Consider the following 68395-nt stretch of genomic DNA (forward strand, 5'->3'; position numbering starts at 1 on the left):
ACGCTTAACCAACTGAGCCACGCAGGTGCCGCAGATTTTTATTTATTTTCCAGTCTTCCTGGTATGATACCATTTTTACATCTTGATAGTTTCTTAAATGCTGTTAATCATACTAAACATAGTTTTTATCTGAAAGATCCATTATCTCAATTTCACGGGAATCTAATCATGCTGATGATGGTGCCTCCTGACTCTTGCTCATGAGGGACTGTGTCCATATATATTTTGGGAGATTAGGTCAGGTGCTATGTGGCTTAGGTAAGGTGTGTTCCCACAGAGGCTTTTCATGCATGCTTCTGCCAGGCACCCTCAACTATAAGTTAATTTCTCCACTTTGAGAGCTTCCAGACTAAGCAGAGAATATAAATCCAAACCCCAAACTTTTATGAGGACAGGCCTGTGATTACAATGTCCCAGCAATGCTTTGTTTTTTATGTTTTTGTCTTCCTATCAAGGACACAAGTTGAGACAATCTCGAGCATTTTCTTTCTCTTCCTGTACAAGTGGATCCTGTTTTGTTTTGTTTTGTTTTGTTTTGTTTTGTTTTGTTTTGTTTCTGGCCTCCCCTTTTTCTACGGGCCTAGCTCTGTTAAGAAGCCATCTTTTTGTTGAGACCTGGAGGTATCACCTCCTTTCCCTATATAGGCATTAATAGCCAATACCCAAAAAAAAAAGACATTACCCATTTTTGACAATGATTATAAGGCAAGCTACAAGAGAGTCATGGGAAGTTTAGGCCACACTGACTAAAAAATATTTTATGAAACCATTCTCTTCCCATCTATGTGATTCCAATAAAAAAAATTCAGTTCCTTCCAAAGTCTTCCTAAATTAACGTAGCATCTTACCACATTAGAGCTACCAACACATTACTCTCCAATGTATAAGATCTTTTATATGAAAGTGCTTTGTGAGCTGTAAATGTCTATGTTACTATGAATTATTATATGCTAAAAATGAAAGAAGAAAAGGAAGAAAGAAGAAAACCCAAGCTTGTAGATTACTGACACTCCAGGTCCCTTAGCCACCTCCCCCTCCCGCCCCATTCCCAGAGTCACGAAGTCAGCTCACAAATTTACTGCTTTTTTCGACTCTTTCACTTCTAGCCTCTGCGAATTTCTCTTATTTTTTCATGAGTCAGTTGTATGTTCCAAAGGATAATTGTTATTTAGCATTTCAAGATGTTTTTCAGCAAGAAGGTTTCCAGGATTAAGTCTACATATTATTGGAACCAGAATCTTTATAATTAGCTTGCTCACTGGTCATTGTTTTATGATTTGTGTAATTATTTTTTAAAGATTTTATTTATTTATTTATTTGAGAGAGAGAAAGAGACTTAGTTTTTCTGGGGTGTGCCTGAGAATTTGCATTTCTAACAAGTTCTCAGGTGATGACAATGCTGTTGGTCCAGGGGACCACACTTTAAGAACCACTGTCTTGGCTTAACAGATCTAGCCAGAAGAAAAAAAGGATTCCTTTATTAAAATGGAAGCTCATATTCTATGTTTGCTGTCTAAAGAGAAGCTTATGTTTTCACTCCACTAACTGGTATATCTACTTCTGTTCTATCCGTCCTGCATCCATTCTTCACCTAGCAACAGGCATGATCTTAAATTAATTTTCTGCTTAAATCCTTAAAATGGCATCCCATTGCATGCAGAATAAAATCCAAAATCCTCACTCATCTCACATTTTCCAGCCATCGTGGCTTTTCCTTGTTCCTAGAACTTTCCAAGTTCTATCTTGCCCCAGGACCTTTGCACTTGTAATTCCTCTTCTTAGAACTCATTACTCCCTCCCACTCAGTACTTCACCTCTCTGGTTCCTTCCTTTTCTTCAAGTCTCATTTTAAATGTCACTTATCTTGGGGTCCATTCCCTGACCCCAGTATTATTAAAGTCTGTAAGAAGCTTTCCTAATTGGACTCTGAGACCCACCGACACAGCTGTGTTATGATTCTCCCTTCTCTGGGGAAGCAGAGGGATTTCTGCGCTGTGACTATTGTTTTCAATCCAGATATACCGAGGTCTCGGTATTTCTCCCAAGAGAAAAATGGTCCACCTGCACTGGGGAAGGAGAACATGTAACATCTGCAAATGCATTTATTTCTTTAACGGTTAGGAAAAGTTCATTTAACAGTGCAAAAATAAGGTGAAAGAAGACTGTGACAGGGCAGAAGGAACCAACGAAAGGGACTGAAACCTTTCTCTTCTCTGGCTGGGCTTGTAGGCCGTAGCTACAGGGGACCAGCGAGCCCCTCTGCTGGCAGCCCCATGTGCAGAGTGAACCAGCTCTGTGCAGACCCCACCTGCTTCAAAGGTTGAAGGCTCCCACCTTGATGGAGAAGGTTGAAGCATTAGTATAAAGCCTGACATTATGAAGAGTGAAGTCTCTAACTAGTCAGCATCTTGGTCTCCTGTCATGGCCACCGAAAAGAATTCTGGACAGGGAAGGACCATTGAATTCTGGAATTCCTAAAACAGAAAGTCCCCCACCCTGTTGTCACTGTTACAGTTCCCTGATTATTTGCTTCACAGTACAAGACACATTCTGCTTTTTAGTTTTTTCTTTTCTTTTCTTTTCTTTTTTTTAAGTAAGCTTCACGCCCAGTGTGGAGCCCAAAGCAGGGCTTGAACTCACGACCCTGAGACCAAGACCTGAGCTGAGATCAAGAGTCAGTCAGATGCGTAACTGACTGAGCCACCCAGGCACCTGTGCTTTTTAATTATGTATTTATTTTTTTCCAATTCTGTATATAGTAAAATACACGGAACATAAAATTTACCATCTTAACAATTTTTAAGTGGAATGTATATACATTTCTTGTTTACCTTTTTCTCTTTCTACCCCATACTGAAAGCTCCTTGAGGGTAGACATGAGCCCAGTCTGTTTTATTCACCATGGTATTCCCATAACCCAGAGGAGACCTGGGAAACAGGAAGAGCTCAATAAATATGTGTTGAAGGAGTGAATGGGGGTCATTAAGCCTGGAGCCCCTCTAAGTAGAGAGGGTTAGGAAGAGCACCAAATGGGCACAGGCCAGAGCGTAGAGGACAATTTCTGCTAGCGTCCCTGGGTATTCACCCAAAAATACATGCCACTCACGTTTGGTGGTGATAGTGAATGCGCAGAAAGGACCCAGGCTCTGGAGCCAGAAAAACCAGGCCTTGAACCCCAGTTTTGCACGATTAACCTTAGGCAAAGCCAATTCACTTCTTGGTTTCCTCATCTCTAAGTGGGGTTTGAAATAGCACCTACCTGCCAGGGTTGTTCCGAGGGTAGAACGGATTACAGCAGTTGGCATACTGTCAGTTTCCAGTTAACATGAGCTAGTTCTTTCTTTCCCCACTTCCCTGGCAAACTGCAGCCTGAGGACAGAAGGGGGACTCTGACAACGCTCAGCTTCTCCTGAGTCACACTGCCACAAGGGCATCCAGCTCGTGTCCGGCCTCTTCTTCCTGGAAGCCTTCCCTAACCCGGCACACCAATTTCTCCAAAAAGACTACCACAGTTCCTGTGGCACCTTTTATCGAAGTTCTGGTCTTACATCACTGAAATGATTTGAGCCAAGCACCTTTATGAGCCATGCTCAGAAGCACTGAGAGGCTGTTTGAGTCAAATCAACCCAATAGGCCCTGTCTCCCAGGGTACTTTGAGGTCCAGAAGAAATGGGCTGGAATCAGGCCCTGCCATTAACTGGCTGTCATCTAAGGCAAGTTACTTAGCTTCTCCAGGGCAGTTTCTCTTGCAGAAAATGGGGATAAAAGTCCCACCTACTTTCTACAGCAGTGATTCTCAAACTAACTGCAGGGAATCACCTGGGATCTACTCCTAGAGTTTCTGATTCAGCAGGTCTGTGGTGGGGCCCAATACGCATTTTTAACCCGTTGGCAAGGTGATGAGGTTGCTGGTTGGGGACACTCTGAAAGCCACAGTTCTAGGAGGTTCCATGTTGTTCCAGGAGTCTGATGTGAAACTCTAGGGACAGTTCCTAGGTCAAGACAAGCGAATGTTGCTATTACTGTTTCTGCCCCGCAAAGTCGCCTCCGGGCACCGTGTCCACAAGACCGGACCTCCCGGACTGCCGGAGCGGTTCCCACCACGGTGTTTATGCTCCGCAAACCCCAGCACCCGCGGGCGGGGCGGCCCTAGTGAGAACGCGAGCGAGGGGTGGGGCCAAGCGTGCGCGTTGCTGCGCCTGCGTGCGGAAAGGGAGGGGGCGTGGCTCAAGCTCCGGGCCGGAAGCAGGAGGCTGCAGGGGCGGGCCGGCTGGCGCCCTCTTTCCGGCTGGTCCCCATGGAGGCGCTGGGGAAGCTCAAGCAGTTCGATGCCTACCCCAAGACTCTGGAGGACTTCCGGGTCAAGACCTGCGGGGGCGCCACGGGTAGGCAGCAGCGGGGCCGGGGTCGCGGGGACAGGGGTGTCCGAGAGCTTGGCCTGGGCGCTTGGACCCTGCCGGGCCTATGGGGGGCTTGAGAAAGTGGAGCAGAGGCCCTTCTGACCCTCGCTCCCTTCCCCGCAGTGACCATTGTCAGTGGCCTTCTCATGCTGCTACTGTTTCTGTCAGAGCTGCAGTATTACCTCACCACTGAGGTAAGGGGCGGGGCCTAGGCATTCTAGAGATGGGAGTGGGGAAGGAGAGTCAGAGGGCCAAGTCTTACTGAGGTAGTGCTGCTCCAGGTGCATCCTGAACTCTACGTGGACAAGTCACGGGGAGATAAACTGAAGATTAACATCGACGTATTTTTTCCGCACATGCCTTGTGCCTGTGAGTACCCACCGGGGGTGGGAGTTGCAAGTTCTCTGGTGGGCTTCCAGATTCACACCTCCAGCCTTAGGTTCTGGACCAGACCCCAGGACAACCTCTTTCCCCTAATCCACTGCTGCCCCCAGACAGTCCCAGCATCTCCTTACCCTCTGAAACCCAAGTTCTCCCCTTGCCCCTAGGTTCCCAGACCTTACCCTGACTTCCTGCTTCTAGATCTGAGCATCGATGCCATGGATGTGGCTGGGGAGCAGCAGCTGGATGTGGAACACAACCTCTTCAAGCAACGGCTAGATAAGGATGGCATCCCCGTGAGCTCAGAGGCGGAGCGTCATGGTAACTGTGGGGAGGAGGCCAGATCTCAGATCCCAGAGCTGGACATGCCCAAGCCCTTCCTTCTGGCAAGTGGGATGTGGCTGGCCAAATGACAAATAAAGCAGCTAAGACCCAGAGAAGTCAAGTGGCTTGCTTAGCATCCCCCAGTTATTAAGATATCAGAGTGACCTGAAATCCAGGCTTCTGGCCTGTGTGTTGAGTAGAGTACTCTAGTTGGCTATGATTCTCAGAGGTCTCCAATCCCTGCCTATCACAGGTGAGTAACAGAAGTTTGAGGATGGGTCTTATGTGCTATTGCCTTGGCAGAACTCCTCTAGATGGACCCACATTTCTCTGGGTGTTTGCTTCCCCCTCCGGTTAGCCAAATTCAGCCCTTAGTGCTCTTCTCCTTTGGAATGCAGGGTAGCTTAAGGTTAAGAGTTTACATTCTTGAGTTTGATTGCCTGAATTCAGATGTAACTTTGTCTCTTGCAGTCTACGACCTCAGGTATAAAGTGGTGATAAACAGTAGTACCCACCACGTGGAATTACAGGATCAAATGAAGTAATATGTGTATGATACCTGGTATAGAGTGGCCCCTAACTTCCTTTCCTGTCCCTAGGTGGCCTCCCAATGCCTACGTTAACTCAGTTTCCCACCATAGCAAAACTCTTCTCAAAGCTGTGATTTCTCACATCTTAGGGATTAATGTGTTCTGAGCTTCATCAGTTGTTTGTTCGACAGATACACGTTGAACACCAGTAAAACCAGAGAATTTGCTGTAGGATTGGATATAGGGTATAAGAGAGCAGAGTCAAGGTTGATTCCAAGGTTTTTGGCCTGAGCAAATGAATGACTTGAAATAGGCATGACTAGAGAGGAGAAAGAGGATTTGTGGGGGGCGGGGGGGGGGATATTACATATCTGCTGCTGTGTAACAAATTATCCTCAAAATTAGTGGCTTAATAGAACAAACATTTGTTTTTTCAGTTTCTGTGGGTTAGGAATTCAAGAGTGGTGTGGTTGGGTGGTTCTGGCTTAGGGTCTCTCATGAGATTGCAGTCAAGGTGTTGGCTGAGGCTGCAGTCATCTGAAGGCTTGACTGGGGCTGGAGGATCTGTTTCTAAGAGAGCTCACATGTATGGCTGTTGGCAGGATGCCTCAGTGCCTTCACTACGTGGGCCTCTCAGTAGAGCTGCTTGAGTGTCCTCACAGCATGGCATCTGGCTTCTCCCTGTGCATGTGATCTGGGAGAGCACAAGGTAGAAACCACAGCTTCTTTATGATCTAGCCTCAGAAGTTGGACACCATCATTTCTGCAATATACAAGTGGTTACACAGATCAGCCCTATTCATTATGGGAGGTGGGGACTACATAAGGATGTGACCACCAGGAGGTGGTGATCATTGGGGACTTCTTGGGGACTGGTCCCACGAGGAAGGATGAGGATTTGGGGTAGATTGCAGGTTTGAAGCATGTTAAACTTGGGATGCCCATTTTATACCCTTATGATGTTAAGGAGGCAGTTAGATGTACCAGTCTAGACGTTAGAGAAGGGCTGGAAAAATAAGTGTAGGAGTTATCACCATGTAGATGGCATTAAAGCCATTGGATTAAAAGAGAAAACCTAGGGAGTATATGTAAGTAGAGGAGAGGTCTAGGCACTGTACCCTCAGCCCCTCCAATATTTAGAAGTCAAGAAGTGAGGATCCAGGAAGGAAGAATGAGAACCATTGAGGTAGAAGAGAAACAAGAGATGTTGCAAAAGCCAAGTGGAGGAAGAGTTTCAAGAAGAGAGAGTGAGCAGCTGTCAAAAGCCACTGATACATAGTCCAGTAAAATGAGTAAGAGTTGACCATGGCAACTGGCAACATGGAGCCCACTGGAGACTTTACAAAGAATAGTTTCGATACTGTTGAGGATGAAAATATGATTAAAGAACTGAAAAGGAAAGAGAGACACTGAGTGAAAATAACACTTTCAGGTGTCTTGCCATAAGAGAGAGCAAAGAAGGGGGGTGGGGGCTGGTGGAGATGCTGGTGGCATGGTGGATTTGGTGGGGAGATTAAGTGGGCTCTGTTGCTTCTCTGTTCTTCATGGAAATTGAAAGCAGGGTCATTAGCTAAGAGTGAAGAAAGGGAAGGGGATTTTGGAAGCCTAAGATGGCAGGAAAAGCCATAAATTAGTCATCTCAGAGAATAAGAAAGTGAGCTGATTAGTGAAATGAAGTAGGATTGCCAGACAGTCTTAAGGGAGGCACAGGCAAGAAGTAGGCACAGAGAGTTGCATTTAACTAGGGTTTGGGTTTTGCTAAGCTTGCACAACAAAGAGAGCAAGGAACAGATGGGTTCTGGTTATGTGCAAGAGAATAATTAGAGCAGTGGACCATGGAATTTATTTTCCAGCTTTGTCAAGATATAATTGAAATATAACAGTATGGGGTGCCTGGGTGGCTCAGTCAGTTAAGTGTCGAACTCTTGACCTCAGCTCAGGCCTTTATCTCAGGGCTGCGAGTTTAGGCCCCACGTAGGGCTCCATGCTGGGCCTGAAGCCTACTTAAAAAAAAAAGAAATATAACATTGTGTAAATTTAAGGTGTATCATGTGATGATTCGATTGCATATACATTATGAAATGATTACAATACTGTTAGCTAACACATTCGTCACTTCACATACTTTTGTGTGTGTGTGGTAAGGACACAGAAGATCTCCTCTCTTAGCAACTTTCAAGTATACAGACAGTATTTGTAACTATAGTCACCATCCTATACATTTGATCCCAGAACTTACTCATCTTATAACTGGAAGTTTGTACACTTTGACTGACATCTCCCCATTTCCCCCACCTCCCAGCCCCTGGCAACCACCATTCTATTCTCTGTTTCTATGAATTAGGCTTTTTTAGAGTCCACGTATAAGTGAGATCATAAAGTTGTCTTTCTCTGTCTGACTTATCTTACTTAGCATGATGTCCTCAAGGTTTATCCATGTTGTTGCACATAAAGGATTTCCTTCTTTGTAATGGCTGAATGATACTCATTACGTATATATACGCCACATTTCCTGTATCTGTTCGTCTGTTGACGGACACTTAGATTGTTTCCGTGTCTTGGCTTGTTGTAAATAACGCCGCAAAGAACATGGGACTGCAGATACCTATACGAGATACAATTGGGGGGGGGGATATATATCCAGAAGTGGGATTGCTAGAACATACGGTAGTTCTCTTTTCAATTTTTCAAGGAACTTCAGTGGCTGCACCAATTTACATTCCCACCAACAGTGCACAAGGGTTCCCTCTTCTCCACCTCTTTGTCAATACTAGTTATTGTTTGTTTGTTTGTTTGTTAAGTAGTCTCCACACCTAATGTGGGGATCAAATTCACAACCCCAAGATCAAGAGTTGCATTCTGTGTCTGGCGCCCCAATACTAGTTATTTTTTGTTTGTTTGTATTTATTTATTTATGAATGATAATAGCCATTCTAACAGGTATGAGGTGATATGGTTTTGATTTGCGTTTCCCTGATGATTAATGATGGTGAGCTCTTTTCCGTTAACCTGTTGGCCATTTGTATGTGTTCTTTTGAAAAATGTCTATTCAGGTCCTTTGTCCATTTTTCATTCGATTGTTTGCATGTTCATTTGTTTTGCTGTTGAGTTGTATGAGTTCCTTGTATGTTTTGGATATCAGCCCCTTACCAGATATCATTTGTGGATATTTTCTTGTATTCCAGTATTCTTGTATTTCTTTTATCCTTGTTAATCGTTTCTTTTGCTGTGCAGAAGCTTTTTATTGTGATGTAGTCCCACTTGTTTATTTTTGCTTTTGTTGCCTGTACTTTTGGTGTCATAACCAAAAAATTATTGCCAAGATCAATGTCAGGGAACTCTTTCCTTATTTTCTTTTAGAAGTTTTACAGTATCAAGTCTTACATGTAAGTCTTTAACCATTTCAAGTTAATCTTTATGGGTTGTGTAAGATAGGGGTCCAGTTTCATTTTTTGCATATGAATTCCAGTTTTCCCAGCAGCATTTATTGAAGACAGATGGTCTTTTACCCATTCGGACCATGGAATTTAAATAAGGAGGGAAGTGAGGGATGAGGGGGTGATAGTGTCAGTGTTGTCAAAGAATGGGTGGTTTCTGGATACCGGAGATAGTGAGCTGGGAAAATAAAGATACGCAGTCGGAGATTGGGATACTCAAAATTGAGTTGTGGCAGGTTTGCAGTCATTGGATAACAGGGTCTAGGTGTGCGTGTGGAAATGAAGTGGGTTAAGGCTGAGATGAGATGACAAAATACAACTGTGGGAAGACAGGAGGTCGGGTCTTGGATGTTGAATTCTGCACTTAGGAGGAGGCAGTTACAGGCAGGAGGTCGGGCGCGGAGAGAGAGGTCTGAGGTGTAGCGCCAAGGCGAGGTGGGTAAAGGTACACGCTCTGGAACTGGGGCTGAAATCTGCCACTTACTGTGTCGCATTGAGCAAAGCCACTTCCCGTCTCTGAGTCTCCACATTTTTGCAAGTATGATGTGGATAATAATAATCCCTGCCTTCATAGGGTCCGCATGCGGGTGAAAGACATTCTGTACTGGGACCTATAGTCAGCTAACATTTAGTATTTGCTGTTACTGTTTCATTACTAGGACTTTTATTTAGAGAAATAAAGTATGTATGGAAGTGCTTAGTGTCTGACACAGAATGTGCACCATATAAATGTTAGCTTTTTTTTTTCAGATTTTATTTATTTGAGGGAGAGAGAATGAGGGAGGGGGAGGGGCCGAGGAAGAGGGACCAGGTGACTCCCCGCTGAGCAGGGAGCCTGATGCAGGACTCGATCCCGGGACCCCAGGATCATGACCAGAGCCAAAGGCAGACGCTTAACCAACTCAGCCACCCAGACGCCCCAATATTAGCTATTATTATAGCTTTTACTATTCCCAGGCCACAGGGCCTGTGTGGGGGTGAGGGGTGCAGATTTCTCTCTGTCTGCTCCCAGCTGATGGCCCTGCCTCTGTCCTCCCCTTAGAGCTCGGGAAAGTCGAGGTAAAGGTGTTTGACCCTGACTCCCTGGACCCTGATCGCTGTGAGAGCTGCTACGGTGCTGAGACGGAGGACATCAAGTGAGCCAGACCCTGGGGGCCGGGGTGGGGGGCTCCCGCCGGGCGCTGTGCATCAGCTATCCTCGGCCCGTGTCGGGCTCCGCAGCAGGTGGGGGAAGTTGGACTGAGAGGTGTGCAGGGATGGGCTGCGTGCCTCAGTCACCGATCCTGGTACAAGTGACTGGGGCTCTGTGGCCAGGCCCTGCGTGGGGCCACAGCAGGGGACGAAGCTGAAGTGGTCCCCGCTCTGGTTCAGAAGTGGTCTCTGGAGTCCAGCTGCCTGGGTTCCTCCCTTGTGTCCTTGGGCAAAGCCACATAACCTCTCTTGTGAAGGGGGGTGATGATAACACCTTTCCCCTAACAGTCACGTCAGGATTAGATGCCTACTGTATGTAAAGCGCTGAGAGTGAAGGCCCAGCCCAGGTAATTAGGCCCATGATATGTGGCCGCTGCTGTTATGTTCCTCGGGCCCTGGCCCCTGAGAAGCTGATTCAGAGGATCTAGGGTAGGTCCTAGGAATATGTATTTAATATTTTTTGCATTGTGGTAAAATCTACGTGACTTATAAAACTTAAAGCATTTTATCATTTTCACGTGTACAATTCGGTGGCATTAGCTACGTTCAAGTGTTGTGCACCCATCACCACTCTCCATCCTAAAACTTCATCATCCCACACAGAATAGAAATACGTATTTTTAACAGTCCTGCTGCCTCTGAGGGAGCATAGTCTGAGAACGTTTGGTGGCCAGGGATGAGGCTGGCAGAGGCTTCGTTAGTGGACAGAACTGCTCTGTTTCCCAAGGTACCAGCTCCGGGTGTGCGCGTCTGCGCTCTCACCCCGCACCCCCTCCCTGCAGGTGCTGTAACACCTGTGAGGATGTGCGGGAGGCCTATCGCCGTCGGGGCTGGGCCTTCAAGAACCCAGATACTATTGAGCAGTGCCGGCGAGAAGGCTTCAGCCAGAAGATGCAGGAGCAGAAGAATGAAGGCTGCCAAGTGTATGGCTTCTTAGAAGTCAACAAGGTACGGGAGGGACTGAGGCAGGGAAGGGCCAGCTGAGCTGTGGGTTGGCGCCGCTCCACTGTGAACCGACGGCCCACTGAGGCCCTCAGGAGACCAGAGGGAGGATTGGAGAATGAAAGGGAACATCCCCTGCAGGTGGCCGGAAACTTCCACTTCGCTCCCGGGAAGAGCTTCCAGCAGTCCCATGTGCATGGTGAGTGAGCCCGCGTCCGCCGGGGAGTTTTAGAACCCGGATGCCCTGGCGCATTTGAGCGCCCCTTCACCTGCCTGATGTTGTGTGTCTTTGGCCCAGGGGAGACCCTCATCCCGGGGCATCAGGCTAGGGAGCCAGACTGCCTGGGTTCAGAGTTCAGTTTTAGACCTTACTGGCTGTGTGAAACTTGGAGGAAGTTTCTTAACCTTTTTGAGCTCGTTTCCTGCTTTGTAAAATGGAGAGGCTGGTCCTTCTCTCCTAGGGCGCTTGTGCTGATGAAGGCTGGGGCACGTAGCCCGGCTGTGGGGGCACTCGTCTAACAGGTAGCTCCTGATGTCAGACGAGCCGCGTGGGAAGCTTTGGGGTCAGCAGAGCGGCGTTGGAACGCAGCTTCAGCCACTCCTGAGTTATGTCAGATCTGAGGAATATGGAGTCCCACTCTGTTTCTCCTGTAAAATGGGGCTGCAGATACTAGTCCCTCCCTCACAGGGTTGTTTGCAGGGGTGAATAGAGGGGACTTACTCTCATTCGTGTATTCGCTCGTGCATTCGCTAGATGTTTAGTAGTCTCTGCGCGCCCCCTCGTAGTCTGGGTGCTGACCGTACAGCACCGAACGAAACAGTCCTCGTCCTCTAGCATTCTACTAGAGAAACAGACTGTAAACAAGTACGTAAAATCTATGGACGGCCAGATGCTACTAAGTCCTATGAACCCAAGAAAGGCAGGATAAAGATGACGGAGGCCAGGGGCTCTGGAGAGATGGTGCGTGTGTGCTGTTGTGTATTGGGCGGGCGGGGAAGGACTGACAGGGCAGCACTGACAGGGCAGCGTTTGAGGAAAGACCTGAGGAAGGTGAAGGAGCTGGTCATGAGAGCTGAGAATGGGCTTGGTGAGTTGGAGGTGCGGTAAGAAGGGGGGGTGCTGGAACACAGCGGGGTGGTGTGGTTAGAGGTAAGGTGAGCCAGGTAACGGGGCCACAGCCCCTAGGGCTTGGGAGGGCACCACAGGCACAAGGGTCTTACTCTCCATGACACAGAGCCATCCTAGGGCTCTGAGGAGGTGCTAGGTAGCCAGCACTCTGCTCTGTGGACAAGACTGGGGGCAGGACAGAACCAGAGAAGCCGATGGGAGGCCACGGCCGTGATCCATCTGGGCACAGGATGATGGGGGCTGGGCCAGAGTGGCTGGGCATCGCTGATGTTTGACGGTGATGCTGAGAGGCATGGCTGATGGACGCGATGGGTGAGGGAAGGGGAGGGGTCAAGGTTGACTCCGAAGTTTTGTGGCTGAGGAGTGAGAAGGATGAAGCTGCCATTTAGGAAGAGGGGAAGATTCAGACGAACAGGTTTAGATGGCTGGATGCATAAAGCAGGAATTCAGCATTTGACATTGACAGTGGGCTCTGGGTGTCCTTTTAGACAGCCCAGAGGCAAGTAAGCAGCTGGCTGTTGGATCTGGACGTCAGGGCAGGGGCCCGGCCCCGAGATACAAATGTGGGAGTCCTCGGGTATGTAACCCCGTAGAACGGGATGAGGTCGCCCTGGAGGTGAGGGTAGGCGGAGAGGAGGAGAGCTCCAAGGACAGAGCATGGCGCCTCCACCATCCGAGGACACGGGCATCAGAGGAAGTGGCCGCTGGGACCGGTAAGGAGCACGGGTCAGACAAGAAGGCCGGCCAAGAGGTGGTGTCCTGAAAGCCCGGAGAGGGAGGCGTTTCCAAACCCAGACCAGGTATTTCTGGACGTCGTGCAAGAGTTGCCCATTGGGTGTATGACCTGGCAGCGGTCGTTATGACCTTGACAGCGGTGTTCGTGGAGTGATAGCACCCATTCTGTGGCTCAGGAAGGAGAGGGAGAGGAGTTGGAGCCGGTGAGTAAGGACCACTCTTCTGTGGAGTTTGCTCGAAAGGGAGGAGAATGGGCTGGAGCTGGAGGAAAAGGTTGGACTCAAGGGAGGGGTTTTGCAAGATGTGGGAGGTAGCAGTCGGTTATATGCGGTGGGAACAGTCTGCAGCAGAGCTGGCCAAAGTCATGCTCCGGGGTGGGCAGGACCGTCACCCGAGTGAGGTCCTGGAGAAGGAAAAAGAAGACAGAATCGAGTGCCTTAGAAGTGTAGAAAGCCCAAACATGGTGAAAGGCAGATGAAGTCGGGACAGGTAAGATGGCAGCTGGGCGATCGGGAGACCATCGGGTAGGGTGACAGGTTGTGGAGGAGAGAGTTGTGGCCAGAGGCTAGAGCCATGGAGAAGAGGTGCGGAAGGGCCACCTTGCACTTCTGTGTGGATCTCGAAGTGGCTTAGACGAGTAGGGAGAGTTGGTATGGTTTGCCACAAGCTGCAAAGCTAGGGGTTTTTAGGGCAGCTCGGGGGACCGTGACCTGGAAGCGGCATTAAAAGAGCAAGGCCTCACTTCAGGCCACGGAGGAGGATAGGTGTGGGGAAGAAATTGTCACGCCTGAGGGGGCTGCAGGGAAAAGTACCTTCACGGGAGGGCCAGGCTGTGGTTGGAGCGAGACGGAGTGACATGTAGACGCAAAGATGTAGAGGTTTCACTGAGGAGTAGTGGGCCCCCTGGGAGGGTCTGGGAGGGATGGGGGTCGGGATCATATTAGGGGATGTACGGAGCCACAGCGTGATGGGAATCCGGGGATAAGAGATGAACTGGTGGTCCTGAGCTGCCCAGGGGCTAAGGTGAGCGGCAGTAACGGGCCTGCCGGAGATAGCGCTGCTGGTCTGGAAGCCGGTGTGGGGGTGAGGCTGAGTGTGGGGCAGGGGCGGGACGGGGGTCCAGAGCCCCTCTTCTGGAGGGGGCCAGGGGAAGGGTGGTCTCACAGGGATGGTGGGGAGACGGTCCATGTGGAGCTGTTGGCACGGGCTCTGGAGGCACGAAGTAGGAGGTCTGGTGGCCCCAGCAGCCTCTCTGCTCCAACGCCTGGGCTCCTGTCCGAGTCAGGGAGCCCAGAGCGAAAGTGCCCTGAATCCTCAGAGGACGTTCAGAACACAGAGCTACAGTTGTCTGAGGCCACAGATCGCGCTGAGTGGAAGGTCTTGGAGCTAGTTTCTGACATTTGTTTCTTTGGGGGTGAGGTGGGCGAGATTATAAAGTTCACCTAGTACTTTTCCATCTTAGGTCCTACCTGGTCCTCAGGACAGCCCTTTGTAGAGATCACTGAGGCCCAGAGAGGGCGAGTGACTTGCCCAAGGTCACACTGCTAGGAAAGTGGCTTATTGGGCTCTAAATCGTTTATTCTTCCTAGGCCACCATACTTCTGCATTCCTCCCTGGCCAGGGAAGAGATTTCCTGGGGACAGGACCAGGAGGAGGCTTGTTAGCTGGGTCCAGACCCTGCTGCTGAGGCAGGAATATTCCAGCCTTCCTTTCTATGTGTCTTGCTCCATAGTTCTCATTGTGAAGCTCTCAATCTTTTTTCTCTTCCTCCCTTCTCTCTCCTGCCCTCCCCCATGCTGCAGTCCATGCTGTGGAGAGTAAGTGGCCCTGCCCCCCAAGGAGGCCAAGCCCCCACTTCTGAGGCAGCCTACCTTCCCAGGAGGGGGGAGGTTTGGATGGGCCTGGGATTGGGGTCTTACTTTTCAGGTGGTTCCTCGAATCAGGAGAGATCAGGGCCAGAGGGCAGGAAGCACTGGTTCTGGAATAGACGGTACAGGGTACCCATGGTATTTCCTTTGGGGGCTCTGAAGGTGGGGGCACAGGGGTCAGGGAAATGCTTGGACAGCCTTCTGAGGGCCCACTTCACCTTGGCGTTCAGCGAATGGCCCTCAGCTCTATTTAGTGAGAGACCAGAGTCAGCAGGGTTTGTCTCCTGAGGTGCAAGCAGGGACTTGGTGGGAGTAGAAACCCAGGAGACACCTGTAAAGGGCTCCCTGTATGTGGCTGTGTTCTTAAGGCCCCAGGAGGGCGTGGACTTGCACACAGGCCCAAGGCGGGCCTAATGGGCAGCCCTCCAGCAGGGCCAGGCTGGTGGGCGATGAAGGGTCAGAGGAGCCGGGCAGTCACATTCCAAGAGGGGTGAGGAGACCTGAGCAAGGACACTGAGGGAGTCAAGAGGCCAGTCCTGCTCCACCTGGTAACACCTTCTCCCTTCTCTCCTAGTCCATGACTTGCAGAGCTTCGGCCTCGACAATGTACGTACCAGCTGGAAGCGATGCAGGGCGGGTGGGGGTGGGAGATGGTTGCTGCCTTCATGTCTCCACAGGGATGTCCAGGGATGGGGGAGCAGATAAAAATATACCATATTGTGCCAGGTGATCTATCTGAGGGCTAAGAACTGAGATCTGCACAGGCCAGAGATGGGGGACGGGGCTGGACAGGAGCGTCCTGGGCAGAGGGAGTGGAGTACTTCTCAGAACCCGCAGGGGCCGGTATGAAAGAGGAGGCTGGAGAGGTTGGCACCAACCAGACAGTGCAAGCCTCAGGCCAAGCAGCGGTCTGGTCTTCCTCCTGCGGGTGGTGGAAGCTATTGGCCCTTTAACCAGGATCATGATGTAATCAGATTTGCATGTTTTGAAGACCCCTGTAATGGCTGAGGTAGATAAAGACTGCAGCAGGACAGGAGTCAGAGCTGGGAAATCTGGGCTCCCCCCCAGTCTGGGCTTCTCTGGCTTGAGACTTCCAGGCAGAGCTGGCACCTGTCACACCAGGTACATGCCCAGCTTTTCCTTGCTTTGTGCTTGGATGCAGCCAGAACCTCAAACTGGAGGCCCAGAGGCCGTGGACTCCATGAGAAAGGAGTTCCCTGGTGGGGGAGGGGGGTGCTGTGTTGTTCACATTCTCCCAGACAGGACCTCTCCCTCCCTCCCTCCCCTCTCTACACATCCCCTCCCCAGACCCGGGCATCCCTGTCTGCTGCAGAAACTTTGATGGGGTGAGGCCCAGTGGGGCCTTGAGTGCTTGAGGCCAGGTGCTGGTGTTGCTTGCAGATCAACATGACCCACTACATCCGGCACCTGTCATTCGGGGAGGACTACCCGGGCATTGTGAACCCCCTGGACCACACCAACGTCACTGCACCCCAAGGTACCAGCCTGGGAGGTAGCCCCCGGCTGCCAAAGCCCGGCGCGGCGCCCACGGCCAGTGCTCTCTTCTCCCCGCAGCCTCCATGATGTTCCAGTACTTCGTGAAGGTGGTACCCACGGTGTACATGAAGGTAGACGGGGAGGTGAGTCTGCAGGAGCTCGGGGCTCAGAGTCCCTCCTGGTGCCGAGCACTTGAGGCCTGTGGACCTGGGAAGCGGGGTGCTGCTCTTATCCCCATATGACGGGGAGGTGAGTCTGCAGGAGCTCGGGGATCAGAGTCCCTCTTGGTGCCAAGCACTTGAGTCCTGTGGACCCGGAAAGTGGGGTGCTGCTCTTATCCCCATATGATGGATGCCAAGCTGAGGCGCCCGGTGTGGCGGGGGGTAGGCGGTGTCCCCTCACAGCCAGAGTGCGGGCCCAGACTTGAAAGCACTTGAACTTTTACTTGCCCTCACTGCCTCCATCCATTTCTCTGGTGCTCACTGTCCTCGTGGTCTGCCCTGGGCTGGGGGCTCACCCTTCCCGGGTCCCCTCCTCCCCTTTCTGCTGTGGCCCGTGGAGCAGCGTCCCGGCAGACGGGAAGTCAAGCCTGGCCTTGCCGGGAGCTCCTGGTGCAGCCTTGTGAGTTGCTTCCCGTCCCGAACCCCCCGCTGAGAGAATCCTCCCCTGTAGCCGGATCGGTAAACTGTAAAGAGCTGGTGACCCAGGGGAGGCCGGGGTGGTGAGGCTGAGAGTGTGTCTGGGTGGCCCCCGGCCTTGCCATGTTCATTGGCAACCTGGGGCCTTGATTTCCCTCTCACACAGTCCGGGTGCTACGGACAAGGGCAGGAGCAGGCGTAGGGGCGAGGGGGCTGGGAGCCTGGTCACAGATTCGGCCCGGCCCAGACTGCCGTCCTGTCCCAGGTGCTGAGGACAAACCAGTTCTCTGTGACCAGACACGAGAAGGTCGCCAACGGGCTGATGGGCGACCAGGGGCTTCCCGGAGTCTTCGTGCTGTATGAGCTGTCGCCCATGATGGTGAAGCTGACGGAGAAGCACAGGTGAGGGTGGGGGAAGCGAGGGGCCCGGGACTGCGGGGAGGAGGGGTGCCGGCTGACCTCTCACACCATCCCTCCGCCAGGTCCTTCACGCACTTCCTGACGGGCGTGTGCGCCATCATCGGGGGCATGTTCACAGGTTAGAAGCTCGAGGGCGGCGGGCTGGGGCTGGGGTGTGGAGCGGGATGTGAAGCCTGGGCTCCCTGCCCGAGTTGTAGTTGGGGAAGGAGAGGCACCTCAGCAGCCAAGGGGAGAGGCTGGTCTAGCCAGTTAGGTGACAAGGCTCTGGGGTCCAGCCAAGGGCCCAGTGGGGCCCATGCCAGCCCTTGTGTCTCTCCCCAGTGGCTGGACTCATCGATTCGCTCATCTACCACTCGGCTCGAGCGATCCAGAAGAAAATTGATCTCGGGAAGACAACGTAGTTGTCTCCTTCCCCCTCTGTGGTTCTCTTCTTCTCCTGTTTCTCTTTGGCCCTGCTGTCATTTCCCGGCCTCTTCCCCACCCCACCCCCACTCAGCGTCGGTCTCAGCGCAGGTTGATAAATCTGTTGATTGTGATAGTACTTGCTGGTCTCCATGTGCTTCTTGCATCTGGCCGGAGCCTAGAAACAACCCCTCATCACAGCCACTTACGGAAGGCAGTCGGGACTGACAGATCGGGCCAGATGCCCTCTGGGAGCCCCACGTGGACATCCCCTGGCTAAACCAGACAGATGTCCACATCACAGTCCTGTCCTCAGTCCCTTCTCTGCAGTGGTCTTTGGGCCTTTGGGGTTCAGCTCCAGAGCTCCAGGGCTGAGGTGGACCTTTCCAGTATGAGATTCCTGGAGCTACCACGGCCCTCAGGCTCATGACGGTCTGATCCCAGTGGTACTAGGGCCCTGGGTACAGGCTGGGGCTTGCCACCTCTTCAGTGATGGCTAAAGCCGGGGCCTCTCCCTGCCACCCTGGGCTCAGTCTACTGAGAGGGCTCCAGCCAGGTCGTGTGCAGTCTCCTAGGGGTGGAGGCAGAACTGGAAAATGGAGGGATGGTAGCAGTGGCCATTCTGGAGCAGGGCTGGCATCAGACCCCCCGCTGTGGACCTTGTCAGGGCTTCCCATTACAGCCCTTAATCCGTGTGCAGAGCCAGGCCCAGGACCCCACCGCATGGACATTGTCAGGAATGTCCCGGGGAAGCAGGGACATTACAGCTGGTGAGTTCATCTGATCTCTTCTCAGGGAGTGTCTGGGTAAGACAGTAGTAGGGAGGGAAGTAGAGAGGACAGGAAGCAAAGTAGGACGATGTGAGCAAAATCTCTAGAGGCGGAAAGACCTGAGCTCCAGCTCTGATGGGATCCCTCACGAGCTGTGTGACCTTGGCCGGGTCTCATCTAGAAGTTGCAGATCAGGTTGACAGCTGTAGTGAGCCTTGTTTTTTTGAAACAAAACCAGAAACCATTCCTACTTGTTAACAGTATGCTGAAATTCCTCTGGGAACCTCCCTGTCTACCTTCTCAGCTTCTGTGTTCTGTGTTTGATCTACCCTAAGCTCCAGGGAGGCCCCAGTCACCATCGCCCACCCCCCACCCCACAGTGACCCAGTGCGAGCCAGGCTCTCTCAGGACTAGGAAAGCTTTCTTCTGGATGTGAATGTGGGGAGACGTGAGGTCAGTGCTGCCGTCCTTCAGTTCTGAGGGGGGACCCTGTCTACAAATGAGCTAGCCCCCAGAGGACAGCAGAGCTGAGCCCAGAGGCGGAGAACCCGTCTTAGTGATTTCGTCTGAACCCTGTGACAGGCTGCCAGCTAACCCCCCCGGGGTTGCAGCTATGCAGGCCCCCAGAATCCCTTCTTGCTCAAGCCAGTTTGGGTTGGGATTTCTATTATTTGCAACCAAAAGTGTGCTGATGTGGTTTCTCTGGGCGTTGACGAATAAACGAGCTAACGTATGTAAAGTGCTTAGCTGTCACAGAAGGGCAGAAGCCATAAGCAGGTTAAGTGAAACGGACACAGTCATTGGTGGGCTGCTCAGAGGGCATGACAGCTCGGTGGCCAGGACTCCTCTTCCTTGAACTTCCTGCCAAGTCCCATTCTTCCTTGGGGCAGCCTCTCACCCCTGGGTGACTCCCCAGCATCTGTTGCCCAGGGACAGCTCTTTTCTGCCCCCTGTATTATCATGTACAGCCGATGTCCAGGCGTCAGAGGGGAAGCACAGTCAAGTTTATTCAGGGAAGCCAGTGAACTCACACAGCTCGTGTGGGTGAGGACTCCCCAGGAGCGGGATTTGAGGGGTGGGAGTTGTGGGAAGAGTGTCCAGGTCAGTTAGGGTCGGGGCTGGTGGAGGGGGCGGAAGACGGCCTGGCTGATCTGGCCGGGCATGGTGTAGACAAGCAGGAGGAGGAAGACCGTGACCAGGGCCAGCAGCAGCAGCAGGAGGCGCCAGCACCGGCGCCAGATGAAGAAGACGAAGGTCTTCAGCGGGTTCACAAACCAGTTGAAGGTTTTCGGGCGGCTGTGGGGGAAGACGAGGTGTCAGGTGCCCCCCGGCTCCCCCTCCGGCTGGAGCCCCGCCTCCCGTGCCTCCCCCTCACTTGGGCTTCTCCAAGGGCTCGGGCTCCTTCCGCCCCTTCCCCACTGGCCGCTTCTCTGCCTCCTCCACGGTCAGCAGCTCAACTCTGCCTCCACCATCCCCTAGAGAAAGAGGAAACAGAGGCCGCCCTCTTAGGTGGGCTCAGGCCCGCCCCCCTCCACCTGCCCTGTCCCTGCCCCATCCCCCCACCGTGAGGATGTGGACGTTGCCCCCGGGGTCGGTGAACGCTAAGTCCTCCCACCCGCCCTTCGCTTCCTCCGCCTCTTCGTGCCGGCCGCGGCCTCCCGCCGTTCCCGTTCCTCATCCTCCGGCTCCGGCAGCTTCACTACAGGCCACCAGCCACGCAAGCGGCGGCAGCGAAAGAGGTTGCACCTATGCCTGGCCCCGTCGCAGGCCAGCCGCACGGAGCAGAGCTCGGGCCCGGGCGCCCCCGCACCATGTCTGGCAGCTGCAGCTCCAGGGATCCTGCAAGAGCTCTCGGGGTTAGGCGGGAGGTCAAGGTCTGTGTGGGCCCCGGGGGAGGAGCCGCACAGCAGGACTGTGCCCCGGGGCATCAGAAGCTCGTCTGTGGTGCTCAGGCCAGGGCTGCGGGCCACACAGCACAGCCCGGGCGCCAGCAGCTTGTCAGAGCCTGGAGGAGCAGGGCCACGGATGGGACCAGAGTGCCGAAGCAGGGACCATGGTGTCAGAGTCCAAGGTGACCTTGGGTTGGGGACTCTGGGTGGGAATGGAGGTCACAGTGCTCTGGGCTAAGTTCAGTAATGAGGCCAGAAAGCCAAGATTAGTGACCTAGGGTGTGAAACCCAGGTTCAGGACTGGGTTAGAATAGGGAAGGGCGGGGGGGAGGCAGGAGCAACGAGGGCAGAAATTGGGGCTCCAGGGGTGAGGCAGGAGGAAGGCGAAGCCATACCAAGGAAGTCGTTGGCGGAGATGCGATCATAGTCCCAGACCTGCAGGACCAGCACCGCCAGCTGTCGGAACTCGGCCTCCTCCAGGGCGAAGGGTCCCGGCCGGCGGACGCTCACCTCCTGCTCCGTGGGCAGGTCGTCGAAGCGGAACACGAAGCGCCAGTTGAAATTCCCCTCCCCAGTCAGAGAGTTGAAGTGAACGTCTGTCTCCTGCTTGTGCTCCAGCCCCTTCACCCAGCTGCAGCCAGGGGCAGGCGCAGGTGGAGGGCTGGGCCCCAGCACAGGAACCCAACCCAGAACCCAGCTCTCCCCCAGCTTGCCCCCCCACCACCACCACCAGGCCAGGCTCTTCACCAGCCCTCTGCACTGTCGTGGGCTTCCGGGTCAGTCAGGGACTGACTCCCCTTGGTACACAGCCATGTGCCCGGCTGGCCCACAGGCTCACCTTTTCACATAGATGTCACTGGACAGCTCTCCAGTGAGTGGGTTCACATCATCCAAAACCACGTCCTCCGTGTTCCAGATGATTACTCTGTGCTCATAGCTGGGGAACGTATTAGAGTTTTCAGACTCCTGAGGGGTCCTGAGGGGCTGCAGGAAGGACCTAGGCCATGGCCACGACATTCACTGAGCACCTCTGTGTGCCCAGCTGGGTGATCAGGAGATCTGTGGCACTTACGGGGATCACCCCCACCACAGCAGATGGCACCAGGAATGGTCTGTTGACCAAAGCTGGGCCAACAAGTTTCCCCCATAAATTTGGAATCAGGAGCCTGAAACGTTGACTATAACATCAGACACAGAGTTGGGGCCACCACCAGCCAGGGTGACATGCAAGTGGCTGTTCTAGGGTACAGGGGAGAGAAAGCCGGTCTGCAGCGACATGTGGGCGGGGGAGAGACAAAGTGGGGACAGAAGTGTGCAGTCCCTGAGGGGCAAAGGGGGGGCCCCAGCTTTCCTGTACTACCTCAAATAGCCCCGTCCTTGGCTGCCATGGATTTTCCTGGATATCGCTTGTTTTCTCTTGCCCAGCAGCAATTTCCCCTCGTTTGTTGATAGCACCATGATTTTCTGTTGGTGAGCCCCCCACCCTCACCCCCACACAGTCTGTGTGGTTCTAGTGGGGAAGACCCACCTCACCCTGGCTCCAGAGGTGGCGACATCCCCTTGGACATCACCCAGGACCGGCCAATCCGTGTATCACAGCCCCCAACCACAAGGACTGGTCAAGGGATCAGCATTTGACACAAGCTGATCCGATGAGAGTCAGCCCTGAGACTTTTGCTCTTACTGGTAAAGACGTGTTTATTTTTCTGCTCAGGGAGTCTAGTTGGTAAGATGTAAGCCTGGCCTGTTAGCAGCCGCCTTGCCCCCAGACTGCAGAAGCCTCCCTGAGAGTGACAGCAAGGAAAGCAGAGCCCAGAGGTAGAAAGCGCCAGATTGCTGACATCTGAGTACATACCCCCTACGCAGAACTCCACTCCAACGAGCTCAAGATGAGCTCAAGTTGGAAGGAGGTTGATTGGTATTTAAACTCTTTCGGTTACAAGTGATGGACCCCCGACTCACAATGGCTTATGAGAAGGAAGGGAATTTAATGGCTCACCTAACTGAAAAGTCTGGGTCAGCAGCCTCTGCCTGCTTCACTGGAGGCCCCCGAGGGGCAGCCCCCCCCCCCCATGTGCCTGCCCCAGGGGAGGAGGGGCCAGAGCACTCACCTGATTGGCTGTTGAGGCTTGATGTCAACTGGGGGTGGGGCAGGCACATCGCGGGGGAAGATATCAATCCACAGATGAAGGGATCCCTGGGAACACAGGACCAGGCTGAAGGGTCCCACTGAGGACCCCACCTCCCGTGATAGCCTTGTGGCTAGAGGCTGCGCCTTGCCCCGATGGAGGGAAGAGCTGGGGTCAAGAGGGCACAGTGGGGTAGATCCAAAGGGGGGTGGTGAGGATGAAGGTAGGGTCTGAAGTGGGGGTTCCAGTGCTGAGTTTAGGTTAAGGATCAGGCCCTGGAGTGGAAGGCTGAGATCAAAAGTAAGATCTGGTGTTCCCAAGGTCCAGATCCTAGGGACCTGCGGTTGAGATCAGATTGGGAGTGCCAGGTCTGAGCCTTGGTGGCCCAGGGGTGGGGATCCTGCAGGAACAAAGTCAGGGGTGGAGGTATGGAGTCCAGGATGGGGGTCTAAGACTGGAATGGGGATGCTGGGGACCAGGAGCAGGAGCCAGAATCGGAAGAGGCCCGGTCTTGCCCAGGTCAAGTCTTGGGGAAAGGGCATGCTGAGGGCCCAGGGTCCAGGAGCAGGTGGCAGTCCTGGGATTCTGGGAGTCCTGGGGTTCTGGGCTTGGGTGCTGAGCCGTCCCTCACCTGCAGCAGCCCTGCGCTGCGGGGGGTGGTAGAGGGGCCGAGTCTCCACGTGCTCAGGCACCAGCTGGATCCCAAGCTCCGGCGTCTCTTGCCAGCACCAGCGGTGCCTGCGCCTCCTCGGGGCCCTCACTTGCCACCTTGGGGCTCCCCCTACCTGCAACAGGAGGTGCGGAAGCTTGGGTTCTGCACAGTTCCCAACTCCCCTGCCTTCCTCCCCCACCCCTCAGCAGAGGTGCAAAGCTGAGGTAGCTGCTGTTTGGGACAAAGCCCATGGGCTGGGGCAGGGGGTGCAGGTCAACAGGCGCAGAAAGTGGGGAGATGCTTCTCTAACAACTTTTGCCGGTGAAAAGCCAGCAGTGGAGGGACAGTGGGATTGGAGGGGCCATGGCTTTGCAAAGGCTCTTGTTTAGGGACAGACCACCAGCCATTTATGAGGCATGAGCTCAATTCTGCAGCCATGTTTTGTCATATGGGACCCCCTATGGCCACCCGTATGTTCTCGAAGCTTGATTAGCTATGCCTCTGAGAGGTCGACTTTGACTCTTCGAGGATCATGCTCACGCACAAAGACCATTTTCTCCCTGCCGTCCAAGAACCTCGTCCTCACTCAGCCAAACTCTCTTCCTCTGCTTGCAGAAGGAGACAGGCTCTTTTGGGGACACACTAGAGTGGGCCCCAGAGGCCCTCTGTACCTTGTTTAACAATCTTGCTCCCTAGGGGTTGTTCATTAGAGAGGGGCTGGTACCTGGGTTCAGGGTCTCAGGCGGTGTCAGAAAGACTTTGCTGCCCACCTTGACAGCCCCGGCTCGGTATTCAGGGCCAGGGAGGCCACAGCGTTGGCACAGCCCCGCCAGGATCTGTGAAGGCCAGAATGCATCACGCCAGGCATTGTACCCGTCCCTGTGGGCAGAAAGGGAAAAATGCCTCAGTTGGGGTCAGCATATGGGCACAGTTGGGCACAGGGGCAGGGATGGGGACCCTTGAGGACATGAGATACAGGTTTATAATTTCAATGCAAGACAGATTAGTCCTCGCTTATGGTAACCATGAAAATCGAAGCTGTACGCCCCATGTTCCAATGGAGGAAATACTGATATTACCTTCATTTTGCAGCTGAGGAAACAGAGGCTCAGAGAGATCGAGTGACTTACTAGTTATAAGATCCCAAATCCTAAGCCCAGGTCTTGACCACTATGCTATAAGGTCTTGGTCATGGGGAGGTCCCCTTCTATGAAATCAAAGTATCTGGACACACCGATGGGAATGTAAACTTGAATGTCTTTGGTCAGCCTCAGAATGGCTCCTGAGGGTCTGCAGGACTCACGTGTCATACTGGGAGGCCAGCCCACAGTTCGCCCTGTGGTGGCTGTAGAATCGGTTTTCCAGGTCAGTGTGGGTCTCCCCGATGAGGTCGTCAGAACCCACAAGCTCATGATCAAACACAGCCACAGTCAGCTCTGGCTCAGCAGGGAGAGAGACACTGAGCTCCAGGACCCTAGCCAGGAGGGAGAATGGCTGAGAACACCTCCACGCCCTAGGAGGTGGTCTTGTGGGGGCGGGGGCTCTGGGGGTCTCAGCAGCCTCTGTCCATTCCCTTACCATCACCATGCCAGCTGCCTGATTGGGAGCCCTGGGGCCACGGGGACAGATGGTAAAGGTGCTCCCATTCCCAAGCCCAGGGCCCAGCCTCACTCTCCAAAGATGGGATTCAGCTGCTTGGGGATGTAGCATTTTTTGGTGTCCTGCCGCTGCCGGCCAGCACTCACCACCACGTAAGGGTCTGCCTTGCCGTTGGGGTCCGCAGGAGCCAGGTTGGTAGCCTAGGGGGACAGTATAGGGTGGGGCTGAGAGAAGTGTCACTGTCATAACCCAAGGTTATCCTTGCTGGACCAAAATCTCAGATTAAGTGTAAGCAGCAAGTTACAAGGAGATCTCCCACCATGAGGAATTAACTGAGAGGTTGGACAAGATGACTTTTATTTTCTTTTAAAATTAATTATGAAATGTTTAAGACATACAAATAGGTATAATGAAAAATATAATGAAACAGAAAATATGTGGAAAGATGTATAGGGCTTTAATATTCAAATCATAACTTTCTGTATTATTCACTTTTATTTTTTTACAATGATAAAGATATTTTAATATAAAAGAATAAATCAATGAGCATGTGTGTGCCCAGCTTAATAAAGAAAACACTACCAACAAATGGAATCCCCTTACCTGATTTAATTCCCCTTTCATCCCGGAAGTAGCCAGAACCCTTTACTTGAGGTTTAGGACTCACACAAAAAAAGTGAAAATACTTTTACTGCATGTACACATATCCCTAAGCAATATATAGCACCATTTTGCATGTTTTTTAACTTTATGTATTAAACTTACTTTTCTGTTTTGATAACTACATAGTTTAATAAACATGTAACAAATTACTAAAGTATAATTTATATACGGCAATATACTTTTGGTGTCTCTTACACTCCCATCTGCAGTGTATGAACATTCCAGTTGCTCCACATCTTCAGCAACACTTGGTATCGTCAGTCTTAATTTTCACCGTTCTAGAATATGCAAAGTGGCAGCTCACTGTGGTTTCCATTTGCATCTCTCTGATGACGAGGCATGTAGAGCGTCTCTGTATGTGCTTATTCGCCTGTGTGTGACACCTGACTGCCCAGGGCACCTTTCATATGGCAACCAACCAATCCAGAGCCCATGCTCTGAACCATCGCCTCCATCTGGCTCTTCGACTCCAGGACGTAAGCTCCTCTGCCCTAATCACCCCAGAGCCAGGCACCAGACAATTAGAGACAGCAAGACAGCGCCCATACCAAGAGCCTGCTGGAATTTTTCACACTAACCAATCCTAAGCCTGCTTACCCTGCCTTGCCTTGCTTTTCCTGCAGAAACCACAACAGAGGCTCCGGCCCTTGCGTTCTCCTTTGGACTTCCCTGCGTGGCCCTGCACAGCCCAGTCCGCCCCCTCCTCTTGAGAACTGAAACAGACTATCTTTCAAAGGCAATCACCACCTGATCTGGTGGCCTTGCCGTGCGTGGATAAGAACAAAATCCTGGGTACATGATTTGAAAACAGTTCCTGCTTTTAATTTTTTTCTTCTAAAACCACATATTTTCTTGGGAGGCTCAGCACTGTGTTTAAAGAGGTTTTTAAATTTTATCCAGTAGTATTAGCCTTCAGTGAGCAATGCAGGCTTTAACCCTTCGGTATGCTCTTCCCCTTTGAGACACAGCCGGGGCTGACACTGAGCTCCACTGAGTGATGCCCTCACCCCCTTCCTCACACACACAACTTCAACCACACGGCTCTTGACGGCTCCTCCGGGCTTCCTGCTGGTTTGCAGTTCTAATGCGTTCCTGATTTCACCATAACCGGAAGCTGGATTTTTGCTGTTCTCTTTGGTTTGGGACGATTTTCAGGAAGAGAAAGGGAAAACGCCCTGTTGGTGCCAACTTCTACAAACCAGGAATCATCCAATTTGCTTACTTCACCCAAATTTAAGTTTTTAAGCTTTTGTTTTAATTCCATCTAGTTAACATACAAAGTTCTATTAGTTTCAGGTGTACAATATAGTAATTCAATAATCCCATCCATCACCTGGTGCTTGGCACAAGTGCGCTCCTTAATCCCCTTTACCTGTTTCACCCATCCCCCGACCCCCTTCCCCTCTGGTAACCATCAGTTTGTTCTCTATAGTTAAGAGTCTGTTTGTTTCCCTTTGCTCATTTGTGTCTTAAATTCCACATATGAGGGGTGCCCGGGTGACTCAGTCAGTTAAGTGTCTGCCTTCGGCTCAGGTCATGATCCCAGAATCCTGGGATCAAGCCCCGTATCTGGCTCCCTGCTCAGTGCAGAGTCTGCTTCTCCCTCTGCCCCTCCCCCTGCTCATGCTCTTGCTCTGTCTCTGTCTCTCTCACTCAAATAAATAAAATCTTTTAAAAACATTTTTTGTTACAAATAATGCTAGAATGAGAAATACTTACTTGTTTCCTTGTACACGTATGTAAGAATTTGCCTGGTATCATATCTAGAAATATAATTATTAGCCATTGACAATGAAAATCTTCCATTTTCCTAAATATTGCCAAATTATTCTCCAAAAGTGTTATAGCAATTTACATGCTGTGGCGGGCAGAATAGTGCGCCCCCACCACCAAGGATGTCAGCCTTCAAACCCCCTGACCCTGTCGATATGCTACCCGACACGGCAATGGGGACTTTGCAGATATGGTTAAGAATCATGAAATTGACATTCCATTCTCGACCAAAGCTTCTCTTTAAGTAATTTATTATGAAAAACTGTCACACTAACTTAAAGGAAAGGGTGGAGGGATATATAAATTGTCTGCTAAACAGTCAAATAAAAATACTGAATGTGAAAAAAAAATCATGAGATTGTCCCAGTTTATCCAGGTGACCTAATGTAACCACGTCCTTATAAGTGGAAGGGGGAGATGGGAGAGTCCGAGAGAGATTTGGAATGCTACGCTGCTGGCTTTGAAGATGGGGGAAGAGGCTCTGAGCCAAGATACACAGGCAGCCCCCAGGAACTTGAAAAGGCAAGGGAACGATTCTCCCCAAGAGCCTCTGGAATGAATACAGCCCTGCCAACACCTCGATATAACCCAGTAGAACCTATTTCGATTTCTGCCCTTCAGAACTAAAAATAATAAACGTGTGTTGTTTAAGCCACCAAGTTTGTGCTGATTTGTTCCAGCAGCAATAAGAGCCTAGCACGTGTTCCCACCGGCCCTGCGGTGGGCTTCCACAGCCCCCCACCCCCAGCCCTGGTCTGGTAGCCTTGCTCATCTTGCTAACTGAAGGGAAGGAAATCAGCTCTGAGCTTCTCATTGTTTCAGTTATTCGCATGTCCTGAAGGTTTAGGATATTGCATTTAATTATTTAAGAAATTTAAGATGTAGGATTTTTTTAAATGTTTATCGGCCATTCGGGTTTCTCCTTCAGTCAATTGCCTTTTCGTGTTCTTTCTCAAACTTTTTCTGTCTGCTTACGGATTTGTGGAAGTTACTTATGTGTGTTGTAGACACGTAGCCCTTTATTGGTTACGCATCAGGCGGACGGACACCTCACCCCCAGCCGGCAGCTGGTGCTGTCACTTATTTGAAAGTGTTTATGGATGCCCGGAAGTGAATCTGAATGTAGTCACATGTATCATGTGCTTTCTAATTTACATTTCATACTCTTCTATGTATTAAGAAAATCTCCTGCTACCCAAGATCACAAAGATATTTTGATATTTCTATGATTACAGTTTTGCTTTCTATAATCAAACACTTTACAGGATTTTTTGTGGATGCTATACATTAGGAGTCTTGTTTTATTTTTTTCCACATGGATAATCAACTATCGTGGGAGCACTCATAGAACAGTCCCATTTTCCTCCCACTGATCAGCACTGCTGACTCCAGCATAAGCCTCCATCTATGTCTGGGTGTGTTTCGTTAAACCTCTACCCTGACCCATTGGCCTACTTATCAATCCTCATGCCAAAACCACACTGTCTTATTTCCTTATTTAATAAGTATTTACTTATTTAATAATAATTATCTTCCTACATTGTTCCTCAAAATTGTCTTGGCTATTTTTGGCATTTTGTTCTTGCATAGGTATTTTATTTTTTTAACAGTATTTTATTTTTTTAAGTAATCTCTCTGTCCAACATGGGGCTCAAACTCATGACCCTGAAATCAACATCACATGCTCGGGGCGCCTGGGTGGTGCAGTCGTTAAGCGTCTGCCTTCGACTCAGGGTGTGATCCTGGCGTTCTGGGATCGAGCCCCACATCAGGCTCCTCTGCTGGGAGCCTGCTTCTTCCTCTCCCACTCCCCCTGCTTGTGTTCCCTCTCTCACTGGCTGTCTCTGTCTCTGTCAAATAAATAAATAAAATCTTTAAAAAACAAAAAACAAAAAACAGTCACATGCTCTACTGACTGAGCTAACCAGGCATCCCTTTCCATAGATATTTTAGAATTGGCTTGTTAATTCCAGGGTAGCACTCGTGCCTGGCTTATGGTGGACACCATACCATGGGAATGCCAGCCCAATCCTGTTCTCCCTTTGTTTCCACCCCTTTGCCATTCACACTCTTTAGGTAACCAGTGTCCTTAGTTTCCAGTTTATCTTTCCTGTATTTCTGGTGTACAAAGGAGCAAGCATGTATTTTCTTACATCTTCTTCTTTCTTACCTGGAGAGTAGAACACTATAGGGACTCTTGTACTTTGCTGTCTCCACTTTATACTCTGTTCTGGAAATCACTCCGTACCAGTCATAGTCTTATTCTTTGTTCCAGCTGCACAGTACTCTCTTGTATGGACATAGCATGGTTCACTCAACCATTTTGCTATGTATGGGCATTTGATAAAATTTTATGTTTAATGGTCTTCCATTTTTGAAATTTAATTTTATTATTTTCAAAACTGTCCAGTCACTTTTGAAAGCCTTTTGTTCTCTGCTTGTGAAATATATTAGTTGGTTTCCATCTCTACTACTTGAAAATTCAAACATCTAAAACACTTAGAGATTTCATTCTCCTTTGTGTTGTTTTTCTGACAGTTTTTCCTGATAGTTTTTCTTTTCTTTTCTCTTTTCTTTTCTTTTTCTTTTTTCTTTCCTTTCCTTCTCTTCTCTTCTCTTCTCTTCTCTTCTCTTCTCTTCTCTTCTCTTTTCTTTTCTTTTCTTTTCTTTTTTAATTTGGGTTTGTGAGCCCAAAGTTAGTTACCTAAATCCATGAAACTGGGGAAACCTTGGGATCATTTTAAGCCAGTTTCTTAGCTTTGAGTTTTCTGGACTGAACAGATAATATAAATTGAAGTTTTAAACCAACGTGAGAGCAAAACTCTCATTATAAATTCTTGGGGAAGACATTGTTTTCTATTTCCCCCAGTTGGAGCAGAAGCTGAAACAGACCATTCACCTAACAGGCCCCTTTCCCCGCCGGTAGACTTCCTCTGGCCCACCTTTCACTAAGAGCAGAGCCCCCCCAGGTGCTGCTTCACTCAAGGGTCTTGGTTGTGGCTCCCATCTTCGATAGGCGATTAGAACCCAAGGCTCGGGGTCCAGGTATGCACAAGCCTCTCGAGACAACCTGCACTTCAGAGACTGGGATTCCTGCTGCCTCTTCATCCTGTGCCCATGGGGGATTCTTATTCTTCCGTTCCATTGCCCATTCTTATAAGCTTAGCGTTCAGTCGAGATTGTTTATCGAGCAGTTCTCGGTGTGTTACCTCAGGAAGTTATTTCGGACCATCTAGTCCGTGTACTGCTAGAAGCAGAAGACCGAAACGACCCCGACCCCCAAGTTCCACACTAGGATAAGCCACAGAACGTTGCTTTGATTTCTGTCTTACTCACAATCCTTATATTTAAACCACATAAAAGCACAGTATCTATTCTGGTGCTGGGATCGAAGGGGGCAGAGCAGCCCACTCATTCCTCTCATTCCCTGAGATGCCTTTCAGGAAACTTCAGGGCCCCGCTGAGTGCTGTATGAAAACCACAGCAAAGCAAGGACCTGCATGAAGGTATTTGATGACAAGCCACTGTGAAGCTTGAGATTCAGAGCTGCGTTCTTCTTGGAGTTATACTCACCATTCTACAAACTAAGGGTCTAGAACTATGAAAAAGGAGTCAGAAGACCTAAGAGCTAAGTCTGGGTTGTGCATGAGCAAGCTCTGTAACCCTGGGGAGTCTCTTCACTTATGCCTAAGATTCCCCACCTGAAAAATAAAGGAGGTAGACGGTGACCCCTGAGGTTCCTTCCGAATCCTTCAGTCTGTAGTTTCTATGTGCATTACCTTTGCTGGGGTCGGAGGTGTGCTGGGGTGATGGATGCTCACCTTTACCACATATACTCTGACCAGGAGCTTGATGGGCCGGTTCTGTGGGACTCCCCGGGAGATCTGGGGCTCAGAGAATGACACTGCCTCTGATTCAGGGTAAATAAGGAAGGAGCCCTGGGGGACGCCTGGGTGGCACAGCAGTTAAGCGTCTGCCTTCGGCTCAGGGCGTGATCCCAGCGTTATGGGATCGAGCCCCACGTCAGGCTCCTCCGCTATAAGCCTGCTTCTTCCTCTCCCGCTCCCCCTGCTTGTGTTCCCTCTCTCGCTGGCTGTCTCTCTCTCTGTCAGATAAATAAATAAAATCTTTAAAAAAAAAAAAAGGAAGGAGCCCTGGATTTGGGGAAGACAGAAAAGTTCTTGGGAAGAGAGTCTTTCCCCTGCATCCCCACTTGTACTCCTTGGCCACCCTTCTTTCCCCAAACATACCTTGAACTTGCCCACAGGATGTCCAGACCCTTCTTCCTCTCCATCTCCATCTTGGCCCCCTTGCCCTCGGTACAGGGGAAACACATTCAGCCAGTCTTCAAAGTGGTTAAACTCTTCCTCCAGGGCGCCACTGTAGATCTGAAAGGCAAGGGCCTCAGTGACAGGCCAATGGCCAGAACCCAGCACAGTTCTCTCTCCCGCACACCCACTTACTTTCAGAGCGGCAATTGCTTTCTTCTGGGATACAGAGCCTTTGACTTCAGCCTCACCCTGACCCTGGTCTTGGGCCTCCCCATCCACAGAAATGAGGTTGACCCCATCTGGGAATAGCAGAAATGCCACAATTAAAAATACTGGTGTCAGAGGAGGGAGGGAGACAGAGCAGGAGCAAGAAAGCCAAATCTCCTACCTGACTCTCTGGGATCATCCATTTCATCCTCCTCAAAGTTGGTCTAAAATCGAAGGGCAAGTCAGAGATTCTTCCCTTCACTCCCTTTTCCAGGACAGGGAGTTGGGAAACCTCAGTGCAAGGTCAGCTGTGTGAACCACTTTCATTTTCAAAGCTTCAGTTTGTCTAGTCCCGCGCTGCCCAAGACGGTAACCCCCAGCTACGTGTATCTAGTGAGCACGTGAACTGAGATGTGCCATAGTGTAAAATACACACCAGACTTTAAAGACTTGGTATAAAATAAGAACGTCAAATATCTCATTATTAATTTTATATAATGGTTCCTTGTTGAAATGATATTTTAGATATATTAGGTTAAGCAAAATATAGTATTAAGATCAATTTCACCTCCTTCCTTTCACTTTTTTTTAAATTTGGCTACCTCAAATTTAAAATAACATATGTGGCTCACATATTTCTGACAAGCACAGCCGTAGATAATAGAGTTAGTAATTCTCAGCTTCCAGAACTGTTATGAAGATGAGAAAAGAATCTAATGAAGAGCTCTGAAAAGCTGTAGGGCACCACATTTCACGAGATCCTTCTTCTTGCCATTTATCCTCCCCAACCTCCAGCTGCAGCCTGGGACCCGCCTCTGCCCGCACCTGGCCCTGGTGCTCCTGCAGCGACGCGTAGTACTTGGACCACCAGTCAAGCTCTTCAGGATCTGGGATGTCCTCCTCCAGCTCAGGGCCTTGCTTCAGGACGCTTCCCAGGGGGAGCTTCTTCGGAGGAGCCTAAGGGAGAGAGAACTCAGTGCCCCTAACCCAGCACCACCCTAAGCCCCACCAGCCCCTTCTCCACCCATCTCCCATACCCCATCACCTTCAGAAGCCGTCTGGGCATCCCCACTTCCACCAAGAAGGGATCCAGGGGCTTCTGTCCTGGGAGAGGGGAAATGACACCGGGAGGAGGTCAGGTTGAGTAGAAGTCAGATTCCGTGCCCCACAGGAGGGCCCCCTGGAGCCATCTCAACCAAGAACCAGAGGGGCTTCTGTCTGGTGGCCCCAAGGGGAAAGCCCCTTACCTTGTGGTCCCTTGACCGCTAGGTCCCCTGTCCCCTCCTCTTCTCCTTCCTCCTCACGGGGCTCCTCGTGACCCTGAAGTATGAATCGCAGCATGTGGGAGACAATATGGGAACCCACAAGCACGGTGCGGCCAAAGGCCCGGTGCTTGATCACCAGGATGCTGAGTGGGGGCTGCAGGTAAGGCTGCTCGGGCAAGTCCTGGGGGTGGGGAGAGAGGAACTGGGTCTCTGGAGGCCTGGGGAGGAGGAGAGGCAGCGGCAGAGACGCACAGAAAACAACGCAGCTCAGTCTGCTCTCGCGGCTCAGCTCTGCCACAGCCTCACTGTGTCATGTCTGGTAAGTGACTGAGCCTGTTTTGCTCGCAGAAAGGGGACACAATCCTGGACTCAAAAGACTGTTGTAAATATCAAATGACATCATAGATACAAAACTACTTTGGAGCCTACAAAGCGCTATCAGAAACCTGTGGTGGTGGCTGTTATTATGTAAAGGACGGGTGTTCCGTTTGCTAAGAGAGATTTAGAGCCAGGAAAGTGTGTATGCCCTTTAATACAGGAATTCTGTATCTATCAGTGGGTCCTAAGGGGGAGGGACAATAACAAAAATACCGTATTGCTGGGCTTATATTATAGATGTGTGACAATTGTCGCACAAGGGAGGAAGGAAAGAATGGCGCTATGATGGAGAAAAGTTTTACTGGAACGAAATTACTATGAATCCGAAGTAGGCTGTGAAAAATCAGTCTGCATCCTGCAATCCCTAAAGCAACTACTAAGTGAAAATCAACAAAGGAATTAAAGCAGTACGCTAATAAATATCTATTCAATACAAAAGAAGGTGGTAAAGGAAGAACAAAAAAATACATGAGACACAGAGAAAACAGACAGCAAAATGGCAGATGTTAATAATAACATCAAATGTGACTTTGATGTGAAAACAAAGGCTAAAGAAATGTAGAAAAAAATGAAATTTCCTCTGCAGCCCATTAACAAGTACTTAAGGCCGGCCCATGACCTTCCTCCAGGAACTCAACTGCCTGGATGCTAACTTTGTTGGAGGCAAAAGGCAACCTTAGCTTGACGGTAGCTCCAGGATCCTGCAAATCTTCTTTAACATAGAAAACATATATGTTAACATATAAAAATCCCTTTGGAAACTTCCTTTATCTCTACCCCCCAAGATACATGTTAGCAATCATCCCCCAAGCATCTGCCCCACTGATGTACACCTGAAAGGTCTCATGATTGAGGTTTTTATTGGACAGTAATAAGTGACCTTTTCCTAACAACAGCTACACCCCCTCACTGTGAGCAGCAGACTCTGGATCTTCCCACAGTCCCGGCCCCGTTCCTCCTCAACCACAGAGAACAGTACATCCTGGTCAGGGATCCGGGCCCAGGCCACACGCCGCCGTCCACTGAGCATCCAGACTAGCGCATCTTGGAGAGGTGGCTGGGGCTGCGGGCAGAGACCCAGGTCATGGATCGAGCTGAGACCACCTGCTCCCCTAGCTTCCACTGGGCAGATGGACAAAATACCCATCTTAGCCCTGACACAGACCCATAAACCCCAGATCCATGTGGCCATCTGCCTCCTAGAGATCTCTCCCCTGGATACCCCACAGGCAACCTCAAAGTCCAACCTGACTTCTTTTGGTTTTTTTTTTTTCTGGTTTCTGTGTGTGTGTGTGTGTGTGTGTGTGTGCGCGCACGTGTGTGTGTGCGCGCGCGCGCGTGTGTGTGTGTGATATAAAATATGGGTAGCATAAAATTAACCACTGCAACCATTTTTTTTAATGATATTTTATTATATTGTGTTAGTCACCATACAGTACATCCCCGGATTCCGATGTAAAGTTCGATGCTTCATTAGTTCACTGCAACCATTTTTGAATGTACGGTTCAGTAGGACGCTGTACCTCAATCACTATTGGGCGACCGTCGCCCGCAGGGTAGTCACGGTAGGGAAATGGTGGCCCGGTATTACCTCCTGGGCCAGGAAGCACAGTTTTGCCAAGAGCTTCCTGGCCAGGGCCACCTTCTCTTGCACAGCGTCCTGCCTCAGACGCCGTAGAAGCCGCAGTCCTTGCTTTGCCAACAGGTTCTGGAAGGGCAGGAAGAAAATGTGAGAGGAGGGCCCCAGCTAGGTGCCCCTGGCCCCCCTTCCCCAGACCGTACCAGGCTGTGCACCAGCAGTTTCCCTCAGCAGTGATCCAGGGCATTGGGCCGGGTCATGGGCCTATGCTCTGCACTGTGGCAAAACTGTCTGCAGCGAGCAGGGGCAGGCACGGCAGGTGGCAGTCAAAGGAGGGAACGCTGACCCTTAGGGGCCACCTCCCTCAGAGCAGGCCTCCCACCCCCAGACTTCCTCACAGCCCCTCTCTGTCATGTTCTCAAAGAGGCGCCTTTCCTATGCGGACCACTTCCAAATTCGGAGGCCAGCCTCCCCTCGGAGCCCCAGAATGCACTCGTCTGTAATTATCTACTGCCTGGCTACTCAAAGCTGCACTAGTGTCACATAGTTAGAAATACAGCATCAGCCCCAGACCTGCTGCTAGAACGCATGTGCTTATACCCTGGTGGATTCCAATGCACACAAAGGCTCAGATGGCTGTGCCTGACAGTCCCCAAACTGACCAGAGGTAGCTCAAACCAAGCGCATGATTTCCGATTACACCCCACCCCCACCCCCCAAAAGACCTGCTTTACTTCAAAACTTCAGAGAAACCCTTCACTTCTCTTTCTTTCACTCGCATTCCACATCAATCCATCCGCATATTATTTAGGCTCTACTTTCAAACTATGCTCAGCATCTGACCACTTTTCTCCCTTCCCAGCACCGCCCGAGTCCAAGCCACCATCATTTCCCACCCAGGACTATTGCGACAGCCTCGGAGCTGCTCTCACTATGTCTACTTTTTCCCCCTCCCACCCCGAATATTCTCAATACAGCATCCAGAGTGACCTTTTCAACACTTTTCCAGATTATTTCACTCCTCTCCAGAGGTTTCTCATCTCAGAGTAAACAGCGGAATTCTTAAAAAGGCCCTACGTGATCAGGCTCCCTTGATCTCCCTGTCCTCATCAAATATTACTGCCCCCTCATGCACAACCCAACCATCACACTGGCCGTTCTGCTCCGCTAGGAATACACCCAGCCCATCACCACCTCCAGGCCTTTGTATTAGCTGCTCCCTCTGCTAGAAAGTTCGGCCCCTGGATCTTTGCATGGCTCACTTCCCGTCTTCATTCAGGCCTCTCCTCAAATGTTACCTCCTCTCAGACCTTCTCTCATCATCCCATTTCAACAGCCCCTACCAGTTTCTCTATCCTCATAGTCTGCTTTATCTGTTTCTCCAAATAAAAAGTAATAGAAAGTCTAGGGCACAGACTTCATTCTGATTACCACTGTATCCTCAGGCCCTGGCACCTAATCAATGCTGAGAAAACATTTGCTCGGTAAGGTAAAATGATTTTTTAAAAGATTTTACTTATTTATTTGAGAGGGAGAGAGTACGCAAGAAAGAACACAAGTGGAGGGGAGGGGCAGAGGGAGAGGGAGAAGCAGACCCCCCGTGGAGCAGAGAGCCTGATGTGGGACTCCATCCCAGAATCCCGGGATCATGACCTGAGCCGAAGGCAGACACTTAATGGACTGAGCCACTCAGGGGCCCCAAATTATTTTTGAGACATAACATTTTTGGCCTTTGATGACCCATGATGATTTCTTAAGTTTTTATTATGGAAATTTTCAAAAATATATAAAATAAATAACTCCAAGGATTTTTCACGTAATACTGCTCCCAGAGCTTACACTTTTAGCTTAGAATAATTTCAGCAACAAAATAATTTTAGTAAAGTGAAAAGAGAAACAGTTTAATTGCACTGTATAGAAAATCAAGCAAGGAATTAAATTGGATTAAGCGTGGTTACTCTTTTGGAGATGAAGAGAATGTAGACAGAGAAAAGAGTTTTACAGTGAAATCACGTATCTGCAATATGTACAGGTCAAAAAGAGAGGGGGAGCCGGCAAAAGAGAAGGAATGGCCAAGGAAGCAGAAGGAAAACCGGGGCCATGGAAGCCAACAGGCAGAATCTTTCAAGAGGAGGGTGGGGTCAGCTGCATCCACTGACACTGAGAGGTTGAAAGATGAGGGCAGAAAAGTGGCCACCTACAACCAGGCCCTTGACTGAGTCCTCCTCTCACCCTACCTCTGCATGCTGGAGCTCTCCAGGTCCTCAGATTTCTTTTTTCTCTCCTCCCTAGATAATCTTATCCAGTTTCATCTATGTGTTGACAGCTCAGTTTTTCATTTCTAGTCTAGGAGTCTCCCCAGAACTCAATTCATACAGCTAAGTGACTAGCAGACATGTCTGCTTATAAGTCTAATAGACATCTCAAAGTTAACATTCCCCCCGAAGGAGCCTCTGATATTCCCTTCGCTCCGATCAGACCATCTCCCTCTCTTGTTTTCCATCGCTCAGTAAATAGCACCATCTACATAGTTGTGCAAGCCAAGATCTTGACAGTCATTCATGACTCTTTGCACATTTTTCTCATGCCCTATACTTTCCATTCACAAGTCCTGAGGTGTCACCTCCAAAATCCAAATTGCTCTTGAATCCATTCACGTCACTCCATGTCCCCTGCAACCACCCTAGATTCCATTCATCATTATTGGTCACCTGAATTATTACAATGTCCTCTTTAGTAATCTCTTTGCTTCCTCTCTTATATCATCCCTCCACCACTGACACTTTTTAAGGATAAGTTAGGGCATATCCCTTCTCTTTTCAAAACCTTCAGTGGCTCTTGATCTAAATCAGAGAAGAAGCCAAGGTCATTACAATGACCAATGAGGCTTCTACCTCATTGGTAGAAGATGCTTCTCCCCACCATCATCTTCTTTCCCCCCACACCCTGAAGCCTCATCTACTCTGCTCACTCTGCCACAGTCACACTGGTTCCCTTCCTCCTCCTCAAACACACCAGGCATGTTTCACCACAGTGCCTTTGCACATGCTGTCCCTTCTGGCTGGAACACCCTTACAGCTACAGCTTGCTCCTTTAGCTTCTTCATGTCATTTCACAATGGCCTCTCCTCACCACCCTTTCTAAAATTGCAACACCTCTCTCTCTGATATTTCCTAGCTTTGTTTTCTTCCTAACACTATCCTTATCATAATTCTTCTATTTCTTCCTTTCTGATTACATGTTTCTTATCTGTTTCCATCCAACTCCTGCCCTATCCCCCACCTGAAGATAAATTTCAGGATTTTTTGTGGGCAAGAATGCTTTTTCACTGTTATTCCTGCGCCTAAAACAGTGTCTGGCATGATAAGTGTCATAAGTATTTATTGAATAAATGCATTGACAAATCTTTTGAAAAGAGGATCAGAAAAACACTGAAGTTCCTGGAGCAGGTTATAGAATTCAGGGCAGTGAAGGTCAAAGATGGAAGCCACTAGAACAAATGTATGTGGTTACAGTAATGACCTGGTAACCAGGGATCAGTTGATGCTGCAGGAGAGAAAGTGGACAATTGCAGAGCTAATTCCTCCAGGAGGTGAAAGATGAAATCAAGATCACAGCCATGACTGTGGGACAGGGACCCTTCCTCCACTGTAGCAGGAGGGAAGGTGAGCAGATGGATGAAGAGTTGGCAAGGGGGTAGGTTGGATGGAGGAAGGCTGAGGCTTCTATTTTCTCCATGAAGGAGGAGGGGAGGTCAGTAGCTGGAACAAGTGTGGAGGAAAAGAGCAAGGGAGATTTGGGGGAGGGCGGGTAAGGGAGCTTAAGTCTCTAGGAATGGAAGAAAGGGAGCTTACTGGAGGGGAGTGGCCTAACCCCCAATAATTTCCATCAAGCTCCCTTGATACAGATAATCATCTCCTCCTCATTCTTCTGTAAAAGTGCTGAGCACACGCAGGTTCCGGCCGCCCTTGGCTCCAAACAGCGGCCTCGAGCCTCCCTCACCCTACAAGTCGGCGCGGTGACCCGCAGAGTGAAGCGGAGGCTCCCAGCTCACCTGCTCCCCGCCACCAGCTCTTCCAGCGCCTGCTTCAGCCGCATGCAGGCGCCAGGCCCGGGCCTGCGCTGCAGAGTCTCAACCTCCTGCAGCCCCTGGTCCTGCGCAACAGGGTCGAAGGGTCGGATTCACAAGGGTCCCAGACTCCGACCTCTTTTAGACCACACCCCCACCCAGAGCCCCGTCCACTCAGGGCCGCACCTCGCGGCCCAGAGCTTCTTTAGTTCCAACCCGGGTCATGGATCCTTTTTTCTAGCTCTCCACTGGCTCCACGCCTGTGGGGCTGGACCCCCGTACCTCTACGCGCGTCCTTCGTCCGGCCCCTTCTTGGGTGTAGCAGTTCTGAAGCCCTGTCTTCCCACAGCTTCTGGCCTTCTCAGTTCGCCCGGAGCTGTGCTCTTTGGCTCTCTAGCCTTGCACCTGTGAGGTGCTGGCTCCCCGGTGCTCTACCTAACAGCCTCGCTCCAGAACTCCCTTCAAAGGCCAGTCTTCCCGACAGCCGCAGGCGCTGGCCTCTCCCTGTGCGCGCCCGCCTCGCTCTCACCAGCCTCTCGGCCACTTTCTGCACGCAGTTAGTGCTCTGCAAGCGCCACGTGTGATCCTCCCAGCGGCTCCACACGTGCACGCACGGCTTGCGGTGACGCAGGGGCAAGCAGAAATAGGGCCTGGGCGGGGCAGAGAAGAGCAGAGGCTGCGAGGGGCAGTCCTGGGCCGCTGGGGACCTCCCAACGCCCTCCTTCCAGCCACCAGGAACACTCACCCGTTGCCGTCCATGGGCTCGGGCCGCTGAGCAGGGGTCCCTAGCTCCTCCCCCCCCCCACTCCGACGTCCATCTCCAGCAGAGGCTGCGCTTTCCCTGCCACGCCCTCCGCTCCCTCCCCGGCCCTGGACCCTCGGCCCAACTGCTCCTCTCAGTGGCCTGCGCGACCTGGCAGAGCAGCAAGGTCAGGGGGCACGAGGCTGAGGGGCTGACCCCTCCTTCAAACCCCCTCTGCCTCAGTAAAATTCAGAGCCCACCCCTTACTGAGGGTCAACTGTCCCTTCCAGGGGCCTAAGTCTGGAACAAGAGTCACCTCCCTCAGGGAGTGACCCGCAGGGGGTTCGCTAGGCCACACACCAATGGAGATCTCGAAGCTGATGGGCTGGGAGGCCAAGGCAGGGTCAATCATGGTCGCCTCGAAAAGCACACCGAAGAGCAGGAAATCTTGCAAGGGTGCCAGGGCATTCTGAGGAAGGAGGGTCAGGCTACAGTCAGCCCCCACATATCCAGGTTGCAACCTGGACTTTGCCTGGCCACAATGTCCACTGAAAGACATTGCAACCAAGGCCTAGACAGGTCACTACACGTACCCTAACTCTGACTGGTCAGCCCCCTCCCCACATATGTATATTCACAAGAGCACATGTATACACACACTGCATTCTTTATCCAGGCCTCAAAATCCAGACTCCACCTCCTGTGTTAAACTCCTGGGAGCCAGTTACACACCCCAAAGCCGAGAGTGCCTCAGTCCCTTTGCTAAACCCCAGCCCCCACCTCTGGCAGAGGCAGCACCTCCTCCACCCCCACCTCCATGGCACTAGGAATCTCAGGACCATCAGCCCTGGAGCTGCCATCCAAGGACTGTGCGATCCTGGTTGAGGTCTGGCCCCGCCTGGGTTTCTTCTTCTTTCTCATGAGCCGGGACAATCTGGGTCCCTGTGGGACCTGGGGAGGCTCGGGTTCAACTCTCCCTTCGGACACTTGCATGGACACAGCCACCAGCAGGCGGCCACGGAACCAATTGCCTTGGCCAAGGCCTTCATTGAGACTTTGAAGACCATCCCGGAGCCCCCCACTGGGGGGAGATCCATAGAGAGGCACCCATGCCGGGCCAAAGATGGGGTTAAACCCCGCTGTGGAGGAAAAGAACGGCGTTTTGGAGGGGAGCATGGGGCAGATGGGTACCAGGTCAGTCTATGCAGCACACCCTTATCTCCTGCAAATCCAAGGGGGCGGGGAGTCGGATTGGGCCTTGGCAGCTCCGACATGGAAGCCCGCGAACAGCTGCGGACGGACAGCTACGGACCAAGACCCGAGAACCCCTTCTAAATCAGTCCAGCTCCCAGAGGCGCTAGGGACAAACGGAGCTGTGGCTCTGGGGCCGGAGCCAGAGCCGTGGGGATGGAGTCACGATTGGGGCGCAGCCACGGGTGATCCCTTGAGGGGCGGGATGAACCGACGATGTGTGTGACTGGGACTGTTCAGGTACGTGTAATTCTGTAGGGGAGCACAGCTGGTGTGGTGACTGGACATGCAGCTGTACTTAGAATTTTTGTCACCCGAGGCAACCCGAGAGCGGGGTTTGTAGTCTGGGGGCAACAGGTGAGGCTCCGAAGCGAGGGGCCGGCTTGGAGCACGGGTTTCTAGGGGTGCACCGAACTCTCTAAGCCGAGCGGGGTCGCCGGGACGGCGTTGGCCGTCGGGGGCGGGACCCAGGGCAGGTCGGGCCCGGCGGAGGCAGCCGGCGCCGGCCACAGGCGCTCACCCGCGCGGCCGGGGTGTGAGATCTGCCTCAGGTCCAGCACGTGCGTGGCGACGGCCACATCGACCAGGGGTGCGTAGTCGGAGGCCGCGCGTCAGCGGCGGGAAAAGCTCCACGAAACTCAGTTGCTCGTTCCACTCGGGCGCCGCCGCCTCGCCGCGCACGGACGTCTCGCCCTGAGGGCCGCGGCGAAGGCCGGCGGAGAGGGGTCAGCGCGGGACCAGGGCCTGAGCCTCGGCCGAGTGGGGACGGGAGGGACTTACCTGCTGCCCCAGGAAAGACACGCGCACGTAGGGGTCCAGGAGGACGCGCTGGTCCTGCAGGGCGCGGGCCAGACTCCCCAGCAGCCCCCCGCGCAGCGCCCGCAGCCCCTCCGCTCTGTACACGCGCACGCGCAGCCGCGCACTCTGGGCCGGCACCCCCGCGCGGCAGGAGCAGGTTCCTAGGGGAGCGCGGCGCTGAGGCCGGGGGAGGCCGCCGTCTCGGCCCCTCCCCCTCTCCGCCTCCCGGAGGCCACGCGGGGTCCTACTCTCCACCCTCCCACCACCCGCTCTCACCCCAGCTCACTTCTCGATGTCCGAACTGTGCCCTGGGTCCGGGGCTGGCAGCGGAGCCGCGGAGGGGGCAGGTCCCCGCGCGCCCGCACGGACAAAGTGACCTTGACGAAGCCTTTGGTCCCGGCGCGGGTGTCCCGGGGATCTTGCAGCGGAGCCCATTTCTGATAGAAGTGGCCATCTGCGGGCGGAGGGGCGAGCCACGGGTCAGGGGAGACTGGTGGGCTGCACCGGGCGGTCGCGGGGCTGAGCTGACCCGGGTTCATGTAGGGAGGAGCGGGAGTGCCCGAAGGGAGAAGCTTTTTTTTTTTTTTTTTTAAGATTTTATTTATTTATTTGACAGATATAGAGACAGCCAGCGAGAGAGGGAACACAAGCAGGGGGAGTGGGAGAGGAAGAAGCAGGCTCATAGTGGAAGAGCCTGATGTGGGGCTCGATCCCATAACGCCGGGATCACGCCCTGAGCCGAAGGCAGACGCTTAACTGCTGTGCCACCCAGGCGCCTCTCGGAAGAAGCTTCTGTCTCCGAAGTTAGTATCTAGGGATTTGTGCCCAGAGGGTCAATTTCCCCTATCGGGGAGTCTAAAGGAGGGGAGGGTTCGATACCTGGCTGGTCGAAGATAATGCCCAAGTCCATCCTGAAAGTGCCTGTCCGGGAGGCCATAAAGGGGAGGGTCTGCGAATGGAAAGCCTGGGGGAAGGTGGCGTTACTTCTGGAACTTCCTTCAGCTTCCCTCTTTCTCTGGCGGATACCCCTCATCACTATCCGCCTCACCGTGATCTCCAGCAGCAAGTCTTGGAGGCGAAGCCGGGTCTCATGAAATTCGAACAACAAGTACTAGGTTGAAGTGGGGTAACAAGAGAGGTGAGAGAAAGTATATGTGAAGGGTTCACGCCAGCTGGCCCCTGCCTCTTGCAAAGAGAATGCCCTCCTCCCCGTCCCGGCTCCTCTTGGCACCCTTTCCCTCACGGAGCCCCCTCTTAACTTCAGGCACTTGCTCAATTCAACCTAGGCCACGCCCCCCCACAGATTCGGGGTAAATCCTGGGTCCCGCCCATTCTCTGAGGCCCCACTCTTCTTCCTTGGTCGCAGGCACCTCGTTGTAGAAGGGGCAATTAGTCCCGCGCTGCGTGGCGGTCATTCGGCGCTGCTCCCTGACACGCATGGCCACATAGGGGTTAATGTTGACTCCTACCAGCTTCTGGGCCTCCAGCACTGTGACCCCCACCTGAAGGGGGCAGAAGCAAGAGAAAAGGAAGCCATCTGCCAAAGTAGTGTGTGGAGAGTGGGTGGTATTCACCAAGGGTGAGGGCCTAGAGGGAGAGCGGTACCTGGAGGTCCCGAGCTCTGGACACCTGGAGAGGATCCCCTCGAGCCAGACCCAGTGCTCGGCTGCCAGGAAGGGCAAGATCAGCTCTCACTTCTCTAACTCTCGCAAACAACCTACAGACTTGCTCAGTGCTAGGGATAAGACCTCCTCTCCCTCTGAACTTCTGGATTCTCCATCCTTCCAGTCTGCCTGGCATCCATCTCAACCATATACCTCAGATTGGACTCATTCCTGGAGCCCCGCAACCATTCATTCATTCAACAGAGATTTGTTGAACACCTACTCTGTGCCAACCCTATTCTAGGCCCTGGGACACTGAAGTGAACAAGAGACAAAATTCCTTACCCTCATCAAGCTTTCATCCCCTATGTGGGCTCCAGAAGCTCCACGTGTGCCAGCGTAAGTGTGTGTGTGTGAATGGGGCAGGGTGTATGTCTAGGAGTGATGACCCTTGACCCCAGGATATCCACTCCTCATCCATACCTTGGGATTGTGTGACTGTGAGTGTGGATGAGCATGGGCCTACATGTATAAACGTGTGAGGTTGACACACTGGTGGGTGTGGGAGCAGGTGTGCAGCGGGTACAAGTTATCTCTTGAGGTGGCTGAACACGACACCAGAAAGCTCCACATCAGGCTCGTCCTCCAGCTCCAGCTCCAGCTCGTTGTCTTCATCATCCTGCTGAGCTAGGCCTTGAGCTAGCCTGTGGCCCAATGCCACTGCCTGCCGCTCCAGCCGGGCCTCCCCGGGCCTGATAGGAAAGGCCTTCAAGGGACATGTCTGGAACCTGTCATCCATATCTGGGCACCCCTGGACTTCCCTGACCCAAGGACTGACCTCTGACCATTAGACTGACCCCACTAATTTCAGGACTGACCCCTAACCTGGGACCCCTAACTCCAGAATTGACTCCTGATTCTAGGACTGAATTCTCACCCTAGAATTGATTGAATATTGATCCCAGACCCTGGGATTGACCCTGTGTCACTGACTCCTAATCCCAAGACTGACGTGGTGATCCCAGATCATCCCTGCATACTTACTCCAGCTCCTGGAAGCCCACACTGGGGATGATCAGTTCTGAGCTGGAAGGAGGATAAATGAAAGGAGTGAGGGGCTGTGCGTGACTACAGAACTGCAGCCCGGGCAGCATGGGTCCAAGGTCACCACATCCATCAGATCCAGAGAGGAATTAGGTCCCACTTCTCCCTTCCAAGACCTGCCTGGGCTGGGACAGTCTGGCTTTGCTTAGATGGCAGAAGGTGGGGGGGGGGGGGGGGGGGGGGGGTACCTGTCCTGGATGGATGCTCCAAAATCCTCCTCTGCCCAGGCTCCAGTTGCACCCTCTGGGGGCTGACACTTCAGGTCAAGCTCCACCTGGATCTGAAACCAGACACACAGTGTGTCCCAGCACCCCTTAAACTGCCTGGGGCTAAGAGAAGTCTAAAGACAATGCCTTTTGCTCCATCTGTATTTTGGCCTGCATCTGTGATGACTTTGTGGTTCCTCTCTGGTCATTAACAATATTGGCTAATTACAACCTATTTAGAACTTAGCATGTGCAAGTTACCTCTTGAAAGGGCCAAACATGACTCCAGAATGCTCCTTGCTCTTAGAAATTCATGGCTGTGGGCTTCACAGCACTGCATGGTCTGGCCCCTGCCAACCTTTTCAGCCCTGTGTGTCTGCTCCTGACCCGCACCCCAGTTACGCGCTCTCAGAGCGCTGGGATTTTCCCTCTGCCAGTTCTTCCACCTGGAACATTCTCCCTTCCCACGTAGTTAACTCCTATCATCTTTCCATTCCAAATTCAACCACTACTTCCTCGGGGAACCTTAGCTGACCCCCAAATAGGTTACATCCCTCTGTTATACATTTTCCCAGCCCCCTACCAGCTCTTTTGTAACACCCATCAGTGACAATTTTGCATTTATTCATGTGACTATTTGTTTAATGTTTGCTTCTCTCTTTAGATATGGAACTCTAAGAGGGCAAATCCTTATCTGGCTGTGCTCACCACTCAATCCTCATTGCCTGGAACAGCTTACAATCAGAGCTCAACAAACAACAGACTGACTGAAAAGTTCAACATTTCCTATGACTCCACATACTGTAAATGAGGAAACAGCTTAGTGAAGCTAAATAACTTATCCAAGTTCTCAGCTGGGAAATGGTGGATCTGAGATTTGAACTCAGGTCCATTCCTACCAGGTTATATGACCCTCCATGAAACACCTGGAAAATCCAGCCAGGTTCATCTTTGCCTTCCAGAAGAACTGAGTCTGGTCCTGGGCCAGGGAGCAGAACAGAACTCCTTCTCCTTCCCCTGGTCCTCAGAGCTGAGCCTGGCTCTTAACCCATGTAGGGGCTAGCCCGTGTAGGGGCCACAGTGAAAGGAGTCCTGGCTGGGGGTCCGTGTTATCACTCCTATCTGGGTCTGGGTTTTTCACTCTGAAAAATGGAACTCTCCATCTAGAGGGACTCTCTGGCTTGGGGAGGGCAGGCTGAGGACTGGTGGGACTCACCGGGGTCACTCGCAGATTCTCATCCACTAGGGCCTCCAGTAGCACCAACTGCCCAGTACTCTGTAGTTGCTGCAGGGAGATCACCAGGGTCCCGAGAGACCTGCAGGTGTGGCAAGGAGCAGAAAAATGATGCAGGCTGATGGCCCTATGCCACGTCCAGCCCCACCTGCATCCTTGGCTCCCCCAGGCCTACTTACCTGGGGCTGAACACACGGCTGCAGTTAACCACCTGCACGGATAGACACTCCCCAACCAGCGGAGACCCATAGTGTGGCCAACGAAACAGCTGGGGATAGGAGGAATCTTGTGATACACAACGTTGCCAGTCCAGAGCCTATTCTAACCCGGAAACAGGGTCCAACCCTCCAAACTTGGAGCTAAATCTATGACTAATGTCCCAAACCTGGAACCAACTCCCCCTCCCCCAACGCAGGGTTGACTCCAAACTATGGCTGATCTGAGGGTAACTACCAGTCAAGAACTAATCCCCTCAGTCTTGATTCTGACTGGGTCTGGATTCTCAAGCCTGAGACTGACCCCACTTTCTGAGAACACAGCTCCCAAAACCCAGGAATATGCCCCCCAACTCATCTAAAGAGGGACTTAGTTGGGACACAGATCAGCTTCTCCCCATCCACGACCCTACCCTACTCACCTCACCGACATCTGCTTCTCGACCACCGCGAATTCTCCTTGTTTTTTGGGTGAAGCCTGCTCAGAATTGAAATAGTCATTCATCAGCCCCTCCCCACAAAAAAATCACACACACACACACACACACACACACACGCCCAGCCCAGGGTCCAGTCCACCCACCCTTAAAGAAAGATAGAAGATGGACAGGGAAAGAGGCAGAGAACTGGGCTGGGAGAGGAAGGAGACAGGCTGGTGAGATGCCTAGGCACTGGACTGAGGGCCTAGGGAATGGAGAAATGGGAGCTCCCCCCCCCCCACCAGTTGCAAAATCCTTAGACCACCCCTACAAGCCTTACCCCGAAAGCTGAGCCTCACTTGTCGGTCATGGGTGCCTGGCAGCCCTGTCAGTCGCCGCACACGCACGGTCAGAGCCATTGTCCCAGAGCCACTGGCTCTCCCTCTGCCCGCCTGCCCTCCTGCCCACCTGCCCGCTCACCCAATTCGCCTCTGACTCAACTGGACTCACCCAGCAGGTTCAGCAATCCCTGCCCTTTAGTCAAACATACGGGCAGGCCTGGGGGTCATGGTGGAGAGGGAGCCGAAGGACTGAGAGAAGGGGGTAAGGTCCCTGTGGTCAGCTTAGTCCTCCCTGCCTGCACCAGCTTTAGCCTCCACCCTGCATGCACCCTTGTGGAGTGAGAGCTGGGATAAGGTGGAGATGGAGTCAAGGGGAGAGACAGGACCCTAGTCTGTCCCCACGAGCCAATGAGTCCTCAAGGGCACAGGTCTCATGATGCTCCTTATTCATCTCTCTGTCCTTGCCCCACTGAGCAGGTCTGGTACGTGGTAGACCCTCAAAAAAACTGACTAAATAAATGGATGGATTAAAAAATGAATCCCCTAGCCCCCAGCATTAGTGCTGCAGGCACTCAACACATTAGAATTAAAAAGTGGTTGAATGTACATCCCTAGTTTGCACACAGCAAGTGTTCAGAACACTTCTTAACCAGGAGCCAGAGGTCCTTAACTTGAGGACTTGGGGTCTTACTAGTGGGACCATGGATAAGCTCCAGGGGGTCTGAAAATTCTTGAAATTGTCTATAAAATATTGAACAATTGTGCATTTTTCTGGACATAGAGCTCCTCGCTTAGGTTAGTAACCCTGAAACAGATGTGCAGTACTTTTACTGAATGAAGGAATGAATGTATATGGTAGTCTGAACCCATGTGTGATTGTAACTGTGTGTTGAGTGCATATCCATTTAATCATTCTGTTTAATGACACCTGCTATACGCAAGACTTGTGCTATGCCACCACGTAGGGGACGGGTGCGGCCACAGAGGTGAATCAGACATGTTCTGTCTTCCAGTAGCTTCACAGATTCCAACACCACACAAAGTGTAGAAAGTCCAATTCCCATCAGAGCAGGAAAGGTTCAGGATTCAGGAACTCAAGAAGAGGGAGGCCAGAGGTGCTTTCCCTGAGGAGACAGTGTTTAAGATGGGCTTTTGAGGGGGCACCTGCATGGCTCAGTGAGTAGAGCATGTGACTCTTGATCTCAGGGTCATGAGTTCAAGGCCCACATTGGGCAAGGAGGCTACTTAAATAAATGAAAGAAAGAGAAAGAAAGAAAGAAAGAAAGGAAGGAAGAAAGAAAGGAAGGAAGGAAGGAAAGAAGGAAAGAAAGAAAGAAAGAAAGAAAGAAAGAAAGAAAGAAAGAAAGAAAGAAAGAAAGAAAGAAAAGAAAGGAAGGAAGAAAAAATAAAATGGGCTTTGAGGACAGGAGTTGAGCAGAGGACATCCAGGCAGTGGGAAGGAATGCAGGGTGGGTTCTGGAATCTGTGTTTGTCCTTTTGACCTGTGTACCAGGAATGTATCAAGCAGCAGCACAGATAAGATTAGACCTTCAGAGGAGCTGGGTCTTGCTGTGTGGCCTTGCCCCAGACATAGTCCCTCCTTGTGCTTCAACTTCTCCAACTCAACAGAGGGGTTGGGAGGCCCTGTTCTCCTGTTTCCCAGGTGTTAGCTGCTCAGATAAGCTTTGAGGTCTACAAAATACCAGACAATCAGGCATGGGTTGTTCTATTTTTAAGTAAGGTCCAGGTTAGACCTTAAGGCCCCAGATGTTAGGGGAAGTCTTCATCTCCCCAGTTGACAGACAGGGGCAATGGGATCCAAAGGAAGGCAGAGAGGGGACCAGAATTCTTAGCTTGCAGTGCCTTGGCCTTTCCCTCCCTTCACCCCTGAACTCTGTGGCATATAATCAAGCATCTATTGATGTCACCCCTCTGGAAACTAGTGTGGGCACTTCCCCTTTTTCTCCTCCTCCTCCTCCTCCTCCTCCTCCTCCTCCTCCTCCTCCTTCTTCTTCTTAAGATTTTATTAATATGAGAGGGAGGGAGAGAGAGAGAGCAAGCAATAGCATGAGAGCAGGGAGAGGGAAAAACGTACTCCCCGCTGAGCAGGGAACCCCATGGGGGGATAAATCCCGAGATGCAGAAGTGCTCAACCCACTGAGCCGCCCAGGCATCCTGGCCACTTCCGCTCTGGGCAGGAACACAGGCTGACAAGTTTTCCCTCCCCCTCAGCCCCTCTAAGAACTGTCACTTTCTCTTCCTAACATTCCAAAAAAGATGGGATGTGGCAGAAAGTACTGGGCTTGAGGGCAGGATTTTGGAATAGTAATCTCTATCATACATTGTGTGGACTCTAGAAACTCCTTTCCCGTTTCTGGACCCATTTGCCCAGCTGTGTAATGTGCATGGAATGCACTGCATTGCTTTTCAGTGTGGCCTTTAATCAGGATCACACATATGGTTGTTAAAAATGCACATTCCTGCACCCACTCAAGAAATGCTGAAGTCGAATCTCAAAATGTACCTGGGAACCTGAACATCTTTTCTGCTGCACAGCGGGATCCCGGTCTGGGAACCTCTGGTCTCTTGACTGTGACCATCTGTGATTCCTCATTTCATTTTCAGTAACTCAGGATCTGAGTATGGGTATGGTAGTTGATGGGTACTGAATTCTCACCCCACAGGCCCCTGGTGAATATGGGTCTGGGAGAGGGAAGCACACATCCCAAGGTCAGAGTTCTCTGGCCTGAGGAGGAGAACGAGAGGAGGGGCCTGAAGGGTTTGCCCGCAAAAGAAACTAAATGTTTATTTAGAAGTGCCCTGCCCCTTCTTAACATTATTCATTAAGCCTATCTAGGTCCTGGAGGATACACTAGTGAACAAGACAAAAATCCCTGCCTATTTACGTTTTAGTGGGTGTGACAGGCAATGAAGAAATATGTAAGTAAATATACAGCACGTTGGTGATATGAGCTGAGGAGAAAAACTAAGCAGGAAGGGGGATAGAGAGTCTTTTATGACAAGTGCATAAGATAGGGCGTTCTGGGAAGTGATGTGATGTCATCGCTTGCTTTAACGTGGGAAAGAATGAGACTACCGTGGCTCCCAGGGTCGTCACGACTAGCTCTGTGACGCACCCTCAGGGAGTTCCGTAGAGACCATAGGCTCCTTTATGACGTCAGCAGCCGGGCTCAGCTACAGGGGAGAGGGTTGAATCCGGCTGGGGGGCCCGCCGGCTGCACACAGGGTCCGTGGGGTCTCGACGGCGCACATCGGCTGAAGGAGAGCCGAGGGCCTAGGCGGCGGCGGCGGCGACTTTGGCGTCCGTGGGAGGGCGCCCCGGGGTCAGGATGCGGCGGAGCCCCCGCCCGGGCTCGGCCACGTCCCCTCACAAGCACACGCCCAACTTCTACAGCGACAACAGCAACAGCTCAGTGAGCGTCACCTCCGGGGACAGCAGCGGGCACCGGTCAGCTGGGCCGGGGCCCGGGGAGCCCGAGGGCAGAAGAGCCCGGGGCTCGAGCTGCGGTGAGCCCGCCTTGAGCGCAGGAGTGCCCGGAGGAACCACATGGGCTGGAAGCTCTCGGCAGAAGCCGGCGCCTCGGAGCCACAATGGGCCGACCGCCTGTGGCGCGGCAACCGTGAGGGGCGGGGCCTCGGGTGCGGGCGGGGTCGAACCCGGGAGAGCTGAGGGAGGGGGCGGGGCCCAGGGGGCGGAGCTTGGCACGGAATCGGGATGAGATCTATCTAGACACCCCTAGGGGGCGGGGCTTGTAGGGCGAAGAGGGGAGGCATCAAATACGATTCCCTAAGGGGCGGGACCTCGGTGTGATGGACATCCTGGGAAGGGGCGGGGAAATCCTGAGATTGGACACCACTGAGGAGGCGCGGCCTCTGTGTTAGCATAAGTGGCTACAAAGAAATAGGGCAGCATCAAGACTTGCCTGCGCGCCTCCGTTTGGCGGGGGAGCGGGGGGAAACCAGTGTCTTGACTGAGCATTCCCTGAGGGGCGGGGCTTCAGAGTGCAGAGAGACCTAGGGTGGGGATGCGGTGGGACCAGTGCCTGTGGGGCCTGCCCCGCTTCTGGGCTGGGGAACCTGCGGCCTGGTCCCGGGGGAAGAGTGGACCTGCCTTGCGCAAGGCCCCAATGGCGCCCTTGGGCTCCCGCAGAACCGGCTGGCTCTCCCGTAGTCTCTGAGGAGCAGCTCGACCTTCTCTCGACGCTGGATCTGAGGCAGGAGATGCCTCCACCGCGCGTGTCCAAGAACTTCTTGAGTACGGGCCAGGCCAGCCCGGAACCCCTCTGACCCGCCGGCGGCCCTCTCTGAAACCCCAGTTCTCATTTCTGGAGACCCTGCTCGTTCTAAGCCCCGTGCCCGTGTCAGTCTCCAGCCCCTTCCCTGACCCCGATCCACCTTCTCTGAGCCTGAACTCATTCTCCTTGCCCCCATCTAATTCTCCCAGCCCACCCCTCTCTTCCCAAGCCCCTGCTGAACCTCGAACCCCACGCTCTCTGAGCCCTTCTTCATCTCTGTCCCGCTTCTAAGCCCCCTCTCCTCTCCCCAGGCCTGCTGTTGCAGGTGCTGAGCGTGTTGCTGTCCCTGGTAGGAGACGTGCTGGTCATTGTGTACAGGTCAGAGGGAGGGAATGGGGCGGGGAGCAGGGCCGGACCCGCGGAGGCTTGAGCCTGACTCAATCAGACCTGGCTGAGTCGTGTCCGCGGGAGCTGGGTCTAGGGCCCAGCGTGGGGCTGCGGGGTGCGTCAGGGGCCGGGGCCTCAGTCTCCCTCCCGTTCTTCAGGGAGGTCTGTTCCATCCGCTTCCTGCTCACGGCTGTGTCACTGCTGAGCCTCTTTCTGGCAGGTGAGGGGGTGGAGAATCCCCTGGGGTCCCAACCCTGGATGCTGTGCAGCCAAACCTGGCACATTTTCTCCTATATCCCTAAGCCCACTCAATGCCTTCAGCTGCTCACAGTCCCCTTCGGAGCCCACGAGCCCCCCTCAGACGCAGCAGCCCCCCTCAGGCCTTTTCTCTCCTCACCACCCCTTTATGCCAGGGAAACCCTCTCCCTTGGCTTACCCTGAGACCACCCCTCTTTCTCCAGCACTCTGGTGGGGGCTGCTGTACCTGGTCCCTCCTTTGGAGAATGTGAGTCAGGGCAACTCTATCCCAGGGTGGGTGGTTGGCAGGATATGAACCTGGAGATTGTGGGGGTCCCCTGGGCTGGTGGGAGGGGGATATCCGCTCTGGAAGCGCTAATCCTAAGGAAGGAATATAAACAGATCTCTGAAAGATTGTGCCCAGAGGTGGTTGGGGGTCTCTGAGAGGTCCTGGCAGGTCAGGGAAGGGGGGTGGCAGTCCTCAAAAAGAAGGCCCTTTGAGTCAGGCTGCTCCCAGGCTGAAGGGGAGAAGAAAGTGGGTGAGACCTGAACAGCCCTGTATTTTGTCCCTCCCTCTCTCCAATAGGAACCGAAGGAGATGCTGACTCTAAGGTGAAAGAGGGCACCTGGAGTGGGGAATTAGGGGGCTTAAAGGCGTTTCTGTGCGGGGCCTTACGGGAAGTGCCGAGGGGGACAGGGAGCCAACCGTGCCATGCCAACCTCCCGCCTGCAGCGAGTACCACGAGCGTGTGCGCTCCCAGGGGCAGCAACTGCAGCAGCTCCAGGCCGAGCTGAATAAACTACACAAGGAGGTGTCCAGCGTTCGCGCAGCCAACAGCGAGGTGAGGCCTGCAGCCTCCTGTCTGTCCGAAGTGCCGCCCCGTGGCTTCGCACACTGCTCAGTCCAAGGTCCACCTTGGAAGCCCCTTGCCGAGCACCGTTCCCTGGGTCCCGAGCGCTAAGCCCCGCCCCAGAGCCCCGACTTGGGATTTCTCCCAGGACCCACAAAGTCCAACCCAGAGAACCTAGTCCCAGAACTCTGCCCCCCTATAAATCTGCTGCAAGCTCCGTCCCTCCAGGATCCGCCCTCCCTCTTTTCAGAGAGTGGCCAAGATTGTATTCCAGAGGTTGAATGAAGACTTTGTGAGAAAACCCGACTATGCGCTGAGCTCTGTGGGTAAGACCCAGAGACGCTGCAAGACTGAGACTCTGAAACACGGAAAGAGACGGAGACATTGACACAGACACAGACAGACCTACGCTCATGACCGGCCCAAAGAGACCGACCTTAGAGACCTTGCCCCAGCTGTCGGTCAGGCCTGGAAGCCCCTGAATGATTGCTTCTCCCTGCTCCAGGGGCCTCCATTGACCTAGAGAAAACATCACACGACTATGAGGATGCGAACATTGCCTACTTCTGGAATCGCTTCAGCTTCTGGAATTACGCGCGGCCGCCAACGGTTATCCTGGAGGTGGGCCTGGAAACTGGATCGCAGAACCAGACCAGGGGCGGGATGCTGGGGAAAGGACCCAACAGCTCCCGGGAGGTGGGACCCGGCAGAACAGAGGGCGTGGCGCTAGGCGGGGCCCTGACTGGCAGAGGATGGGCCCGGCTGGAGGCGGGGCATGGTGGTGCTGGGGACTGGGGCACTGAACAGGATCTGGCTGGAAAGACACCCGCGCTAGGGGTGGAGGACTAGGCGGGACCGATGAAGAGGTGGAGCTGAGGGCGGGGCCTACCTGAACCAATGCCCAGGCTGGGGAAGGGCCGTAGTCGCTCTGTCCGTGGGTTCTGAAGGTCTACCTGCTCGCCTGCAGCCAGATGTGTTCCCCGGGAATTGCTGGGCTTTTGAAGGCGACCAGGGCCAGGTGGTGATCCGGCTACCGGGTCGTGTGCAACTGAGCGACATCACCCTGCAGCACCCACCACCCAGTGTGGCACACAGCGGGGGAGCCAACAGCGCCCCCCGCGACTTCGCCGTCTACGTGAGTGGGGCTGAGGCTAAGGAGGTGGGGATTTTGCCTAGAAAGTACCAGTCATGAAAACTGGTGTCACTATCTTGAGTCTTCGCTTGCTCACCTGTAAAATGGAGATACTACCACTCTCCTCTCAGGCCTATAGGTTAGAATTACAAACATATCCAAACATTAGGTATGGCTTTATTGAGCACTTATTCTGTGCTAAGTACTTTACCTGGATCCAGTAACATCCCATCAACATCCACGCATCCAGTCATCCAGTCAACAACCTAAAAAGTGCTATCATCTCCCCCCTCACCGATGAGGAAAGTAATGCTCAGAAAGGGGATGTTATTTGCCAAGGTCACACAGCTAACAATTGGCTAGACTAAACTGCAACCTGGTTTCTTGGGAGCCCACATCCCACACTACACTAACACCAAAAAAATACATGAGAGTGCGCATACAACTACTGCCATAGTAGGTCCTCAATAAAGTTTCTTTCTCCCTCTTCCACCTGTGCCTCACTGTTCCTCTACTCACTCTTCACCCACCAGGGCCTCCAGGTTGATGATGAGACTGAAGTTTTCTTGGGGAAATTCACCTTCGATGTGGAGAAATCAGAGATTCAGACTTTCCACCTTCAGGTGTGTGTCTCTGGGGGTAAGGGTGCTAAAGGAATGGAACGGCAAAGGAAGACTGGGGAGGAAGGCAGCCCTTGGGACAGCAGGCCTTGGCACGATCCATTTGTCTCCCCAGAATGACCCTCCAACTGCCTTTCCCAAGGTGAAGATCCAGATTCTAAGCAACTGGGGCCACCCCCGTTTCACATGCTTGTATCGGGTCCGAGCCCACGGCATGCGAATTTCAGAGGGGGCAGGGGACAATGCCACAGGGGAACGCCATTAAACATGCTGATTGTTGGAGTAGAGTGCAGGTCTGTGCTGAAAGAAGTTGGATCCATGCTGAGGTGGGGTGGGGAGGGCTCTGGTTGCCTTTGGCATATAAATACGGTGGGGGATCTACTTTCCAATGCACTCTCCTAATTTGGAGAAGTTCAGATTAATATGATAGCAGCTCATGTTTATGTAGTGCTTACCATATGCAAGAGATGGTGCTCTGAACATTCTACACATTACCTAACCAATACTCGTAACCTCAGTGGGGGAAACCACTCAGGTCAGGAAACGCTCAAGGTCACAGAGCTAGTTAACTGTGCCACAATGGAACCTAAACCTACATACTTCCAGAGGCCACCCACTTTAACTCAGAGCTGCCAGTCAGCCTTAAGTCGTATTTATGCACCTCAATTCCTACCCCCACCCTCTGGGAAAGTCCCCCCAACTCCTGCTAGGTGCAGGTGGAGAGGTTAACTACTGCTTTTCTTAAAGTAAACACTCAAAAACTAAGGAGACTTGAGAACCTCTAGGAAGCATCAGAGTCAGAGTTGATGCAGACCTGGTAGCCCCATCTCAGGCTATCTTTATTGCAAGGCCCAGTACAGTACAGGTGGTCTAGTGTTGATCAGTCCCTGCCCTCAGGGAGCCTGACAGGGGAGGGAGGATGCTCCAGGAAACAATTTCTTTACTGATCCAAGAATTCTTTACTCTAAAGATCAAAGTAGAATTGGAAGAATAAAAGATGGAGGAGACAGGTATCAAAAGATTAAGGGTTCTAGCTGGGCAGAGAATAGAAAAAGAGGACCACCCTGAGCAAAGGAACATACACCATCTTGCCTGTTAGGATTCTTCCCTATGTGTTCATGCACTGGAAGAATACACATACAGATTATGAACAGTGGTTAGATCTCTAGGAAGTAGAATGCATGAGTATGTGTGAGGGTGAAGCACATATCCATTCATTTAAATTTTCAGGATATTACTTTTGTAATTTAAATTACTCTACTGAGGGGCACCTGGGTGGTTCAGTTGGTTGAGCATCTGCTTTGGGCTCAGGTCATGATCCCAGGGTCCTGGGATCTCCTTCCTGCTTTTCCCTCTCCCTCTGCCTGCTGCTTCCCCTGCTTGTGCTCTGTCAAACAAACAAACAAAATCTTAAAAAATAAGTAAAATAAAATAAAACAAAAAACAATAACTCTACTGAGTGCTCTCAAAGCCTAAGGTTAGAAATATGAACTAATACGGCTTCTCTGGAGGGCAGTTTCACAATAGGAACCAAAAGCCTTAAAATTTTTTATATTCTTTTTTTTTTTAAAGATTTTATTTATTTATTTATTTGACAGAGAGAGACAGCCAGCGAGAGAGGGGGAACACAAGGAGGGGGAGTGGGAGAGGAAGAAGCAGGCTCTTAGTGGAGGAGCCTGATGTGGGGCTCAAACCCAGGACGCTGGGATCACGCCCTGAGCCGAAGGCAGATGCTTAACCACTGTGCTACCCAGGCGCCCCATTAAAATTTTTTATATTCTTTAATCATAGTAATTCAATTTCTAAGAATGGAGCCAAAGGATATATCAAATGTAATCAAAGATAATACTTTCAAGGATATTCTTCACACTGTTGTTTATAAAAACTGGAAATAGTATGTAAGAAGATAAACCAATTTTTTAAAAAAGATTTTATTTATTTATTTGAGAGAGTGACAGAGAGACAGGGGGAGGGGCAGAGGGAGACAGAGAAGCAGACTCCTTGCTGAGTGGGGAGCCAGACGTGGGACTTGATCCCAGAACCCTAGGATCATGACCCGAGCTGAAGGCAGATGCTTAACTGACTGAGCCACCCGGGCACCCCACATAATAAGACAAATTATGCTACAAAAATGTGACCAAAAGAAATGGTAATATTTAAGGGAATGTTCAATGTCATGGAAAGTAACTGATGATATATGGATAATTTCTTAAAAAGCAAGCTAGAGTGGTATATGTAATCAACTTCCATTATCAAAAGAGTCCTATGGATCAGAAGATACTACAAATGAAAAGGCAATAATTTGGGAGGAATTATTACTATTTTTTTTAAAAGATTTTATTTATTTATTTGACAGAGAGAGAGACAGACAGCGAGAAAGGGAACACAAGCAGGGGGAGTGGGAGAGGAAGAAGCAGGCTCCCAGTGGAAGAGCCTGATGTGGGGCTCGATCCCAGAACTCTGGGATCAGGCCCTGAGCCGAAGGCAGATGCTTAACGACTGAGCCACCAAGGCGCCCCTGGGAGGAATTATTTTTAATAAGAATAAAGGCAACAGCAAAAACCTATATATAGGCTATTCAGAAGAAATATAACTCACAAATAAACACATGAAATGGTACCTCACCTTCAAAATTAAATTCAAGCTAAAAATGGAAATATTTCTTGCCTGTCATATTAAACAGAAAAAAGGATAAAAAACTATTATGAAGGGCAATTTACAGTATCTATTAAAATTTTAAATATTCATATCCTTTGATCTAGCATTTCTACTTCTAGGAACGCCCTTCAGAAATGCTGTGGTAAATGCACAGATAAATGTACAAGGACATTCATTACAGTACTTTGTAATATTGTAAAATTGGAGAGGACCCAAATCTCACTAAATAAGGGATTGGCTAAATAAGCTATAAGATACTCATACACAGAATAATATATACGCATTAAAAAGAATAAGGTCACCAATAAGTTCTAATGGGTAAGACACCCAAAACATAATAAAAACAAGGTGCAAAGAGGGCTCCTGGGTGGCTCAGTCGTTAAGCGTCTGCCTTTGGCTCACGTCATGATCCCAATGTTCTGGGATCAAGCCCCACATCGGGCTCCCTGCTCAGCGGGAAGCCTGCTTCTCCCTCTCCCACTCCCCCTGCTTGTGTTACCTCCCTCGCTGCCTGTCAAATAAATAAATAAAATCTTTAAAAAAAAAACAAAACAAACAAGGTGGAAAGAGCGTGTATAATATAATATCCTATTAGAAAAAAAAAAAGTCAGACCTAGGAAAGACAGGAACCCTCACCTGCTATTTTATACAATATTTATATTTGAAATAATTTTGTACTAACTAGCCTACATTTTAAAGCATGTTAAAACAGTAAGTATAATATCCCACTTTTGTAAAATAAAAAACATGTATAGATTATAGATATGCACCAAATATTGTTTTTTGGCACATGGGAGTTTGGATATTATTTTTTCTGTATTTTCTCTTTTATAATGAAAATACAAATTAATTTTCTAGTAAGAAAAAAATTAGCTGTTAAAAAGATTCAGGCTTTTATAGCCTATCTTTAGGATTAGAACCATCACTGCTCCCTCCTCCAGAAGTCTAGCATAGTCCTTAAAACTCATCCTCCCCTAGCATGTTCCATCTTATCTGTGTTCCCAGCTCAGCCCTGTCCTAAGGAAGGGCAGGCTGGGTGTTTGGCTCACATTCAATCCTTTTATTTTTAAAAATAGTGTCTCTAGACTTCTGGCCTGGAATACCCAATTTTTTGCCTAGGCCTATGATGTCAGAGGTGTCCTTCACTCAACAAGCTCTAAGGCAGATAACCCGAAGCTCAGGTAAAATAAACATGGCTAACAGCAAATTCCCACTCAAAAACACAGAGTGGTGGCAAAGCAGTGAGTGGTCTTCAGTGATCTTTATTAAAAGAAGGACTCCCAAGGGCAAGCAGGAGGGATCCAGAGCAACAGCAGGAGCAAATATAAAAGTATAAAATGTAAAGTGCAGCACTGGGGAATGTGTGCAGGGTTGAGCCATGCCCACAGGGACCTTGGGGACACAAGGCTGAGGACCAGCCATAGCCCACCCTCTAAGGGAATCTAGGCCTGAGGAGCCTGTGCAGGGCTCTTGGCTGGGGGTGGAAGTGGCTTGAATGGGGCCCAACCTTGGGCCTTGAAGTAGGAGACCAGCTGCATGGGCACTTCTGCAAGCACAGTCTGTGCCAGTGTCTCCCGAGGGGCCTGCCAGGAGAAAAAGGGCAAGGTCAGTGGTGACCCATAACAGCTTCCCAAAGTCTACATTTTCATACCTAAAAAAGGATACAAAGGATATAAACCCAAACCCCCAACCCTGCCCCAATGAAAGGGTGAGTATCCCCACTCAGAGAGAGGTGGAGGGATAAGCTCCTAGGTCTGGTCTGCCCCCAGGCTTGCCCCCACTCACATTCTGGAAGCGGCGGTAGGGCACAAACTGCACAATGTCACGGGCAGCTGCCTCCCCGGAGCGTGCACGCAGGGGTCCGCCATCAGCATCCAGCTGCTCCATGGCCTCGAAGTCAGCACCACCCACACCCACGATGATCACTGACATGGGCAGGTGGGAGGCACGCACCACAGCCTCACAAGTAGCCTCCACATCTGTCACAGCTCCGTCAGTCAGCAGCAACAGCACGAAGTATTGCTGGGGATAAGTCCATTCACAAACTGAGGCAGACCTTCTAAACACCCCAGCCACACATTTCCATACTGATCAGAAGTTTCTTGTTACATATCCCTGAAGGGAACCCTTCACCAAGACCCCACCCCAAAACCCTTGACCCACCACCACCACCACCACCACCTCCCATGATCCTCACCGAGGCAGTCTTCTGATGTGCAGCCTGGGTTGCTAACCCGGCCACATGGTTGATGATGGGTGCAAAGTTGGTGGGGCCACAGAGGCGAACTTGGGGCAGGGCTTGGCGGTAAGCACCCACAATGCCCTGGATGCCTACAGAAGGAAAATACCAATCCTGATCACCCCGTCGTGGCTGAGGAGATCTGGGGACTTGGGTGCATTTCATTCCACCCCTATCACCCAAGGTACTTAACTTTATCCTCTAGCTGGGAGAATTAAGATCAAAGAGAAGAGCACTTGCCCTAAATCACAACTTGAATTAAATCTGATTAAGGGAGTCCCCTGAACAAATCTAAGATAAGATAGTTAAGCATCAGATTGTAACCCACTTAATAAAATAATGAATTATAATCCATTTAATAAAATAAGAATCCCTAGATAATAAATAAATAAATAATGGGAAAGAAGAGGAAATGTAGAAAGAGGAATTACAAGATCATTTGACAATCATTGATTGCGAAAATCATCAATGGGTGCTAAAACTACAGGGTACTAGTTAATGAGTAACTGGATATTGACATAGCCTCAAGGTATCTTCCCCAAAGATACTTATTACAAATAGTGAGCAAACCTGGTAGACTCTACCTTAACCACGTGATCAAAGTTAACATGATGCGTAATAGGATAAATCAGTATCAGGGCCTCCTGACACGGTGTACTGAGAGAACACATAGCATAGCTTCTGTAATATGCCCACTGGAAGTGCACAGTCTGAATCTAATCATAAAGAAGTATCAGGTAAACCCAAACTGCAGGACATTCTACAAATTATCTAGCCTGTAACTTAAAAAACATCAACATCATAAAAGACAAGAACAACTCTGGAAGCCAAAACAAATGAATGCATTGTATGATCTGAGATTTTCTTTTACTGTAAAAGACAACTGGCAAAACTTGAATAAATTCCAGATTGGATAATGGTATTGATGTTAATCTCCTGATTCTGAGAATTGTACTGTAGTTACGTAAGAGAATTTCTTTGTTTTAGGAAGCATACACTGAAGTATTTAAGGGATTAAGGGTGCAAAGTTGATGGGGCCACAGAGCCAAACTTGGGGCAGGGCTTATTCACTATAATTCTCAAACATTTCAGGAAAAAAAATGTGTACACATGCATACACGTACATACAGATGTAGATATACAGCTATATCCATATACCTAAGAGGGGGGACAGGGAGGGAGAGGAAGGGAGATAGAGAATTTGAGTGACCAAGAGAGAATCAGAAAGCAAGTGTACTAAAAATGTTCATGTTTGGGGAATCTGGGTGAAGGTAAACAATAGCCTCTGTGACCCAGGCCCTGACCGCTGAGCCCCAGTGACCTAAACCCCCTATAACTACTCTCACAACTTTTCTCTAAGTGTGAACTCATGTCCAAAACCCAGGTCAGATCAGGTCAGGTCAAGTTTTCCCCTTTAGTTTGTTGTACACGTGGGGGATACTGGGGAGCCCTCTATAGAGGTTTCGCCCTCTATAGACAGAAGAGCTTGGGCAAAAAGCACCCAGAAAAGAGCTGCACCAAGGCTTCCATTGATGCCCAGACAGGTACCAGTGAGCTTCCAGCCAAAGATAGTAACGATAATAGCTACCATTTTTTAGAGACTGCTTAGTATGTGCCAGGCTTACTGCTTCAAAGTTTGTATGTATCCTCTCCTTAAATATTCAACATCCTATAATAGTTATCGTTTTAAGAAGCCAAAGCACACTGGCCCCAAGTCACATGGTTTTAGAAAGAGGCAAGATAAAGATCTGAGACCTAGATTTGAGTCCAGAGACCTAGCTCTAAAATCCACTCCTCTGGACGACAGTCAGGTATCTACCCCATTACCCCCACACTCCCTTGTCTGCATAAGCCTGGCCGCCTAGGCGTGGACAGATCTGCCTTACGGTGGAGGATGAAGGAACTCACCTGTGCAGTAAGGGTTACTGGGGTTGAAGTTCAAGGCAAATTCATGGGAGACCTGAGGGCAAGAATGAAAATGAGGTTCTTTCCCCATGACCATCTATGTGCAAAGAAAAAGGACACTATGGTATATACCAACCATTGTATAGGAGCTTTGTAGTCCTGAGCACTTGCCGTACACATGCCTGCAGGGATACATCCCTGCATCTCCACATAAAGCTGGGTGCCACAGAGCAAGTCAACCACATCTCCCCAAATCAGGACCCTGACACTGAAAATAGGAGTTGGGGAAGCAAAAACAGTGCTCACCTGCCAATCAGGGGGTACCTGGGCCCCAAATCCAAATGCTGGGAATAGCTTGTCCCTGTGGGAAGACAGTGAGTTGGAGAAGAGACAGAGAGGGGACTGTGAGCCCAGAGGCTGAAGCATCTGCAGGGAGGGGAATGGGCAAGAGAACAAGTTACTCACGAGTCATAGTCCTGAATCACGCTGCCCACACTCCACAGTGCTGTCAGGTACTCATTGACCCCTGTTGGGCTCAGGTAGTGCAGGGAATCCGGGGAGGAAGGATCTCCATTGGAGCCCGTGAAGTCAATGCCTACCTAGGAGGAGGGGAAGAGGGGAGCTGAAGGTCACTCTGAAACCCAGGTCTGTTCTCTTACCCCTGATAAAGCAACTTACAGTGAAGTTGATTTGACAGCCTCCCATCACATAGTCCAGGAATGAATACTGTGTTTCTACCTGCAGATGAAACCAGGATCATGGCTGGGGTGAAGGGGTTGGGGCCATGGAGCACATGGGTCAGAGCCTGGGTCACATGGGCTATTGCCTCACCTGGCAAATCTTGACACGAACAGTCCCAGAGTTCTTGTAGCTTTTCTTTTTCTGTTGTTTCTCAGGGTGGATACATTCAAACTCAGCCTGGTGAGGAAAGAAAAATTAGGGTAGGAAACTCCTAGAGCATCAGCCGGAACTGGCCTGCCCTCCCTCCCTCTCTCTCTGGGGCTGCAGTCCTTTAGACCCACCTCAACACCCCTGAGCAGGGCTGGCACTCACCGGGACTGCTTGCAGCTGGGCCAAGCTGGTGTAGAAGGTACCAATGAGGTCATGTGAACCATCACTGTCATAGTCTGAGCATCGCACCTGTTGGGGAAGGAGTGGGGGGAGGTGTGTATGTATATACAGAGACCAGGGGTAGGGGGCAGGTGAGAATAAATCCCCCCCACCCCAGGTCCATTCAGGGGGCAAACTCCTCACCTGAATGGGTGTGCTGGGGTCTCCCCCACAGAAATGCTGAAGGGGAACAGAGAAGCGCTTCCATGTAGGGTTCAAGTTGTTCTTGATTACCTGAAGGTAGAGGATAAGGCCCCTAGTGAGCTCTGGGCTGACGTATCAGGAGCTGTCATCCTTCTCTATCCATATGCAGTCTCTCTCTCCCTATTCCAAACCTTGGTAATCACAAGCCCCAGGAGAGTCTCTCCTACCCCGTTCCATCCAATCCCAGGGGTCTCACACCTCAGATCTGTATGCCAGGTGCCATTTCCCATCGCCCTGACGGAAGAACTCCAAGAATGGATCCGATTTTCCCAGGAAGTCCTGTCAATGCCACAGAGACCCCAGTATAAGACTCAGGGAGAGACAACCATTTTGCCAGTCCCCAGCCTCACCCCCCAACACACCACCCGTGCCCCTTAATTCTTAAACCCCCAGGGCTTCCTTCCAGACACACCTTCTTATCTAGGTTTCTGGCTTCTACCTCCATGGTCACTATACGACTATCCTTCATCTCCTGAGCAGATACCTACGAAGGGGAGGCAGGAGACTGTATCCCCTCATGAATTCCTCACTGATGTAAGCCCCTCCCCCACAGAGTTCTTCCTTACCGTGATGGTCCCCCGCCCAGCAGGTTTTCCAGGCTTCAGCATCAAGGGTAGAGTTATTATCTGGCTGGACACAATCTGGGGCAGAGTAAGGGAGCAAAATCTCAGGCAGGGTTAGGTCTTGCTTGACCCCCACCTCCACTTTTCAGACAGTTTGGGCTTTAGGGCTCTTACTGAACATGTGTCTAAAGGATTTTAACCCCTAGGCCTACATACCTGTCCTAAGGAACACTCAGCCCCTCCCAGGAAGTCATCATCCCCCAGCTCAGGTGTCTTGTTGTCTATGTCATAAATGCCAAATCGGAGCTTCTGGACTGTTTCAAAGTGGTACTCAAGCTGCAGAGTCTTGGAGAACTCGGGGCTCGAGCAGTTCCGTACTCGCTCAGTTCGGCCAAGCTGTGGGCAGAGGCCAGTAGCATCACAGTCACACACCCTCCACCCCCAAAACAGTTCTAACCTTCCTCCACAACTTTAACTCCCAAGGCCCTTCTCACCTCAGCCCAGCTGCCCCCTCCCACATCCTGTAAAAGGACGCAGAGTGGGTCAGACTTGGAGCCGATGTCCTTGTCAATGAGGTGGTCACAGGAAATGGATAGCTGAACCAAGGTCACGCAGTGGGCCATCTGAGAAAAAAAGGACCTGAGTCAAGCACTGAGGACCCTTCTCTACCCTTCCCTGACTATATGTCCCAATTTGGGAAGGCCAGCAGGCTACCCCCAGGCAGGGCTGAGCCTGAATCCAGCTCCATGACACCCAAGGAAGAGAAAGCTTTAGAGCCTCCATACTCCTCTAATCCCCACAGGTGAGTTCAATAGGACAGGATATGGTGAGCACAACCAACCCTGGTATGATGGGAAGATGCAGAAAAAGTATACTGGCCTTCATCAACAACTTTGAGCCCAAACCGGTCCTCACCCTAAAATCCCTATAATGTTCCCAAGACCCAGAATCCAACCCTGATCTTCTGAAACCAATGAATCTCACTCTGACCCTTTACTGGCCCCAGATCAGACCCTAATCAAAGTTCCAATACCAACATGACCATGATCCAGATACAACTCCCCAAAAAGTTTCTTCTGCCAATGATTTCTCACTAACTCTCAGGCCCTGCATCTTGAGGTGGTGTTAGAATTCTCCTAGCAGGTAATCAGCTGCTCGTGACCAACTCCTCACTAGTCTCACTGCCACTACCCAGTCCAAGCCATCACAATTTCTCACCGGGCTTATCGCATTAGACTCTTTAATTGGTCTCCCTTATCCTACGCCACCTCCACCTCCACCTCACGCCAACAGACTATTCCCAATACAGCAACCAGGGTGATCCTGCCAGTTATAGTACACATCTGCTCAAACCCTCTAAAGATTGCCCATTACTTAGAAAAAATGCAAACTCTACCATGGTCTCCAAGGTCTCGAGAGATCTACATCTCTCTAACCTGATTTCCTAAACCTCTCTTGCTCACTCCATTCTGAACACACAGGTCTGCTTGCCTGCCATTCCTCAAATAAGCTTGTTTCTTCCCTAAATGGCTTGCTGTTTCCTCAATCCCTCTAGGTCCTTATTCAAAATCATCTTATTATGAAGAAAAAGGCTCTCCTTTTCTAGATACTTAACATTTCTTTTTTTTTTTTAAGATTTTATTTATTTATTTGACAGACAGCCAGTGAGAGAGGGAACACAGCAGGGGGAGTGGGAGAGGAAGAAGCAGGCTCCCAGCGGAGGAGCCTGATATGGGACTCGATCCGGGAACGCTGGGATCACGCCCTGAGCCGAAGGCAGACGCTTAACGACTGCGCTACCCAGGCGCCCCTCTAGATACTTAACATTTCAACCCTACTACTACTGATGCATCACATACCCCTTTCCTGCTTTTTCTCTTTAGCATATATAATTGACTGTCTAATATATAACACCTCTTCCCCACTAGAATGTAAACTGAGGGAATGTAAACATGAGAGGGAAGGGATATTTGTCTGCTCTGTTTATTGCCTATCCCAAGCCTCTAGGTAATATTTGCTGAATGAAATCCAAAGGCCATCTTCAATCTCATCTCCCAGCCCAGCCATCTCCAAACCGACTGGCAATCAAGGAGCACTAACTTTTCCAATTTACCCATCTCCTTGGCTGAAACATGATCTTCTTGCATGGATCACGATGACCCCCATGTAACCCCTCCTCCTACAGTCCCCCATAACAATTACCCTTAGACTCCTTACCATCCCTGTGTCCCTGCTGACCTATACACCTTACACCTGCAGACTGTCTGTACCAAAAGTGCGGATGATGTCAGATCTCTCACCCAGCTTCACTCAGCACTCCAGGATTCCCAGCACTACACCCCAGGATGCCTCCAGCCTTAGGCTCCCCTAAACTGACCCTCAGTCAATTCAATCCTTCCCCCAACCTAACCCACAGTTAGTGCTGTTCCCATCTTGGTGCCTCATGGTCTCCATCTGGAGTACTACTATCAACCAATGTTGGAATGACTCTTAACACTTTGGCTTGCTTCACATACTGCCTGTTCATAGCACCTCGGTCTCTGCTTGAAAGCATCCAATGATGGAAAACCCATCACTCTTCTAATCCACTTAGATAGTCCTGCTCCATAAAGTCCTACCCAAATCAACTAAAGTCTGCTAAATTCTCATTTCTACGTATTTGTCCTATTTCTCCCCGGTCTAAACTTCCACAAGGAAAGCCTTATTCCATCTCCCTCTGAGAACCCATCTGATACTTGGAAGCAGTGAAATCCCCAGCTAAAATCTGGAAAAAGAGCCCCAGTTCTTTTGAATGTTGCCCCTAGAATGTGGCTTGTAGACTTTGACCAGCCTGATCATCCCCCTTTTGGAAGTTCCCTAAGAACAGATCCAGAGAAGAACACATACTCCCAAAGGAGTGGGACCACAATTTCCCCAAGTCACAACTGGACTCCATGCTTCTCACTTCACATGTTCTCTGAGGCAGTGTTTGCACAGAACAGAAACAAACGAAGAATGTTCATTTCACTATTGCAGAGAACAGTGAAACTACCTGAGACCACTTAAAGGTCTATCTATCGGGTACTAAGTAAATTATGGTACATTAAAACAATGGAATGCCAAGCAGCAGGTAAAATACGAGGCAGAACTATACTATATTGGTACTATATGAAAAAATAAAGTCGCAAAAAATGGTAAGAAAAGTATGACTCCATTTTAAACTTCAACTGTATGTGTATATACAATAGATTTGAATACGTACACAAAATAAATACACAGAAAAATGGAAGGCACACCAAAAATTCCAACTTTCAGGGACACCTCAGGAAAGTGGGATGAAGGTGAGGATTTTATAATCTCTATATACTTCTGTATTATCTCATATTTTATTTTGTATTTTTTAAAGGACTTCATTAGCTTTTTTCCCCAATCCACAACTCAAGTCCTCTCGATTATTCAAAGCCCAAAGCCTCTACCTCTGGTTCAACAACCCCTACCGAACATCAGGGCTCACTGTCTCTTGCCTCCTCACTGGCTTCTCCTCCTTAGCAATGCCTCAGCTAGTCTTCCTTGTGTCAGCTTCCAGAGTCTCTACCCTAACTAGAAGCCCTGCACACATGCCCGTGGCCCTTAGGTTCAGAGCAAAACTCCCTAGAAAGGCCACTCTGTGGCACAACTCCAGAGAGTACATCTACACAGGATTCAGTAGTTGTATAATATGGTGACCCTGCATCCCTACATCAACCTTCAAAGCCCTTCCCAGTCTGCTCTACCTCCTGCTATTCCACCACCCAACCAACTACTCATCCAAAGCTATTTCTGGTTCCTGGAACACACACATGCCAACACCTCTGACTTTCCTATCTAACAAATGCCTTTTCATTCAAAGTTCTGCTATGACATTATTCCTTTATGAAGCCTCACCCACATTCCCCAAGCAAAATGTATTATCTCTCCTCTGGAGGATTACACGGGTTCCTCATCATCTTCCTGCAAACACACACAGACACACTTCTCTGTTTATTAGCCGAACAGAAACTAGACCATACCATTTCTCTATTTAAAACTCTGGATTGGCATCCCCAAACACTCAAAGTTCAAAGTTCTTACCATGGTCTACAAGGCCTTCCCTGAAACATCTGATACTTAACTGATCATCTAGCCACACGAGTATGTTCCGGCCAGGTTTCATTTCTGACCCACATACACACAACATCAATCTCATTCCCCGTATCAGAGCTTCTGCACTGTCTTCATCCATAGACATCCAAGAAAACAAGCTCTATTAGAGTAAGAACCATGTCTGATTTGCCTGATCTATCTCCAGTATCTGTAATAGTACCTACCCTATAGCAGGAACTCAGTAAATTAAATATTCGTGATATACCACTGAAACTGCCATATCAAAATTTTTACTTTTGTCCATCTATCCTCATAATCTATGGGCTCCTTGGAAGTAGGGCTGGGTATTATTTCTGTATCCCTAATACCAGTGCTTAGTACATAGTTAGTACCCATAAACATTTGCTGAATAAATGGTAACATGTGCTTTTGCTCAACTTAAACTTTGAGGCCTTTCCCATTTGAAATACTGTCCCAGCAGTAAGTCTTCTCTATCCTTATCTTGTGCAACTGAGCTTTAAAATTTAAATGCAGGACTCCTGGAACTCAGTATCAAGTGACAAATAAAAAATGGGCAAAAAATTTGATCAGATACTTCATAAAAGAAAATAGATGAATTGGAAATATGCAAAGGAAGAATAATCAACATCACCAGTCATCAGGGAAATGCAAATTAAAACCACAAGATATTATCACATACCCATCACAATGGCTAAAAGTAGAAAAACTGACAATGCCAAACGTTGGCAAGGACATGGAAATCTCACACATTGTTAGTAAAAGCATTAAATATACCACTTTGAAAACTGTCTGGCAGCTTATTAGAAAACCAAACACACATCTAGTCCAAAAGCAATTCCACTCCTAGATTTTTATCCAAAAGAAAACATTATGTCCGCAAAAAGATTTGTACAAGAATGTTCATAGCAGCTTTATTCATAATAGCCAAAAATTTGAAACAACTCAAGTGTCCATCAATATGAGAATGAATAAACCATATTTATACATGTAATATAAAACTACTCAATAACAAAAAGAAACAAACTATTAATATCTGCAACATGGATGAATCTGAAACAT

The 68395-nt window shown here is 50.7% G+C and overlaps 4 protein-coding genes across 13 annotated transcripts in view; 2 read left to right on the forward strand and 2 right to left on the reverse strand.

Annotated features, from left to right (window-relative positions):
- The first annotated feature begins 4223 nt into the window (after positions 1-4223).
- Positions 4224-18033, forward strand: ERGIC3 (ERGIC and golgi 3). Of its 3 annotated transcripts, XM_008698153.2 has the most exons (13): positions 4224-4385; positions 4524-4594; positions 4682-4769; positions 4983-5102; positions 10115-10208; positions 11046-11211; positions 11347-11404; positions 15512-15543; positions 16339-16435; positions 16513-16577; positions 17338-17474; positions 17555-17610; positions 17814-18033. In XM_008698153.2, the coding sequence occupies exons 1-13, from the start codon at positions 4298-4300 to the stop codon at positions 17891-17893; spliced, it is 1152 nt and encodes a 383-aa protein (XP_008696375.2). In that variant the 5' UTR covers positions 4224-4297; the 3' UTR covers positions 17894-18033. The 3 variants fall into 3 exon arrangements, with proteins under 3 accessions (XP_008696375.2, XP_008696376.2, XP_008696377.2); XM_008698154.2 differs by lacking the exon at positions 4524-4594 and having other exon boundaries at positions 4227-4385; XM_008698155.2 differs by lacking the exons at positions 4524-4594; positions 4682-4769 and having other exon boundaries at positions 4227-4385.
- A 1664-nt stretch (positions 18034-19697) lies between these two features.
- On the reverse strand, positions 19698-47130 carry LOC103669909 (fer-1-like protein 4). The gene is given in 48 exon segments (XM_040638671.1): positions 19698-19960; positions 20040-20121; positions 20124-20139; positions 20228-20283; positions 20286-20462; positions 20465-20503; positions 20949-21184; positions 21392-21490; positions 22665-22750; positions 23314-23337; positions 23339-23408; positions 23410-23467; positions 24059-24213; positions 24638-24808; positions 25006-25133; positions 31191-31307; positions 31620-31757; positions 31833-31939; positions 32029-32071; positions 32673-32804; positions 32893-32951; positions 33095-33293; positions 34401-34553; positions 35082-35198; positions 35273-35360; positions 39124-39224; positions 39668-39788; positions 39884-39950; positions 39953-40051; positions 40241-40349; positions 40661-41019; positions 41652-41725; positions 41727-41824; positions 41912-42070; positions 42072-42090; positions 42216-42262; positions 42265-42383; positions 42809-42893; positions 42978-43040; positions 43300-43431; positions 43535-43597; positions 44129-44285; positions 44578-44619; positions 44826-44917; positions 46060-46159; positions 46257-46345; positions 46715-46770; positions 47052-47130. Coding segments are annotated over 48 exon segments (5070 nt in total). The 3' UTR covers positions 19698-19770.
- A 3040-nt stretch (positions 47131-50170) lies between these two features.
- Positions 50171-54817, forward strand: SPAG4 (sperm associated antigen 4). Of its 2 annotated transcripts, none has more exons than XM_040638237.1 (12): positions 50171-50712; positions 51224-51328; positions 51620-51686; positions 51854-51915; positions 52157-52200; positions 52519-52544; positions 52666-52774; positions 53034-53109; positions 53289-53404; positions 53751-53918; positions 54449-54538; positions 54651-54817. In XM_040638237.1, the coding sequence occupies exons 1-12, from the start codon at positions 50403-50405 to the stop codon at positions 54798-54800; spliced, it is 1323 nt and encodes a 440-aa protein (XP_040494171.1). In that variant the 5' UTR covers positions 50171-50402; the 3' UTR covers positions 54801-54817. The 2 variants fall into 2 exon arrangements, with proteins under 2 accessions (XP_040494171.1, XP_040494173.1); XM_040638239.1 differs by having other exon boundaries at positions 50474-50693.
- Positions 54818-58439: 3622 nt separating this feature from the next.
- Positions 58440-68395, reverse strand: part of CPNE1 (copine 1) — a 34437-nt gene continuing 24481 nt past the window's right edge. For 6 of the 7 annotated variants that reach the window (XM_040638242.1, XM_008698152.2, XM_008698149.2 and 3 more), the window contains 15 exons: positions 63709-63837; positions 63431-63610; positions 63218-63292; positions 63064-63135; positions 62850-62930; positions 62592-62681; positions 62391-62477; positions 62169-62255; positions 62016-62075; positions 61803-61936; positions 61644-61698; positions 61341-61392; positions 59391-59524; positions 58979-59215; positions 58440-58776 (listed from right to left, as the gene is read on the reverse strand). In XM_040638242.1, the coding sequence (XP_040494176.1) occupies positions 58636-58776; positions 58979-59215; positions 59391-59524; positions 61341-61392; positions 61644-61698; positions 61803-61936; positions 62016-62075; positions 62169-62255; positions 62391-62477; positions 62592-62681; positions 62850-62930; positions 63064-63135; positions 63218-63292; positions 63431-63610; positions 63709-63837 (1614 nt within the window). In that variant the 3' untranslated portion in view covers positions 58440-58635. Of the gene's footprint in view, positions 58777-58978; positions 59216-59390; positions 59525-61340; positions 61393-61643; positions 61699-61802; positions 61937-62015; positions 62076-62168; positions 62256-62390; positions 62478-62591; positions 62682-62849; positions 62931-63063; positions 63136-63217; positions 63293-63430; positions 63611-63708; positions 63838-68395 lie in introns of those variants that run through there. The other variant, XM_040638243.1, reaches the window with a different exon arrangement.

Source organism: Ursus maritimus, unplaced genomic scaffold (assembly GCF_017311325.1).
Source record: "Ursus maritimus isolate PB19 unplaced genomic scaffold, ASM1731132v1 scaffold_22, whole genome shotgun sequence".
Classification (NCBI taxonomy): Eukaryota; Metazoa; Chordata; class Mammalia; order Carnivora; family Ursidae; genus Ursus; species Ursus maritimus.

Excerpts from the sequence above, each read along its gene's own strand:
- ERGIC3 (XM_008698153.2), top strand. The coding sequence starts at position 4,298 with ATGGAGGCGCTGGGGAAGCTCAAGCAGTTCGATGCCTACCCCAAGACT. Across the intron at positions 11,212-11,346 it reads GCTTCTTAGAAGTCAACAAG|GTGGCCGGAAACTTCCACTT; the intron begins GTACGGGAGGGA and ends CATCCCCTGCAG. Across the intron at positions 16,436-16,512 it reads CAACGTCACTGCACCCCAAG|CCTCCATGATGTTCCAGTAC; the intron begins GTACCAGCCTGG and ends TTCTCCCCGCAG.
- SPAG4 (XM_040638237.1), top strand. The coding sequence starts at position 50,403 with ATGCGGCGGAGCCCCCGCCCGGGCTCGGCCACGTCCCCTCACAAGCAC. Across the intron at positions 51,687-51,853 it reads GTGCTGGTCATTGTGTACAG|GGAGGTCTGTTCCATCCGCT; the intron begins GTCAGAGGGAGG and ends CCCGTTCTTCAG. Across the intron at positions 54,539-54,650 it reads TTCAGACTTTCCACCTTCAG|AATGACCCTCCAACTGCCTT; the intron begins GTGTGTGTCTCT and ends TTGTCTCCCCAG.